Raw genomic sequence first — 72,089 nt, 5'->3', positions numbered from 1 at the left:
AACTAGCAATGTAATGTTACATTATTACATATAAAACGAAAACTTGTGGCGGAATTCATACATGGGAATAAATAATAAAAATGATTAAATAGAAAAAATAATTCCAATCACAATAATCATCAATTTGTTTCTGAAAGAAAATAATAATAGTAATAATAATAGCAATTTCTTCTATTACCATTGCTATATTTCCTATCGCTGGTCTGCAGTCAAATAATCCTTGCAGAAATATTAATGAATTGTAGTACGGCCACTTCGACACATACAATTCATCAGTGCCCTGGAGAGACTTTGTTGTTCTGCTCTTCTTCAATTCAGGATTAAATTGATTTCGCAGGTTGTGGAGCTTCTTCCGAACTGCTTCCACCGTTGTGTTGAACTTTTCAGCCATTTCTTTATAAGCACTAATTTTCTTTAACCTATCTTTATATTCAACACTGGTAACGTCCCACAGTTCGACTTTACTACAATATAAACATATCAGCTCTTCTATTTCTCCTTTCATCCACTCTTTTTTGTTGCTTTTATTGGCCATAATAACAAAAAACAAAAACACAACCCACGAAATAAAAACAAATCAAACAGCAAAATAACTAGACTCAACGATATCCGAATCAACATATATTCATTGTTTACATTTGCAAACAGAGAAAGAGAAAGAGCACGGATGGTCTCACTCTTTTTCGGTGATTTATTCACCAAAAGTAGACTGGCTGTCAACTTGAGTGAATTCTCACCAGTGAGAAATTCATCAGTGTTTACATCTACTGACGTTTTGCTTATATAATTGACTTCATATTTGTATGAGATATAAATTCAAGCCCGTTTACATCTATTTTCTAGTGAATAAATCCATCTATAGCTATAGATCTCCCTAGTCTAAACGTACCATAAGTTTTAAAGTCTCCGTGAACAAAGAATAGAAGAATAACGAAGGGGAATATTTGCCTAGATTATAAACAGTAGATCTCGCTGAGGCAAACGTTCATTCATCTTGAGGACACCGACTAGACAACACCGTTGCTGAGCGAGCTGAACCGCGAAAGATCGAGTGCCGAGGGCAATTGGGGCGGAGGAGTAATATGAGGAAAGAGTAGAGTTTTCGAAGGACATTTTTGAAGGCTAGAGATGAATGAACCGAAGATGTTTAAAGTCTCTTTAATTCAACAAGGGAAGGAAAGGAAAAGAAGCAATGAACATCGCTTGTTCTTCCTTCTTTTGCGCCATCACATGTATTCGTTTCGGACTGAGCTGTGGACGTGACCAAGACACTCCCTCGCTGATGTTTCTAGCATTGCATTCATTGCATCAAACTGACGCCATTGCATTAATGTTTTGAGCTAAACAATTGTGTAGGGAATCATCAAGCTGGGCATCGGCTCACCGAGAAAATAAATGTTTTGGAATTGTGTCTGTGATTTGCTTAAGCGTGCCAGTAGCACAACATTCTCCACCAATGATGACAGCTACGCTAATCGAGACCGGCAATATTAACAGAAAGGGCTTCTGTTGAGAAGAGCGTAAAACGGAGATAAGTGTGTGTATATTTAGTTGCTTCAAGTCACCGATATATGGATATTTGTGTGCGTACGTGCGTGCTTCATAACTCGTACGCAAAAATAGTGCATCTTCGCTACGCTGAAACCTCATTCGTATCTCCTCCCGTGCACATTGATGGTGCAAATTATGCCGCAGTTAACATTGTTTGTTTTCCGTCATCATAAAAGCTTCGTTAGTGCCTTTGACATTTCATCAATGCATTGAACTGACGCTATGGCGGAGCAGGCGTTAAGGTTGTGGGACTACCAAGGATCTTGAACGTCGTGCTGGAATGTTATAAGCTATTTGGGTTCGCGTGCCAGTCGCAAAACTGCCTTCAACTAGGATTGAATTTGCGCTAATCTTGATCATAAGCAATGCTGTTCTTTTCGAGATTGTTGAGATTAACAGAAAGAGATCATTTCGTTTATTTAGTTTAGAATTTTGTATGTGATTTGGTTTGGCAGTAGCAAAACTTTCTCCACTAACGACATATATAAAATAACAGCGTAGTTCTACGTCAACAATGCGGTCGTGTCTTGGACACAACCTCCTATAATTTTTTTGTAAAAAATCGGCACTCTGGGACTTAGTTTTTTTTCGGCATGCGAAACGAAAAGTATGGTTTAGGGTGCCAATGAAAATAGTTATCTCGATTTTTCATTTGGAACATGCTACGTAATGTTGATTTGCACAATAATATACCCTATGCAAAATATTAGCTCATTCGGACTTACTGGTGTCGCAGACGTTAAAATTTGAGTTTTTTTGAAAAACGAAAATTCACCGAAAATCGAGATTTTGAAAAAAATTACTGGATGCCAAATGTCTTAAAATTGCATTACTCGTCGAGATTTACAGTAATCTCAAAAATATTTTTTTTTTCAAAAATCAATTTTTCAGACGGAAAAACGACCAAGGTCCAAAAAAAATTTTTTTGACAAAAAAATTTGTTCGAGATAACTATAAATCTCGACAAGTAATGCAATTTTAAGACATTTGGCATCCAATTTTTTTTTAAACTAAAATTTTAACGTTTGTGGCACCAGTAACTGAAGTTCGAATGAGCTAATATTTTGCATAGGGTATATTATTGTGCAAATCAAGATTTCGTAGCATGTTCCGAATGAAAAATCTAGATAACTATTTTTATTGGCACCCTTAACCATACTTTTCGTTTCGCATGCCGAAAAAAAAACTAAGTCCCAGAGTGCCGATTTTTGACAAAAAAAAATCGAAATGACACTAGATCTCGACGTTTTATGCCATTTTAAGACATTTGGCATCAACATTTTTTTTCGAAAACCCCGATTTCATTTACTCCCCCCTTGGATGATTTTTCGATTTTCAAAAAACTCAAACTTTGACCGCTTTGCGCCACTCTCCCTTAAGTCCGATTGAGCTGATATTTTGCATAGGGTGTTTTTTCGAGTTTTTTTTATGGAGTAACTTTTTGAAACTGGAGATGACCCTTTTCATTGGCACCCTAGTGTATAAGTTTCGCTGGGCCCTGAAGAGCTCTACTGCGAGGTCATCGTTAACAGCTCCTTTGTAATTCATTAGCTTATTAATACATAAAAGCATGAAAAAGACGATCGACATGTTTTTGAACTTTTTACGTTAGCATGTATAATTCCTATTAATGTGCGAATTCCCGCTCCATATTTATACATCGGGTATGCCCGCTGTGACAGACATTGTCAAATGCTTTTCCAAAATCTAGCAACGTAATGGGCACCTTACACGATCAACCGGATTGACAATAAGTGTCTTCAATATCGTGACAGCTAGGCTTTCAACATCTGATCTAACCTCAATCAATATTTTTCCACCTTACACGGTCAATATCGCCCTCAACCCGAGACAACGAAAATATCCGCGATGGCTAGTGGCGACATTTGAGTTTGGGATCCAAACTATTCTCTATCAGATTAGAAGGCTAAAAGGCGATTTTCAATTGGTAAAATTTGAATGAAAATATCTACTTGGTATTATTTAATTAGTTGAAGCGCGTAGTCCTAACCTTAACTTAACCTATTTCCCCTGAATTTTCAGATATTCCTACTAAAATGTATTATTATAATATAACATCAATTTCAGACATAATTTTTGTATGGGATTTTCTCACCACTTGCAGAAAAAAAGTGATTTGCATTCACATAGAATACTAATTTGATTTGGAAAAGTTAATTTTCATTCATAATTTACACTTTAGAATTCGGTTTTTCTTCTCAAAAATACATCATAATACTCGTTTCACAAATATAGACTGTTCCTTTCAGTTTCAGAGATGCCAGATTATTTTAGTTTGCGAAAATATATGCAAGTTATTTTATCTGCAAGCAAATGTTTTTATTCCATAAATGAGACTATGACAGTAGAACCCCGATTATCCGCGAGCGGGTGATCCGCCCTGCGGATTATTCGTGACTGCGAGTTCCATAGTAAATCAATAGGCCTTTCCGGAATTTGTTAGTGAGTGGTAGGCCCATGCTCTTTTGTTGTGGTCATGGCTTTTACATTATTTAGCCACTGGTGTACACGACCTTATAGATGAATAGTTGATTGATTTCTGTATTGATAGAACATAGTTTTTATGTTGAAACATCTCTTTTCGTGTTTGCATTTTTTGTCCTTTAATGGGTCATCCTCGATTTTCGTTAATCGCGGTGAGTTTGCCCGACTATTCCGCGGATAATCGGGATTCTACTGTAGCTTGAATTAACACATGATGTTTTTTCATCTGTGATTTTCCAAGATCTTCTCATTCTCCAAATTTTATAGCGGAGTGTGAAGAAACACACAACCCGCTCACAAGCGCAGAGAATGACCGAGTTCAACGTTAAAAAATTCCTAAAACGTTGTTAAGTTTCATCCACTCTCTCACCATCACATTGTCAGTTTACTTTGAAGTTTTGATTTGTATCGTGAAAAGTATCGTATTTTGCTATTCAAAGTATCGGTTTTCCAAACCAAAAGCTTCCATTTATGATTCCTACAATTTCAGTAGTTTATAAATTTTAATTGCAATCGCAAAAAAGACTAACAAAAATTAAATGTGCGCTTGCATATCTGGCAACTCAGTCTGGAAGTCCGTGAGGTAAAACGTCAACATCATGCATCCATATGAAATGTCACGATATTGATGCTCGAAAATCAGAAAATCCGGATTTCTGCGTTGTCGGCCATGTTCAGCTGTCATTATGCTTTCAAATGTCATCATATTGTCAATAAAGTTGACCGTGTAAGGTCCGCTTAATGGATGTGGACTTGGATTCAGCTTTGTTTATTTGGATGATATTCATCATGGTTTCTCAACCTGAACTGTTCAAGCAGAAGGATGTTGAGTTTGTTTGTAGATTTGTTCAAACGACTAAGAATGAACTTCTCGAAAAGTTTATTCAACGTTGAGAGAAGCCTGACAGGTCTGTAAAATGAAGGCAATGTTTGCGGGACGGTATGACTTCCCAAGTTTGCGGGACGGTATGACTTACGCCATCTTCCAGATGCTTAGAATGATGCAATTCCAAACATCTGGTCAAGATTGGCCCTAAAGGCGAATATTCTTTTGATTTAATTTTTTCAAGATAAAATTGAACACTTCATCAAACCCGGGAGCCTTCATGTGGCTTTTATTGCAAAGCAAACCTGTTCAACTAAATTCCTATCTCCTCGGAGCACAGCACAAAAGGATGAATCGCAGTTTTGGACGCATTGCGCAATGTGTTCTTCCAGCAGACTAAACATATTCGAGCCAAGCAGATGCGGTACGGCAAGCTGTCGCATCCAGCATTTAGACCTTAGCTAACTTCTAAGATAATATTGAACATTCCTCCGTATTTTGATAATTCTCACGAATCAATTGTATGCCTATTCCTTACAGGAATACGTCGAACGCATGCATTATTCAGCCGCGGATATGGCTTGGTGGAGTTTCTCCAACTGAACAGGGAAAAGTCCTGTGTGAATCGATTTCCTGCCGAAGAAATAAGAGTAGGCTCATCAGAGAACTGAACTAACGCTGCTCCAATGACAAAGCGTGAGTTGGTTCGATTGATAGCGATGAGGTCCTCCTTGAACTGAACAGATGAACCGTTTCTATCGTGGACTAGGACAGTACACAACGACGATTCGGATGAATTTTGTTGACGATTTAACCTACACACTAAGGGCATGGATAAAACAAATGCGGAGTTGTACAGGATGTTGTACTAGAGGCTCTCCTTCACGAAGATCGCAACACCACCTTCCTGAAACTAATGCGATCAAGCCGGATGACATTGTTTTCTGCAAACATAACACTGTCATTGGAATGCAGGGGAGTTTTGGTCAATAATCTCACATCGATGCTATGACTGCTGAGGCTGATTTTCTCTGAGGAAAAGAAACTTATCCTAGATAGTATTGCTTCACTTTTGAGAGACTTTTCGACTATCAACATTAGAAGCGGAAGTTCGTTGGTTAGGGGAGAACCTTCTCAAAGAGGGGTGATTCAGATGGCTTTTCCACTAACATAAATGAAAAGTCAGAATTACTCCTGAATTTAGTGCCGTTTTGGGTATTCCAACAGTATAACGCATCAGTTCACAAAAGTCGGAATACCTTTACATGGTTTTTCGAAATGGAGCTTCAGATTCTGGACTACCCTCTTTATTTACTAGTTCAAAAACCAATCGAGCACTTATTGGGAGTAATCGTACGGCGAAGAGAAGCCGCTAACCGGTAGTATGAGAGTTCCAAGGAACGAGAGCTTTTGCGTAGATTACAATAAGGGTCATCTGAAATACACAATTACTTTGCATGGTATTGAATAATATGGAACGAACAATATATTGAAATTAAAACAAGATGATACTTTTCAATTTGCTTTATTCATAATATTCAGTCTACATAGCATGATAGGGACGTATCGTAATGTTAAACTTCCTTAAAAAGTCTTGTTCATTTGAATATCATCGAAGTGGTAAATCAGCGCATTCTTGAAGTACATGTTCTTGGTGAGGAAGTAGCCGTAGTTGATCGGACGATCGAAGGGATATCCGAACGGCAGGTCGTCAACGTATTTCGAGCCAGAACCAACGCCGCATGTGTACAAATGGTCGTATGTCGAGTACTGTTGAACCTTGGGCTGTTGGTATGGAGTGACGATGAAGTAGAAGGTCAGCTCGTAACCATTAGGAAGACCCTTTGGCAACAAGAGACGATCGGGCCATCCGCAATGGGACTCGGACATGTCGAGCTGGAATTTGTAATCTCCCTTGTAGGCCATCATCACCTTCTTGTACAGATCCTTGTAGGTAGTACGGTCGCGTACGCTCCAGTAGAAATCGCGGGAATTGCGGACGATGGTGTTCTTACCCGCAACAAAGTCGTATACGTATTGATCAACCTCGACGAAGTATTTCTTATAGTACTGCAACTGTTTCACGTCGTAGATTTTCGGTCCCATATACATTCGAACAACTCCCTTACCAGCGTTCTCTGAATAGACATCCATGGTGTAAGTGAATGGTTTGTGATTGATGCGCTTTTGACGAGCATAAACCATCATGTCCCAGTACTTATCATTGTTCACATCCATTGGGATAACATTGCTGATGTCTGAGTCAAAGTACTCGAAGTATGTTACAAGTTTATCGAACATAACATTCTTGATTTCAAGACCCTTGTAATTCAATTCATCGTACGTGTAGTAAGGAAGATAGCTCTTGAATTGCCAATAGTAGCCGAGTATTTTGTTATACAGCTGGTAGAAGAAGGGATCGCGCATTGACGTTTCAAAGTGCATGAGAGCGCTTGGCCAGACTTTAGATCCGACATACGAGGGGTCGCTACCGCTGTACACAATGCGAGCAAAGTATCCGATATATTTGTAGAACTCATTGTCGACACTGTCCGGATTGCCATTGATCAGATTTCCAAGATAATCAATAGATTCTGGTTGACGCAAATCAACCTTGCTTCCGTCCTTCAGATACAGGTAGCCCTGATCGATGACCTGTCTGATTCTCATTTCATAATCCTTCAGCACATCAACGTAGTGGTAGGTATACTTAGGAACCGAGTAGTAGTCGTTACGTCCATAGAACGGCATTCCATTGTAATAGGTCAATTTCGGACAATAACCGGTCTTGATTGGGTAGTCCCAGTTGATTTCGTCGATTGGTCCCATAAAGTTAGCTTGACGTTCCAGGTAATAACGGGCAATGAGCTGTTGGTACATATACAAATATTGTTCTCCACGGCGATCCTTGAATAGGTTGTACTGATCTCCTCCCAAGAAGAATGGATAGTCCATCATGAAGTAGTAGTAGAACGCGTTCAATCCAATATCCTCGGTGAAGTAGTTCAGCTTATCTTCATAGTAATGTTCCATTCCATAGTAGTATTCCGTTGGATATTCATAAGTGTAGTTTGAATAAACAGCGTTGTACTTGGAATTGCTTGTATATCCAAATTCGGGTTCATACAGTTTCTTGTACATGGCCTTGTGGATCATGTCGGTATTGTAGAAATAGTATGGATAGATTTCGTAGATCGCTGGCAGTACGATTCCCTTCAATTCAGGGTGCTGGAATACAGTCATGGTCAGAGCGTAGATGAACATACCCTCATTCACGTTTTCTCTGGCCCAAATGGCATTCTTGTAGAAAGTATCCCAGTCATTAGAATTGTAGAGGAACGTGAACAAATAATACGTTTGCTTCATATACTCCTTGTTGTATACAGTGTAGATTTCTCCCTTTGGTAGATAACCCGATTTGTAGTAGTCGAAGAACTGAACAACTTGCTGATAGTTCTGCGGAAAAAAATTAATAAATTCATAAAATGCATTTGCTCATTGGAAACATGTGAAACATACCTTGTATTTGGCTTCATCGCTCACCCAGCTGTTGGTGTACGGCAGGTACTCTTCGAACGTGAGAGGCAGATGAATATTGCGGAATACCTCGAAGAAGAACTTCTGTTTCGCCAGAAACTGTTTGTCAGCTAGTTACAGAAAAAGAATGTTAAAATCATATGAAATTTTCGATCGGTACCAAAAACTAGCATTTTTTGTATGCCACATTAATTTCATACAGGTGAATTATACTTACCATATTTACCAGGTACGCATAGCGCAGGCACAAAGGCCAGGCACAGTGCAATAGCTACAAGCGTCAGTCTCATCTTGATCTCTCCCGTTCGAGCGCAGCTTCGACATGCCTTACCACTGGACTTGCAGCAGCTTTTATAGTACACTTCCCACTCATTATCAATTTTTGGCAGTTCAATTATGTTTTGATTATTGCCTTCATCCTAGAAATTATTGTTATTTTCAAATATTTCCGATAACCGCTGCGCTTGTGATAATAGCGCTTAGCAATACCTGGACAATCGAAGCATATGAATTCATCTTCAAAACAGCAGCGAGCTTTAACCTTGCTTTGATAATCCACTTGTGCAACGGAACACCTAACATTTAGTGAAGAAGGACTTGGAAAGGCTAAAGTTAATATGATAAAACATAAAGTATAATTATTTATGCTACCATTCAACGGATACCTTTTTTTCCGGGACACATGCAAAATCAATCACACGAGTTTGTGAAGATAACATACATAACATACTCGTGTGATTGGTATTCGAAATCTGATTTGATTTGATTTGAGTATTAATCGGAATCGGAATCGAACAATATTTTTGTATTTTTCAAAATTATGAACACAATATAATTCTTTTGTTTTCTGAGTTTTGTAAATGCATTTCCCTTTTTTTCGGAGATGAAAAATCATCGCTGGTTCCACTTATTCATTCGATAATTGGGCTTGAAAAATGATGTGTGCTCCATTTGTTTTCAAATATTGTGAAGGACAGAACCAATTAGGTGCTGAAGTTTATATTAATTACTATAATTGAATTATTTTCTTATGCCGGTTCATTCCACCATATTCAAGCGACCTCTTCTGTATCGCATATCATATCATGTGTGACGGATAACAAACTCGAATGACTCAGAATCGTAAAAGTACGGAAAATAAAGCACGCGACTTTACATCCTTTCTGCGGTAAATTGTGGTAAAAAAATAAATCTTTCAGAGTCTCAACAACGTCGGTTAGATTAAAACTAGATCAGTACGAAGCAGTAACACCGATGCTGTCATGAACATATTTTGGAAAATGTCGAAAAATCTTAGAATAGACTTAATGAGTTAGGTTTTTTTCCTCGATAGACTGATAAACTGTTTGAACATACACTGCGTTTCACAAATATAGAACCACCTATTTTTCTGAGTTTTCAGAGATATGTAAGATATCGGTTGAATTGAAGTAGATAGTGTTGAATAAAGGGTGTGTCACATCAAATTGCATCACGGAAAAAACGCTGTAGAAATTCGCCCAGTAGACCGATCCTTTTCAAAATTTTAGACAGTAAAATACAAACTATTAAACAACTTTTGGCATTTTCTTTTTATTCATACTTCGAGCCCAAGCCCGTATGCTCGCACCTTCCTCTTTACCCCGTCCATAAGGTTCTGTACAACGTCAGGTTGTAGTTTTTTTTTTAACAGAAATTCATTTTCTCTTGAAGTCCGCCTCCGATTTGACAACTTTTGGGTTCTTCCGGAGGGCCTGCTTCATAATCGCCCAATATTTCTCTATTGGGCGAAGCTCCGGCGCGTTGGGCGGGTTCATTTCCTTTGGCACGAAGGTGACCCCGTTGGCTTCGTACCACTCCAACACGTCCTTTGAATAGTGGCACAAAGCGAGATCCGGCCAGAAGATGGTCGGGCCCTCGTGCTGCTTCAATAGTGGTAGTAAGCGCTTCTGTAGGCACTCCTTAAGGTAAACCTGCCCGTTTACCGTGCCGGTCATCACGAAGGGGGCGCTCCCCTTTCGCAAGAGCAGATCGCTTGCCACACCATGTACTAGGATTTTTATGTTTATCATATGGTGATTTGACATGGTCAAGAAACGCCAATTCAAGATATCGTAAGCTGTGCCAACAATTTATGGTCGACATATACGCGAAGGTAGAGAGTGAACGACTGCAATTCTTACTACACAATCAACAAAAGCGGTGCGAGGAATAATACATTCACTTGCGAGACACTATCATGAGCAACGCCGACACAGCTTTAGTTATAGCCAGGCCAAAGCGTAATGCATTGTCATGACATAGCGCGTGTGTTCAAACACAAAATGAAGTTCGATCGTATTCGTCCCCACATATTGTTGGTTGTATTCTGTTGAATGGAAAAAGCGCAATTTTGCATTCTGTTCAAGCTCAAGTCCAATCGAATTGAGCAAATGTTACAACCTTGCCACGCAATTCGACGTAAACAACATTGGTCTCCATGTTCCATTTCTATGAAGCAAAAATAGTAATGGTTTTTCGGTTGGAATAAACACACAAAATTTAGCATTCAAACACATTCAAAACAAATTTAGCATCCAAACGAAATCGAATAATAATTTTCATTCAAATTTCAACAATTTAGAATTATTTCCGGAATTATGCCGATCAGATAGAGAGTAAATTGAACCACAAATACGGATGACTTATTTTGACCATTGTTTCGCGACAAGGCGAACGAATTTAAGAGTGTAAAAGTCGATTTCGATCGAATTGTAAAATCCGATCACTCATATGTATATATGAATATTGAGTTCTGCAAATCGGTGAAGAGTAATAAAAATATCCATGAATAAAGGAAGCAATATGGCTGTGTTTCAAACATAGATTACCGATGTGAATACTCCTCGATTGAATGACAACGATAAAATAACGCGATTCCAAACAGGCCGATTAATCAGCTCCATTGAAGTCACATGCACGTATTTTCTAACAAGGAGACAGCAATAGCAATGTCAGTTACGTTAATGAAATACACCAAGAAACATCATATAACCTTTCGTTCAAATAATTAAATTCGGTTTTTTTTCGGTCACATTCGATTTATTTTAAAGATCGTTAAAATATTCAAACACACTTACAATACATTAGTGTGTTTTATTCAATACCCAAAAAATTCACTAGAAATAATTTATTTGGCAGAACAACGTTTGCCTGGTCAGCTAGTATATATATATATATATATATATATATATATATATATATATATATATATATATATATATATATATATTTTTTTTTTTTATGACCGATCGTCATGAAAATAGGTGTGCAGGAGTTTTTGGGGTCGGAGAATGTTCGTATGAAAGTTCGAGACCCCTCCCCCATCTCTAAGGAGGAGCTACCGTACAAATGGAACACTAATTTCTGCAATACTCGAGAATTAATGAAGCAAATGAAACCAAAAAACTTAAAAAAACATATGGAATCATACATAGCATATAGAGGTTTTAGGGATCGATAAACGTTTATATGGTTGCTCGACACTCTTCCCCCTCTTCCCCTATCGTCTTCTATCTGTATAAATAAAAATGGATCGCCGAATGTGTGTCGAGAAAGAAATTGTCCGATTCAGGCCTATCTTCATTCTATCACATTTTCTGTATCAAACATTTATTCCATTTAACGGAGAAACATGTTATTTGCAAGTGGATGAAAAGTCTTGCACAAGAATTGTGTCTGAAAATAATCTGATAATATAATGTCGAATTTTGGTAGAAGTACTGAAATGTTATAGTAAAAAATAATTTTAAAGGGTAGATTAGAAGATCAATCAATGAACAGTTCGACGATTGGACGCATGAACGTGCGTTTAGTAAGAAAACGTGGATGTGATAACGAAAAATAAATTTTGGGCGGGACGAAGTTTGGAACAAATCGCCAAAATTTTGTTTAATTTCGATAGCGAAGCCCCTCCAATTACCGAGTAGTAAGCCGACCCTGAGACAGTGTTCGAGGGGTCTTATGCTACTGAGCATTTCCGGGAAGACACAGTAGATGAGATAACAAAAATTACTAGTTCTGGCCTCTCCTGTTCATTTTCACCAGGGCTTGGAAATATTGAGCTTGTTAAGTAATATTGAAAATATATTTTTATTAGTGAAACGCGATTATTCTGCTTGTCGATGCTGCTGTCATTCATTCGGCGTCAAACAAATTTACAACTGTGATCATTCATATTCATTCTGTGCTATCTGAGCTTTCCTTAAAGCACGAATCATGAGAACTCATTCACATTTATTCATTGCCATTGAATTGTCAGGAATGTTGTGACTGTTCATTTTCAATACCCCGATAATTGTGTGATTTTCTGATTGCATCAGTGCCTTGCTCACTCAATTATTTTTAAGTTACTCCGAAAGGGCAACAAAAATCGGTGGCGCAAGTGTATACAGTGAATGCAAACTTCGTCAGCCAAAGCTGGATGTTGGCAATTTCATCCGCTAATCCTATAGCACAGTTTGATCCGTTTGCAAAAGGAAGCTCGATATATTCTCATTGCGGTCGTGTCTTGGACACCACCATTTGCTCGGTGTTAAGTCAGAGGGTACCAAGTCGCAAAATTAATAATTTTGAGTTATTGATTGCCTTTGGTTAAGCATTGCGTAAGCTACATACCACACTTATTTGATTTGGAAAATCACGAGGACAGCAGGAATAACGTATTGAAATTGATTGTGAGGTTAGGCGTTGGTTTATTTTCGGTATCCCGAATGCAATGGTATAATAATCGAATATGGTCGGTATTTGGATAAGGACAAGACTGCACGTAGAACCACTAACTCCAAGTCAGACTATTTAGGAATTTTTCAAACGGAAACAGCCCGGCAGAAAATCTTTTTGGAGTATATAAAATATTTTGTGACAAATCTTCTGAAATTTATAGGTCATCGCCGCCTTCAACACCTGTTAAACGAAACAAACGAGACGAAACTGAAACAAACCTTACACACGAAGCTCACGACACCTTTTAGGACTATTTCAACGAAATGAAAATAATAGTCAGCGTTGTATTCAAGAAAAAAATCCCATTGCTAACAAAATCGATTGTACGAGGGTAGTTTCATAAGTACTTAGTCTACAAAAAAACAAAAGTTTTGGAAAAGTAGCGATTTATTTCTCAACATAGTCTCCTTTTAGCTCGATGCACTTGACCCAGCGATACTCCAACTTCTTCAATCCATCTGAAAAATACAATTTCTCGAGGTCTGCAAAGTAGGCCTCCGTGGCGGCGATGACCTCCTCATTCGACTCAAATTTCTGCCCGGCGAGTGACTTTTTCAAGTTTGGAAACAAAAAAGTCGCACGAGGTGAAATCTGTTCGAGTAGTGCAGTTCGACCAATTTGGCCGTGTCGACGGCGGAATTTCCATTTTTTCCATTTTTCTGAAATCCGCGGACACGTCAGCTTCCACACCCGATCAAAACAAAACTACAAGTCTGATTCTGCTGAAATTTTGACAGTAGCCGTTTACGAGAATGTACTACACGATAAGTAATCTCTACTACTGACACCATCGGGCGATGAAGCCAAGTACTTATCGGACCGCCCTCGTATAACAATTTTTTTAAACCTTAAATAATCTATCATGCATTGTTCAAAACTAAGTAATGAATTTTAGTTTTCTTCAATATGATTCTAAATACATTTGAAGACATTTTTTCGTACCATGTGAAAACATCTGAAAAAATCATCTGGCATCCATGATTGAAACTCAACGAACGCAGAAATAAAAATGTCAAGAGCAATTGAACGAATAGGTTGCCGACGTTATCACGCGCGACTCGACATGCTGAGTTGAATCGAAAAAGTTGGTCCGACCTTAGTTGCCAGTTGCCTAGTGTGTATGGTCCCATTTGATTACACATGCTCTCATTTTTTTTACCATATTCGTTAAGTTGGGTTCCAACTTCGGTTGCCTAGTGCGTAGATGGCCTTACAGGCTCGGGCTCACGGTATTGCTCAAGTTTCGTACGTGCATTGTCTCGTCGAACAAAAAGGCGCCTGGTACGTCTATTTCTACCAAACTAAACTTGGTTAATTGTTAATTTGAAAAATCACTTTAACTTATCTTTTAGTATTTGAATTAGTATTATACAAAATATTTTCATTTAATATTCTTTTTGCCATTTTGCTTTGCCAAATCCGAATAGATGTACCTTCCGCTCAATTCCCACCATTATCCTTCGTATACTCGCGCATAGGTCTGACAGAATAAAATGACTATTAAAACTGAATAAAGTCGAGGAAAACATATTTTCTGAAGTTTTTCATTCAATCCTATCTTTTTCTTTAAATAAATACCAATAACGCCTAAAAATACGCAATAGCAATATCACAGAAAGACACACAGTCTGTGGGTATACGAGTTACGATTTTGCGAGCGAGTATAGGAGAGTTATGTTTTGTACAGCAGCTTCGTCGACTTTTTCCGCCGCAGAACGCCAGTTTGCTTTGAGCTTTAAGATGACCCATTGCCTCTCTATGGGCGAAGCTCTGGGATACTCGGATTGTTGGTTGTGCACCACCATCTCGTTTTTCTCGACATTGTCCATCGTCTTCTTTCCATAATAAGCGTTGAGGAAGTAGAGGAACGGCAGCAGACGTTCTCCAGACATTCTTTGGCGTGTATGTTCTGGTTTATGGTCCCTGTCGCGATGCAAATATCACTTTTTCAGCCGAAGATGATCTGTCAAACCAGATAGTTTAGAAGGAACTTGGATAGTTCCATGGTATTGACGATGTCTGCACCTTCTGTCCCGGAACGTCCATAACGACGCAATCGAACTTCAAATTAAGTTAGTCAAATTTTAAACGTATCGCCCTTTACGTCATACAAATAGTTGAAGATAAGAAACATATTAACATATTCTTCACAACGGTGAAGAATATACATATCGAATCCTGTATTAAAAAAATACTTCATAAAAATAAATTAGAAGTTACAAAAGGATTTGAAAGAAAATGAGAATACTTTGAAATCTCTCTCGCAATTTCGAACAGCACTGTATAGGTATACTTCTACAGATGATAGTCATGGAAAAACTTGGTTGGCATGTTGTCATGGTTGAAATCGTGCCTTGGAAAGGATGGTTGGTGGTACAGTGAATACAGTAGAACCCCGATTATCCTCGGAATTGTCGGGCTATGTCACCGCGTATAACGAAAATCGCGGATAACGCAATAAAGCGCTAAACATGAAAAATTATATTTTAGCATGAAAATGCAATGCTTCATCAATACAGAAATCATTAAACTATCCATCTGTAAGGTCGTGTACACCAGTGATAAGATAATGTGAAAGCCATGATCAAAACAAAAAACCGACAAATTTAGGGAGATCTATAGAATTACTAGGGAACTCGCTTTCGGGGATAATCGAGGTTCCACTGTATCTCGTAAATGAGTTATTAGTCGTTATTCTTCGTATTTGGTATCTAGGTGTCTTAAGACTCATCACGATTGGACTATTCTTTTCCTTAAATCGGTTATATTACTTTGCCAAAAGTATAAACTCTGCCAGCAGAACGTTGAAAATTCATGACAGAAAGTTAATCTGATCAAACTCAAAAAGATTGCTCCTGGAGTGAATGATTTAATAATAGTTCTTCGGTATGGTATTCCAATGGTCGGAGTTCGGATTCGGTCTTTTTTAGCAAGAAACACAAAAATTTAAGGTTGTTAATCGAACTCATTGTATTACAACAATAACACAAGAGGTATACAACTAGTTCATTTCATCATCTACAAAGTGGTAAATCGACACATCTTTGAAGAACATATTTTTAGTAATAAACGAGTTCACACCGATTTCTCGATCGAGTGGATACCCGAAAGGCAAAGAATCCCCGTATTTCGATCCGGAACCTGCTCCACAACTTGTAGCAGAATCATACGTAGAATATTGTTGAACCTTTGGTGCATTATGCGGACTAATAATGAAGAATACAGTCAGGTTGTATCCCGATGGAAGTCCTCTCGGTAGCAATAATCGATCAGGCCAGCCACAATGTGCTTCCGACAAATCTAATACAAACTGTTCATCGCCCTTGATAGCACGTATCACTCGTTTATACAGTTCCGTGTAGGTTGTTCGATCACGGACATCATAATAGAATTCTTTAGTATTTCGTTTTATGACGTTCTCTCCAACAACTAGGTCTACGAAATATTGATCCAATTCTAAATAGTGTTTCTTCAGCACCTGCAGCTCTTCAATACGCTTGAATTGTGGACCCAAATACATACGCACAACACCCTTTCCTTCAAACTCAGATGTCACGGTCATGGTGTAACTGAATGGTTTATGATTCAGACGTTTCTGTCGAGCGTATATGGAGAAATCCCAAACACTTTTTCCTGGTGACTGTTTGGTGTTGAAAGGGAATCCATTGCTAATATCCGCATCGAAGTAGTCAAAATAGGTAATCAATTTATCCAGTACGAGACTCTTAATTTTCACTCCATTAAAATTGAGTTCATCGAAAGTGTATGGCGGAAGATAACTTTTGTATCTCCAGTAGAACTCCAGATTTTTTCCAATCCATTGGTAATAAGCCGGATCCCGCATCGACGTTTCGTAATGCATCAACGCTCCAGGCCACAGTCCTTCAGTTAATTTATAGTAATCAGTCTGACTCATGGCCATACGAGTGAGTAATCCATATGACTTGAAGAATTCAAAGTCTATGCTGTCAGCGTTGCCTTGGACGATATTGCCAACAGAATCAACTGAAGCGCTTGTTCTCAAATCGATTTTTGTTCCATTAGAAAGCACGTGATAACCTCTATCAATTGCTTCTTTGATCCGCATCTCATAATCTCGGATATTTTGTCGATCTGACGGATTATACCAGCGCATGCATGATCCGGTTTCTCTTGAACGCACGGAGATACCGTTCCAGTAACGCAGCATTGGATGGTACTCTGCCAATTGAGGACACTCCCAGAATAGCTCGCCAACCGGATTGAGAAAATTCCCTTTTCGTTCCAGACTATATCGGGCAAGTAACTGTTGATGCATGTAGAAAAATAGTTCGCCACGGCGATCTTCGTACAACCCGAATTCGTCACCTCCCAAAAATGAAGAATACTCCAACATATAATAGTAGTAGTAAGCGTTCATTCCAACATCTTCGGTGTAATATGATATTCTCCCTTCTTCACATTTATCGCAAAATTTGGATGTGTAGTTACCGAAGATTGAATTGCGCTTTTTATCCGAGAAGAAACCGAACTCAGCATCAAATAACTTATTCACCATCGCGTCGTGTATGATATCCCCAGTGAAGAACAGGTAAGGATTCAGCTCATAAATAACCGGTAAAACAATACCATGCAGATCCTTCCGATGTATTACTGAAAGTTGCACCGCGTATATGAACATCCCTTCATTCACATTCTCACGGGCCCAAACAACATTCTTGTGATAAGTGTCCCAGTCCTTGGAGTTGTAGAGGAAATAAAACAACGAACGAGTTTGAGTTAGGTGCCAATGGTTGAGTATGGTAAATATTTCTCCTTTGGGGAGAAAACCTCTTTTGAACAGATCGAAGAATTTGTACACCACTTTGAAGTCCTGCGAAAGACAAAATATGTAGATGAGAAAATTTAAACTGGATGTTACCAACATTATATTTCGATTCGTCTGAGATCCAACCGCTCGAATAGGGCAGATATTCTTCTAGCCCTAGAGGCTGATAAATATTACGCAATATATCGAGGAAGAACTTCTGTTTGAGCAAGAATTCCTTGTCCGCTAAAAGTATAATAAAAATTTAATTATTTCGATGACGATGAGTTTTTAGGTAATAAACTACCATATTTCACGCCGTTTTCACTCGAAACTTCTGATGCCGGTGTATGAGCTGCCCAGCATCCTGCGAACAATAATAAACAAGCAGTAATAAATCGCATGCACATTTTTGCGACCTGATAATGCCACGCGCCACTGCAGAATGATCGTTCGGGACTGGCGGTTGCTATGTATAAGGGGAGCATTCAATTCATTGATAAGCACGGTGCATAATTAGCTGAATGTGCAGCCAATCAGAGGTTCGTTAGGTTAAATGCTCCATTCTTAAACATTCGCACCGTGATGAATTTCCTTGCAATGGTTTATCTTCCTCTTGTAATCTACAATGGGATTATACTGATTTCGAGCATATCGGTCAAAGTTTTGTGAGTATTTTTGCTATAATTTTTTGGCACATTTCTTTCAGGAGGAAATCATTTGAAGAGGGACTGACAAACTTCAAATACTTGTTTTATCAATTCACTATTTTATACGATTGTGTCACATTTACCCGAAACCCACTCACCCGAATGACAGTTACCCGAAAGACATTCACCCGAATTCCACTCACCCGAATGTAACAAATACCCGAGAGCGACAGCTACCCGAATGTAACATCTACCCGAGTTGACACTTACCCGATTGCGACATTTACCCGAATGCAACAATTACCCGAATGTAGCATTTACCCGAATGCGACAGTTACCCTAATGTAACAATCTACCCGAAAGCGACACTTACCCAAAAGAAGGATATATTCAAATAATACACAAATTTTACTATATTTGTATTTATATTTGTATATTTAATTCTGATCAGTGTTATATAAAGATCATATATGTCTCATACTTTCATTTCCATTCAAAAAGTATTTTTCGTGGGAAGTACAATTCGAGAAATACTGGCATTGAATAAAATCCTTTTCAAAATAATGAAAAGTGAAAGAATGCAGTTTTATAACGTATTATTAAGTCCATCAATTCTTATGGATGACGCAGCCCGTTTACGAGCGTCGGACGCCATACGTTTATCTGGTGCACCAGGCAATCAAAATGCATGACATGCATAATTAACCGGGCAAACGTAATGCACCAGGTAAACGTATGCAGTCCGACGCTCTCTAACGCTCGGTCGGACCTGACTAAAGGATCGTCTCCTATGTTTCAAACAAACCGGGCAATCGGAGGAACACAGGTTTGCTTGCGAGAGGCCGCCGCTTCCGACGGCGGGTCGGCGGCCTACTCGGATTGCGTCACCTCGGCGGCTTGGTGCCGCCTCGATTCCTTATCCTCGTTAAATGGGGACTTCACCCCCATTACATTGATCTTAAAATAAATTTCATCAAGAAATAATATTTCCTCATTACAATTTCTCAGTTTACTTCGTAACTTCCTAACAGCAGATTCGACAAAACTCATAAACTGATTTGTCGGAATTTTTCCTTCTCCATTCGGGTAAACATCCCATTCGGGTAAACGTTGCATTCGGGTAAATGTTCATTCGGGTATATGTTGCATTCGGGTATTTGTTACATTCGGGTGAATGTCATTCGGGTATGCGTTACATTCGGGTAAATGTGCTTCGGGTAAACGTGTTTCGGGTGAATGGGACACAACCATTTTATACAACTGATACTGTATCCCATTATAAGATAAAATATTCTTCATTAAACTATTTTGCAAATAAACTAGACATGGTCCATGGTTTTGAACCTCATGCATCTCCAATTCATGCTAAGTCATGCTCCTAAGTCAGTTCTTTTAGAGCATCGTCCATGTCCTGTGTCCGTATGGGACAACCAGGATCAAAGAGCATTCGTACGGAGTTATCGTTGTATGTGCGTCGTTCATACTATCAGACGGAATATTTATCTAGCAACTTTATGACGTTAAATACAAATAGTGATAATAGTTAAATATTTCAACGAATGGAATATTATGAGTAACAATGCAGAAGGCAATTCCAAGTCGAAGCGATCAAGGATTTTTTTTTTCATTTTTTTAATTCTAAAATCGTTAAATGAAGACAACTCCGCCTGCGAATGACGGAATTCTATAGCAGGGTGGCCACTCAACTTCAATTTTTGAATTCCCGCATTTTTCCTGCATGATTTCACGAAATCCCCGACTCTCAAAAATGAAAACATTGTATAATATTGTGTCGTTAGCTAAAAATTGATTTTTGAAATACGAATTGCGAAAATATTTTTACTTTATTGTTTCAAAGATCCGCATGTCAGAAAAAATTGGACGATGTGTTTGTCAGCAACATATTGGATGTAGGGTTCAGGAGATACGGACTGGATTGTTTCTGGAATATATGCATCTGGAATCTGAAATGCTTAAAAACATATCAGATCCACCCCACCTCTAAAAACTCAGAGTTCAAAAAGTCTTATTTATTAGAATAACTGACCAGAACCTCATTTATCACATCCAACAACCAAGAATCCATAATGTGCAATTCACATAGAACGTTAAGGAAAAGAATTGGTCAACGTCTCGACCAATTCACACATGCAGTCAATGCTTGTACCAGCCCCGCCTCGTTAAATATCATACGAATGAATTATTTAATGTTATTCATAGTGTCGCCACCTGCAATAATTTTAAATTGCAATGCCCTCTTTCGAATCAGCATGCCTAGAATCAGTTCTAAATTTAGAAAAATTCAATGAAAATCATTGAATTATATTATTTAAATGCTTAAACTCCGTAGTCCCTACCCTTATTCAACAATACTCATGTATAGACTATTTTTCTCATCTAGTCGTGAATGATTTTAACTCCGAAATTTTTAGCTAAGAGATATGTTGGCATAAAAAATACAACCAAAATCAAAACAAAAGCCGAGACACAAAGCCCAGACAAAAACCCAACAAATCGTCCCTCTCCGTCAATTATTCTTTTCTACAAATTCTTTCGGTCGTTTTCGTTGAACGTATGCTGACGGGTCGTTACGATACGGTGTATGTGGATGTTTTCATAATAATTGCATCCCACATTCCGTTTTGCCTGCCAAGATCGGGTCGATGAAATGTCAACAATCGACCTCAAATGCTGCCACCTTGCAATCGAGTTATCGACCTTTCATATGCATTCATCGAACAACTTGACGCCACTTTTTCGCCAACATGTGCAAGGCGTCGACCTGCTTGCAGCGCTGCTTCCAGCACTGCTTGCTGCTTGTTTGTATTGGTTTGTTATTGAAAATGAAAAGGAAATACATTGATCGATTTTAATCATTTTATTGAAAAAAATAATAAAAAACCATGTATAATAAAAATAAGGTATATAATGGAATCGGTGCATCCGGGTTGTCTGGATTGACGATTCAAATCCGACTGAGTACATTGATGAATACCTCCTTGCCCTTGATGACACAGATATGTGGCTGAGGAGGATTCTTCAATGTGCGTGAAGCACGGGATCTCCGATGGGGAAAATTGCTCGAAATACTATCGATGGCCAGGTCCTGCTGCTGTTGCTGTTGCTGCTGTTCCCCGGAATAGCACCCTGGACTTAAAGGATACTGCTGCGGGAAAGCTGATGCTGTTGGCTGGTGTGACAGAAGAGGAAATAAGCAATGTGGTGATGAGAGAAATCATCTTTCTCACTTGCCGATTGATTGAGTCGGATGTATTCATAGCTGAAACAAAATAAAATGATTAGTAAGTGAAAAGCAGAAATGAATTCCCTACTCACCAGTTGTATGATCCGGATAAAAATGCGAACATTAAAATTTCATGCGATTACGTTCGCTTACCTCGCCTATTTCCATTCTACTATACTACGGAATCAGTGCATTCGGGTTCCTCCGGGGTGGTAATTCAGCTGAGCAAGTTGATAAATACCTCCTTGTCGTTGAGTTTTCGTGTCTGAAGAGGATTTTTGAATGTGCGCGAAGCACGGAACCTTTAATGGGGAAAGTTCTTCGCAATACCATACCATGGTCAAATTCTGCTGCTGCTGCTGTTGATGCTGCAGGAAAACGGATGTTGTTGGACGCTGTGATAGAAGTGGAAATCCGCACTGTGGTGATGGGAGAAATCATCTTTCTCACTTACCGATTGATGGAAGCAAATGAGTCGAATGTATTCATAGCTGATAAGACAAGATAAAATAATTAATAATTAAAAAGCCGAAATATATTTCATACTCACCAGTTGTATGATCCATTTGTTTTTGTTTGAGATGACAGTTTAGCGGAGTGGAAAAAAGAACCACCAGTGATGCCATTTAGTTTGTTTAATTATTCAACGAACTATCCGCGTTGGCGATATTGGGGAATAGGCATGACAGTATGGATTTGCAGAAGGAATGAATACACTTTTAAAATGAAAATTATGAATGAACATGATTTTTCCTTAATCAAATTAGTACTCTATGTAAGTGAAAATCACCATTGCCTGCAAGTGGTGAAAAAACGTCATAAAAAAATATGTTTTGAGATAATTTTATATTATAATGACAAGTTTTTTTGAGAATATCTGAACGTCTATAGAAAATAATTCAAATTAGGGTCATGACAACGTACTTTAAGTAGAAAAAATTATGCCAAGAAAAAAATTTCATACAAATTTTAGCAAATATAATCTGATTCGGGCCGACTAATATGATAGAGAATAGTTTGCCTCATACAAACTAATGCCGTATCCAGATGTCGATACCTAATCGTCGTCATCGTGAATAGGTAACAGCGTTACGGTTGTTGTTAGGTCGATGTTTTTTTCGTCGATTGGATTGTGGGATCCCACATTCCGTTTTGCCTGCCAAGATCGGGTCGATGAAATGTCAACAATCGACCTCAAATGCTGCCACCTTGCAATCGAGTTATCGACCTTTCATATGCATTCATCGAACAACTTGACGCCACTTTTTCGCCAACATGTGCAAGGCGTCGACCTGCTTGCAGCGCTGCTTCCAGCACTGCTTGCTGCTTGTTTGTATTGGTTTGTTATTGAAAATGAAAAGGAAATACATTGATCGATTTTAATCATTTTATTGAAAAAAATAATAAAAAACCATGTATAATAAAAATAAGGTATATAATGGAATCGGTGCATCCGGGTTGTCTGGATTGACGATTCAAATCCGACTGAGTACATTGATGAATACCTCCTTGCCCTTGATTACACAGATATGTGGCTGAGGAGGATTCTTCAATGTGCGTGAAGCACGGGATCTCCGATGGGGAAAATTGCTCGAAATACTATCGATGGCCAGGTCCTGCTGCTGTTGCTGTTGCTGCTGTTCCCCGGAATAGCACCCTGGACTTAAAGGATACTGCTGCGGGAAAGCTGATGCTGTTGGCTGGTGTGACAGAAGAGGAAATAAGCAATGTGGTGATGAGAGAAATCATCTTTCTCACTTGCCGATTGATTGAGTCGGATGTATTCATAGCTGAAACAAAATAAAATGATTAGTAAGTGAAAAGCAGAAATGAATTCCCTACTCACCAGTTGTATGATCCGGATAAAAATGCGAACATTAAAATTTCATGCGATTACGTTCGCTTACCTCGCCTATTTCCATTCTACTATACTACGGAATCAGTGCATTCGGGTTCCTCCGGGGTGGTAATTCAGCTGAGCAAGTTGATAAATACCTCCTTGTCGTTGAGTTTTCGTGTCTGAAGAGGATTTTTGAATGTGCGCGAAGCACGGAACCTTTAATGGGGAAAGTTCTTCGCAATACCATACCATGGTCAAATTCTGCTGCTGCTGCTGTTGATGCTGCAGGAAAACGGATGTTGTTGGACGCTGTGATAGAAGTGGAAATCCGCACTGTGGTGATGGGAGAAATCATCTTTCTCACTTACCGATTGATGGAAGCAAATGAGTCGAATGTATTCATAGCTGATAAGACAAGATAAAATAATTAATAATTAAAAAGCCGAAATATATTTCATACTCACCAGTTGTATGATCCATTTGTTTTTGTTTGAGATGACAGTTTAGCGGAGTGGAAAAAAGAACCACCAGTGATGCCATTTAGTTTGTTTAATTATTCAACGAACTATCCGCGTTGGCGATATTGGGGAATAGGCATGACAGTATGGATTTGCAGAAGGAATGAATACACTTTTAAAATGAAAATTATGAATGAACATGATTTTTCCTTAATCAAATTAGTACTCTATGTAAGTGAAAATCACCATTGCCTGCAAGTGGTGAAAAAACGTCATAAAAAAATATGTTTTGAGATAATTTTATATTATAATGACAAGTTTTTTTGAGAATATCTGAACGTCTATAGAAAATAATTCAAATTAGGGTCATGACAACGTACTTTAAGTAGAAAAAATTATGCCAAGAAAAAAATTTCATACAAATTTTAGCAAATATAATCTGATTCGGGCCGACTAATATGATAGAGAATAGTTTGCCTCATACAAACTAATGCCGTATCCAGATGTCGATACCTAATCGTCGTCATCGTGAATAGGTAACAGCGTTACGGTTGTTGTTAGGTCGATGTTTTTTTCGTCGATTGGATTGTGGGATGGTAGAATAACTGACGTAACGTGACGTGACGGGATGTGAACGTGACGTGGATGTTGTATGTGAATCGCACCTCATGCGATATTTCTATCCAATCGAAATTCTACAATTAATTCAATGTAAGTCAAATTAAGTAATTAAGTTATTAGAATCGAATCTCATCCGCATACCTGAACAATCAGAATGAACAAAAAATAAGAAATAATGTTTCTAAAGTTCATTTTGTGATTCAGTAAGATATGTGGACTTGTTCATGTTTTCAAGTAATAGCCCGTGCTTAATTGTTTCATTAACATTGCTAAGAATATAACGCAGAAAACCTGTCTTATTAAAATAACGCTGGAAAAAAATGCATATGAGACGAGAAGAACTAAATAACACGATATATGTAGCATTTTTTCAATGATCCTGAATCCGACTCCTTTGTTCATTCTTACTCCAGAGCCTTGATTTATTTTAAGGACTAATTTTGACCCGTACGTTGGATCTAAATTTCAACTATCAACTACTATTTTTCAAAAATACGAATGTTTCTATTGGATGTCATAAGAAAACCATAAGAGAAAAGAATATGAATTAATCATATTATGTCTATTAACACGTTGAGCCCTGATTTTTTCTTGCTGCACTTTCCATTCAGTCTCACAGAGCAAAAAAATCCCGATTTCATGAAGCAATTCCCGACTTTTTCCCGATGGATTTTAGTTCCCGACTTTTTCTCGAATTTTCCGCTCTTTCCGAATGGGTGACCACCCTGATAAAGTAACATGTCCGACAAAGAACCTGAAATTATTGAGAACAGAGGGTCCTAAGCCCCTAAAAAAGAAGGTTGTAATATCGGCTGTCCATGGTTATTAAGCAAATATAGAAATGGATAAGACAGGAATTCTTTCTATGATCTTCTCAGGTTGAAACATATATAGTCTATTTGAGGAATATTAAAGGAGTTTCAAGGTGACCTTCTCAGGTTGCCAAAATAACCTCGGTTGGTCGATTGAAAAAGTTTGATACGTAATATAAGTGATTAATAAGAATATATAGTTCTAGAATTTTAAAGCAGTTTCCTCAGTGATCTTCTCATGTCAGAAAAAATACCTACGTACTACGCACGATAAATAACGAAATGACCGCTCCGATTAAAATGGATATTTTTCCCGAAATCTTGTTTAGCCCAATTGTTGAGAATTTGCGTTTTCAGAATCACATAACTCACCACAGTGAATACTGATTCTTCTTACCCATTTCCACTGACAATGTTGCCTTCCATGATAAACGCAAGGGACCCCTCAGGCCGCGAATATCATCTTCCCCTTGTTGGGTGTGAACCACTGCGTCCATTATTTTGAACTGTTGTGGTATGCCCCATTATTTATACTACGCTTCAAGCTTATCTACTGCTTATTGATGAAGAAGTAGACTGAAAGCTATAGCGAGATAGGTGCCAATCAGGAATAATCTGTTTGATAAAATTTATAGTCCTGATCGGCGACACAGACCAAACTTCCTTGGGCTCCAGAATAACCTTATCAAGGTGTTGAAGTCTGCGTCTTGTTAGTGCTCCGCATTTGCAGAGCCAATGTTCCAAGGTTTCGCTTTCGGCATTACAAATCGACAAATATCATCTTGCACTAACATAGGTTTAGAGATGGTATTTACTCGGACAGTGTCCTGTTATAAGACCAGTGAATGTGCTGAAGTCTTTCTTATTAAGACTCAGCAATTGTTGAGTAGTTTTAATATTCGGCGTGATAATTTTTTTTGACTGGTTAAGTTGTACAGCCATCCAGTTGGCCGTTACTTCCTAGTCTTCCAATTTCTTCAGCTCACTCTTCAACACACATTCAGAAATTCCACAGAATTGTTCTGAATTGTCTATAATTTCAGACAGACATTTATACATTCTATTATTGCAGCTACTTCTGCCTGGAAAACTGTTGGCCAGTTCCCCATAGAACCAGAAATTTTTATTCTGGGACCATACACTCCAACACCTGTTCTGTTACCCATTTTCAACCCATCGGTATAGAACAGGATTGAACCATTACAAACATTGGGACCACCCTCGTCCCATACTGAACGAGAAAGTTCGATCACCCTGTATGGAATGTCATAATTGGTCCTAGGTTCCATCCAATCACTTTTGATCTCTGAGGTTGGTCCAACGGGTAAGAGATTCAGGATGTTCAAGTGACCAGTTTTGTCCCCGTCTAATATTTTTTAAAATCTTTTTAGCTTTAGAGTGCTTCTATTAGCCTCCAGCTGAACATGTTGACCCAAAGGTAACAGGTGATAGCCTTTTAGAACATGCCCATAGGGCAATGTTGGCCTTACTGATAATTGCATCTAAATGTGCATTCCAGTTTAGTTTAGCGTGTAGTATTACGCCTAGATATTTCACTGAAACGCTGAATTTTATTTCCTATCCTCCAAGATGCAGTTTCTTCTTTTTGGTGAAAGGAACAATTCTCGCGTAACTTTTGAAAAGGTCCTATGTAACAAATGTAAACAAATCGAGTTAATGGATGCACGCTAATAGTCTTCAATAATTGAATGTAATACAAAAACAATCCTTCACGTATCTACTTTCTTCATCTTTTTATCGCCGATACAAAAAATATCCAATGTACAGATTCGGATTTTAAGCACCCGGCTGTTACTTCGGACGCCACTTTCCTCCGATGCCCGAAACGTCCGAAGTAACAAAGCAGTCAAAACCTAAGATAAGATCAGACAATAGGGGGTCTTTTACGGACCAAATTTCTGTCAGATACGGACCAAATTTCTGTCAGTCGTTCTGATTTCTGATTGGTCGATTTCGATAAATTTTGTAAACAAAGTCGATTTTTCCAGTGTTGCCAATAAAAATAAATTACGTTGGGTTTGTATTGAATTTAGAAAAAAAAATGAATTTAATTGATATTACGATACTTAGTTTAGAGGAAATGTGAAGGAATTGTATACACGTTTTACCTAATTATTTTGTTACTATATTTTGATTGAATTGAAAAATTTATATATATATATATATATATATATATATATATACATCCATTTCATGTCAAACCGATATAGTGCTCCTCAGATTTCCATGAAAAGTGGTAGTTTCTTTCTTTATTGCAAAATATTAGACCCGTATTTTTTATTTTTTCGTTAGGGTGACCTTTTCTTATTTTAGGGTGGTCCGAAAAATCATTTTTTTCAACTTTTTCCTAAAAGTGCCTTTTTTAAAAATTCATAACTTTTGAATCACTGAACCGATTTAGATGATCGATATATCAAATTGAAGCCAATTAATCTTTTTTGGAAAAATATTAGGCTTGCCAAGAAATCGAATTTTGTTTTCGTAACTATTGATTGTAGTTGTTTTTTGTTATTTTTATGTTTTTTGTTTTTATGTTTTTATATTTTATGTTTTTTCTTGAAAGCTGAGGATTTATTACATAACATATCTCGATATCAGATAGGCTTTTTTGTGTTTTTGAGTGACTTTTCAAAGTTAACCGGTCGTCCGTAAAATCATTTTTCCACTCTTATCCAAAAATAATTTTTTGCAAAAATTTATTACATTTGAACTACTGAACTGATTGAGATGATCGACATATTAAATTGAAGCCAATAAGCCAATCTTTTTTGAAAAAATATCACACTTACCGGAAAGATAGGATTCTAGTCGCATAGGTCTAGTCTAGTCACATAAGAATATTGAACGAAGACTTAAAACATGTTAAATTTACAAAATAATGACTCTAAAACGAAAAAAACACCTCTCTAGAACCCTCTTTCCAAGTTCAATACTTTTTTCAATATTTTTTCTATTAAAAATCTACCTCATTGGCTTCAATTAGATTTATTGATCATCTGAATCGGTTCAGAGGTTCAAAAGTTATGATTTTTTGAAAAAGTCATTTTTGGGAAAAAGTGGAAAAAATGAGTTTTCGGACAACACTAAAATGGAAATGGACATAAGTTTAGTTTAATAATAATCTATTTGGTTTCTGATACTAATATATTTTATTTCTACCATGCCATGCTCCTGCTATCAAATTTTCGTTTCCTTGTTTTTTTGTTTTCTCCGCTTTTTAAACGAAAAGATATAAATTTTTTTATAATGTCATTCCTTGTTTTTTCACAATGGAATAAAGTGGATGGCAAAACATTTATTTCTCCTGCCATTTTCTTCGGCAAATCAGCTTCGTTAGGTTCCAAATGCGATTTCATATTTCGGAATAGAATTTCCATTGCTAAGAAGAAATTAAAAGTCTCATCATTCACTATGCAGATGGGAGAGTTAGAAGCTGTAGCTCGCAAATATGAAAAAAGAGACGGTTGATACAATCTAGGTTGTGTTTTGCTGACTACCAATCTCTTGTTACACTGCTGACATGTTCTTTCCCGCTGAATAATTTTTTTGATGATGAAACCAGCTATATAGAACAATGAATTTTGTTCTGTTCTGTCGAAAGAGACGAATGAACTCTCAGAGTTTAAAGTCTCTCTAATTCAATACCTTCCTTCCTTCTGTTCTGTCGAGAAAAGTTTTCGCTTCATCGACGGTATACTCATAGTCGAATTCAAGTCGAATTCATAGTCGAATTCAATATTCAATATTCATATATATCCATTATCACTAGAATTAGATGAAGCTGAAATTCGATATGATGTCGATGCTGCTTCATTGTCCATCAATTTCTGGGCTGAATATTCTTCACGCCGCTTTGATAGCAAATCTATCAATCCAATAAGATGTTGTTGTGTATCGGCTGTATACGAAGCATTCGGTACTACGGTCATGTATTGCGAAAGAGTCACAATTTTCAAGTTATTGCTGAATTGCAATGGAGTTGGGCGTCGTTGCTTTGCACGAATCAATGAGAAAAGACTCTCCAGACAATCTTGGACGAACCGCGATGTAAATATTTGTGGGTGTCCTTCATGCAAAAGCCGATCTGTCAACCTCACAATTGCATTCGTGCAAACGATTACACTTGTTTGCCATGGTTTCCAATGTCCGTGTCCTACTTGGAGATCATACATTAACCGCACCATGGTCTTCAGATGAGCGATATCCTCGTCATATTTCATAGGATCATTCAAACAAAATACTTTTTCTTCTGCCCTATTATTGATAAGCTCGAACCATCGAGCAAAGTCTTCTATGAAGCATGCGGTAGTAAGAAGCTCCGGTAATTCTCGTATTTCCGCATGAAACTTCAATGCTGCAGCCACCGTCCTGTTGCAATATTTTGTTGCGTTGCATACTTTCATTTTATCTATTGAAGATGTTCTGTTGTCAAAGCACACATCCGAGGCCGTTAGTCTGTGACAAAGCCGCAACGTGTTGTTTATTTCGGAGTTCACGATTGTGGTTAAATGGTCTCGATGAACAATATTGGATGTTAGCTTTTTTTCACGAACATACCAATCCGGAACTTTCAGGTAGACATTGTTCAACCAGCCATGTACTGTATTTTTAAATACGTGTACGGGATCGGGTATGATCTCTAGCATTCTGTTCTCAGCGTTTGGATGAGGTATCGCAGCATTTAATGTCTCATTTTTGCGACGAATATCGATCCCCAAATCCTTCCACATGCGCTGGTTTTCGGACCCGGAATCTGTTGTTATAAAATGGACACGCAAACTGATTCCCTCTGCTCTTGAAACTGCAGACAATACAGCATTCTTCAAAAACTCTTTTTGTATAGAGTTGCCGGTGTACTCGAAAGCAACCACCTGTTTCCAGCGCGCTGCGATTCCAACTAGCATGAATACCAAAGCTTTACAGGCTAAAGTTTGGGACATAGGAAGCGTTGTTGTTCCAACAAACTGCTTCGTATTTTGGCAAAACTCATTTGCCTCGTCTATGCTCATTTCGTCTAGAACCAATCCGCAGTCCTTTTCTTCAACCGACATTGTGGAGACTTTATGTTGTAGCAGCTCGAATATATCTTCAAGAATACCTACAAAATATCATTTCATATATTAACATGCGATGAGACATATGATTATAATTACATACCAGGACTGAAACGAACTCCTTCAATTTGGCGTAGTAGAGTCCTCGTGGATGGGAACGGGAAGCCTTTTTGAATAAGCTTGTCGTATCCACCTTGACATGCAAACCGAATTTGTAAATTTTCCGTAATCGTTTCATTGGACCAACGTTTCACTTTTTTAACCTCTCCTGTTAATAGCTTAATTTGATCTTCTCTGAAAAGCTTCTTCAAGGGTTGTTTTCCACGAATTCTCGAGGTCAGATATCCGCATTTTTTCTTCCATTGTTTTACAATTCTATTAACGGTTACATCAATATAAAATATTAGAAAATAACATATTTTTTGACACACTACCTTTTCAGCTTGGAAATTTGATGTTTCAAACGAAATATTTCTTCCTGTAGTTGTTTATCTCCTTCATATACGTCAACCAAATCATAATTGTTCTCAATACTTTGTATCTCTTCCCATTCCTCATTCGCGGATGCAGCTAAGGTCGGAATTTTCGTAACTCCATTTTCATTGTATTTCCCATCAACAAAATGAGCCTGTATATATACTAGTATTAGGATATGTTTTAGAATTAGTTTTTAATACTTACGCTACATATTCTTGTGCTTGATTTGATTTCAAAGAATGGAACTTCTAATTCACTGTTCATGCAAAATCGAATCCATTCTTTCCGAATATTTTTGTCTTGAGGGAACCGATAAAATTTATACTCAGGATGAGTATCCGTCCTTCGCTCACAATTTAAGGCTTTACACTTCATTTTTATTTTTGAATTACGTTTTGTATGAATAAAATGGCTTCCTAACGTTGTTTTGGTTGTATTCCTGCTCATATAATAAGATAGAATGTTTTGGTTCAGACAATGAGAATCTGCATAACGCTGTAACGGTTGTCAGATTAGATTTATTTGCTAAAAAAAAATCCCAAATTTGTTTTGGAAACGATTATATTATAGATATGGGTATTTAAAAGACTTATTTTATCCTTTTAAAGCATATTTTTGAGATTGTCTATTTGAAAATATGCAATAATCATTGAATTCGCACCAACCAAATGTTACGATTCATTAAAATAGAAATTTGAAAAATCCGATATTTTATAATATTTGGCAGCTCTGGCATCTTCATGTCATGGCTTCGTTTTTGGACGACGAAGAAGAGTAAGAAGCCAGTTGTCTGGTCTTGTCTTAGGTCAAAACAACACGAAGTCGTACTTCGGTCGTTTTGAGTTTTTGTTTCTTACAGTAGTTGTTATCGATTTCAGTTCAATTCAACGGGTGATAACAATAATAATCTGTCTTTAGAACGAAATGCTGATTTTTGGATTGTTGTTTAGTAGTTAATTTCAAATTCTTATTGTGCAACGTAATATGTCCAATGTGCAAACGCGGGCAGTCAAAACGTCCAATGTAACATTTTCGCTCCTTGGCTTCAACTTTAAACTCAAATCACGGAACAACAGCTACGATTGGTTTTGGAGAGCTATTCTCGATCGCTAGTGGTGAGAGGAGCGATAAAGATCGATAACTTTTAAGACAATTCGCGGAATAATGTTCGGGTCTTCAACTACGTTTTTCTCGAGTTGACGAAAATGTTACATTGGACCTTTTCAAAAGTTACGCGAGAATTGTTGTTTTTGAGGGTTTTATGCTCAGACCTTCTTTGATACACAATGATTGTGTAAGGTTTAGGGCCATCTGCATCCTGCTCGATATCACATCGTCGAACTTGCCACGTACCGTTATGACTAGATCGTCAGCAAAACCTACGGTTTCGAAACCATTCGCCTCCAAACTAATCAGAAGGTCGTCAACCACCAGTGACCAAAGGAGAGGTGATAGACCCCTCCTTGTGGGCAACCTTTCGTTGCAATTACAAATGTCGACGACCCACCCAGCTCCGAGGTGATTTGTCTATTTGTGAGCATGCCTTTGATCCATTCGACTATACAGTCATCGAAATGTCTTCTTCTCATAGCCTGTGCCATTGATACATAGGAAGCATTGTCGAAAGTCCCTTCGATACCAAGAAACGCACATAATGCAGTTTCTTTTGACGAAAGAGATTTTTCCATTTTAGTCACAAGCGTGTGTGTTTAGATAAAGGACATTTAGACATGAATACCGACTTTATGTATTCATGTAGGGCTTTCTCCATAGTTTTCAACAGTATTGGTGATAAACTTATTGGTCTGAATGATTTTGGGAGTGATTTGTCACATTTCCCAGCTTTTGGAATGTAGACCACTTTAACGAGTCTTCATGTGGAAGGAATGTGATCTAGTATCAGAATCTCTATTAGAGATGGAATCAGCTTAGATTCTTCTTTTTGAATCAGGGCTGGGAAAATTCCATCTGCACCTGCGGATTTGTATGGTTGAAAGATCTCACCGCGCTTTCTACTCTGGCCCTCGTAAAAACCAATCCAGCAACTATGTTTGTGACTTCCTCTGCACTTTCAGGATACCTTCGAGAGCATTTTAGGTCGCGGTTATAGCTAGGACTGGTATCATAATGAACCGATGTAGATCCCGGGAAGTGAGTTTTCATCAGTAAGTCTAATACTTCTGAGGGAGATTTTGTGAACGAACCGTCGACCTTTTGGAGGGAACCTAGCCCGTTCGAGTGATCTTTTGCAAGAATCTTGCTTAGTCTTGCAACGATTGGGGTACTTTCAATGCTTTCGCAGTTAATTACCCAAGATTTTCGTTTAGATCGTCTTAGTTCTCTGTTATATTCGGTTAGGGCGCTCCTATATTGAGACCAATCCGAATTAAATTTAGCTCTGTTGAACAGCCTCCGCTCCTTTACGAAGCCGCTCAAGCCTTTTGTTCCACCACGGAACGTTTCTTATCGAAGAAACTCTCTTTAGTAGACAATTACTGTTATAGACAGAAACTATCGTATCATTTAATTCTTTTGAAGTTGATTCGAGCTGTTGAATCGATCTTATTCGTGTATTAAGAATTTTTGACTCGAGTTTAAGTGAATATCGTTCCCAATTGCTTTTCCTTGGATCACGATATTCTCTCTGTACTGTCAAGCCACCATCCCATTCGAAGATAATGTGTCTGTGATCAGACAAAGACGCCTCTTCCGAAACGTGCCAGTTGTGTATTTTCGAAGAAATTACCGGACTGCACAGTGTCAGGTCCAGGACTTCTTGTCTGATAGCGTTTATAAACGATGGTTCATTGCCTATATTGGCAATGTCAATGTTGTTTGAAGAGAGAAATTCTAAAAGACATTCACCTCGACTGTTTATGTCAGTACTACCCCACAAAGTGTGATGAGCGTTGGCATCACAGCCGATGATGAAGTCTTTTTTGATTTCTCTGCAATAATTTACAAACGCCTCAGGTGCCTCAGGTACGTCGCCGGGGAAATAAGCCGACGCAATTATTATGTCGGATCTTCCCTTGACGGTTGGTATCTCAACTCTGATCGCGACAATGTCCCTTTGAATGAACTCTGTTATAGGAAAGCATTTAATATTTGCTTTTACTAGAACAGCAGTTCTTGGGGAGTCATACTTGTCGTTGTAGAATAACTTGCATGAACCAGTAAGACTACCAAGTATTCTTCCTTTGTGGACCCAAGGCTCTTGAATTAAAGCTAAATCCATAGCGTCTTCAGTAAACCTCCTAGACAGCACGCTCGACGCCGCTTTAGCGTGATGGAGATTTATTTGCAGAACCTTAGTGTTCTACGTTATTTTCGACCGCTCGTTTTTTTCATTTGGATATGGATTATTTATAGAAGTCCTACGAGTCTCGCCGTAAAGAAGGTCCACTGCATCAGTGACCGGCTTAGTGCAGCAAGGGCAGACGATACTGTGGAGGGTGCCCTGGAGCTCCACAGGCTCCGTTAACGGCAAGGTTTAACCCCTTCCCCCCTACCATTCATCCCTCGGCTCGGGTCGCGTTTATGTGGTTTAGGGGTTCATCCATTACTTCCTTTCCATAATAACCATGGATAACAGCTATTACAACCATCCTCCTTTTCTGGGGCTTTGGACCCACTGCTCTGGTTTCTCAATAATTTCAGGTTCTTATTCGGAAATGCTATTGAGAACCGTCATTCGCAGGCGGAGTTTGCGAATATCATACTAACATTCCTTCCCTTCCCTGGTGACTGTAAGGATATGGCCGGCGTCGTTATTGACTATTTAAAGCTCGAATCATCGAAACTTGCACAATGAAAATAATTTGTTATTCCTAGGCATCATTCAGTGTGTTCTTTACGCAATTTCGCTAGTTCAGGTCAGTCACGAAGAGCAACTACGAAGTGTATAGTCTACCCAAGCTCAAACTCAAGCTCTAATGTCGTTAAAAGAAGACGCAAAAATTATCAGTTTTTGAAGTTACTTTTCCGATTTCAGTCCGATTGTGTCACCCTATCCGCCAAAAACGCTTTCGGGCGTCCGAACAGGAGTAAGACGAAAAGGTGATGTAGTTCGACACAAACCTAGGTTGGTAGTCCAATGAGGCGAGCTACAACGAAAATTAAAATTTGAATTTTTCATTAAATACACCATTTATTTTATTGGAAAAGCCGCATGATCTTATACAGTAGATCCTAAATAGTACGTTTACAGTGAACAATCTATCAACTTGTTACATTTTCAATGAATTCAAACAGAATTTTCTGCCGGCGCTCTAAAATCGTGGTTTTGTTACATAAGAATGACTCCCAAATTAATATCGTATATTTTTAGCAGCTTAAAAAAATTGGAGTATTGTCAGATACCTTCACAAGTTTTTGGTTGAGTAAAATATTGAAATAATATTCCAAGTGCAGCGAAATGAATATTTTCTGTTGGTGGCAATATAGTTGCCACGGCCTCACAAAGGGTTAATTTTGAAAAGTAGTTCAGCATTCGAAAGCTTAATATATTAATTGTCAACCGATTTCGGATAGTGAATAATTTCAAAGACAATCTTACAACTGCTTAAAGACTCACATTTTGGCCGTTGACCAGGGAGATAATTGCAGTATAATGATTATTTTTGACTATCAGACAAATATTAACTCATTTGGAGGATACAGATGTCACAGAAATCAAACCTGACAAAACCGGATAACTTCCATGCCGTGGTCCAATTTTTCTGGTACTCATAAACTTTCATTGATGATAATTGGAAGATCGAAAAACCTTCGATGTTTCAAAGATGCCTCTATCCAGTGCACAATTGTCCAGGAAGTGCGTTTCAGTGGAAATTAGCATCTAGATCTCGACAGTTATTCTTTAGACAAAAAATGTCTTCGAAATCCATAAAAAATCCAACTTTTTATCTTTATACATAGAAATTTATAAATAGAAAATGCTGCATTTCAAGTCAATGCAACGAGGCATAGAGCTGGCCTCACGCAATGCTACCTGGGTTTCGTCAACTTCGTGGTATTTCCCAAATATGTTTGGCTGAGAAGTATTTACACGCTGGTCCTGGGAGAGAATAATGGTGAAAATTTTGTAGTCCGTCATAGCTGTTTGAAATAATCAATATGTATTTCTTTCTAGTTTGTAGCCGCGATCAGACCCAATCGATGTAGGGTCGGATGTCGGGCACTGCAGTGGCCATGCCATAAGATCCCAAAGCAGAATGGGAAGCATTAGAAATTACCGAATACCAGAATGCGTTGGCTGATGTCGAAGCAGAACTGTTGGCTTTCAGCTCATAAATGTTGTTAATATCGTATTTTAGATAATTTAGATAGCCCAATAAACGAATAAGGATGCATACAATAGCTCAATAATTACGGAATAAATTCATATAAACAACAATTTTAGGGTTTATGTTAAACCGATTGCTTATACTGAGTCATACTGACCAGTTTGGCATTTGTTCACTATTATTATCACGTAATATGTACGAATAATTCTTATTGCAAAAATTGACTAATTATTGGTAGTATTTACAAAAAAAATCGTCATATATACCATTTTTTGGGAGAGTGTACATATCATTTCAACGATTTTGTATAAATTAATTTTATTGTGTACAATACAAAAACAAACAATTCCTTTGCGTGTTTCATCCACATCAAGGCGTTTATAGCAATGTATAACAGGTGAAGCAACATCATCACTTCAATAAGATGGGTATTACGGTTTGTGGAGCGGGGTCGGTGAGCGGCTCAGAGCCGTCCAGCTCATACAAGTGAGCTGCTCATTCGGAACAGCTCTTCAGCTCAATTGAATTTTGCGGCTGTCCACACAACTGCATAACTACCATGGGACATTTTATAGTGTTCATTTTCTTAATAGACGGAAAAAAGAAATAAATGAATTTAATCTGTAATTGTACACAAACTAAATTTAATATGGATTATAATAATATAATATACAACAAATATTGAATACTGAAATCCAACATAGAAGATGCTTAGGATATGCTGAACTTAAACAACAGAAGAAGCAGTAGCCAAATAAAATGCCTTCAGAAATATTGGCTGAGACAACGTTTTTTGATAAAACTACCGAGATATTTTTTTTTGCATCCAAGGATATAAGAATAAATCCATAATAGGCGCAACGAGAAACAATTCTTCGCCATGACAAAGGTAACAAAAGGACCATTATCAATCATTAGCATTTATGGCGGGTAGTTTTTTGAATTGTTTTGATTCAGCACGCGGAAATAAATTTATGTGTTTTAACAGTCATGTTTAAATAACAATATAATATAGTAATTCCATTTACAAGCATATAATATTTTTTATTATTTTGTTTGGCGATGTAAGAAAAATTTAATGGAACGATTGAATATCTTCAAAACAAAAACCTTTTTCCTCTCTGGCATCTCTGCTAAAGCTAAAGAACGAAGAGGGACACACGAAAACAAACTGACGTCATATCATAAAGCGCGGGAGACGATAAATTCTTCCGCGTCTCAAAATTCACACTCTCTGCAGCTTTTGCGCTCCACAGCTATGCAGCTCATCAGCTCATCAGCTCAGCAGTTTATCAGCTCAACAGCTCAACAGCTCATCAGCTCAACAGCTCAGCAGCTCATCAGCTCATCAGCTCAGCAGCTCAGCAGCTCATCAGCTCAACAGCTCAACAGCTCATCAGCTCTCCAGCTCCGTAATGAGCTGATGAGCTGTGTTGTTTTGATTGCGAGCCGATCCGAATCCGCTCACTATGATGAAGCGATTCGAATGAACAGCTCATGAGCGGATGGCACCTCTAATCAAGATCAAAACATATCTGAACGCACCCCAGCAATTAATAATTAAGTACAGCGTACCGGTAACTTTTTCTATAAATAGTACACATTCGTGCAATATTTTTATATTATTCACTTGTGGTGAAAAAATATGAACACATCATTCTCAAATGTTTGACGTTAAACTTGTGTCTGGCCAAAAAAATGAGAAAGCTGTCGTTTGACACAACCGATACAAATTAGCTTACGGAGATAAAACACGTCAGTTTTGTGATATACTTAATTCTTTGAGGTCTAGTTCCGAACAACATAATTTTCTGGTGAAGCAAGATGCAGATACCCTATATGAAAGTAGCGATTTATTCGCTAACATTTCTCACCTACGCGTACACCGGATATGGATCCAACATGCTAGCTAGTCTACGCGATGCAATCATTGCTGCTGAAGCTGTGTTTGGTGATGTCCTCAAGAACGTAGTGTATGTGGCTAAGAAATTCAAGGTCGTTCATGAGGTGTTTGATGCTGCTGTAGACGAGAATTGTATTTACAAATGTCCTGGAGGTAATTTTATTTTTAGTTGCCATTTCCCTCACTGTAATAAATATGTTTTTTCCTAGACGTAACGCCTGCAAAGAACAAATTCTACATTTCACAATCCGATGGATGTGGTTCGCTGGGGTTGAAGATCGACACCGAATATTTGCCGGCCGCCGAAATGGAACAGTGCTGCAATGCCCATGATGTTTGTTATGATACATGTAACAGCGATAAAGAACTGTGTGATCTGGATTTCAAACGATGTCTGTACAAGTATTGCGATGAGTACGAGAAAAATGTCGTGGGGGAACTGGTAGTGAAGGGTAAGTGAATCTCTGTACCCATATTGGGGAAAAACATTATTAACTGACAACCGGATGTTTATTTTCAGGTTGCAAAGCAGCAGCGAAAATGCTTTTTACGGGAACACTTACACTGGGATGTAAATCATATTTAGATTCACAGGCTCGGTCCTGTTTTTGTCCGCCCGAGAAGACGGATAAAGCCTACGAAAAATCAGACAAGGGCAACGAGAAATACGACAAAGCATACGAGAAGTCCGATAAGTATTATGACAAAGGTTATAAGGAAAAGGACAAAGGTAAGGATAAGAATAGCGGAAAATATGGATGGAAACACGATCTGTAGATAGCTGAGAGAGGTTGCACACTAGAATAGGAATATAGTTGAACTATAAAACTTTACTTTAATTAGATGATTAGTAGCATTTTAAGAACCTTTTTAACAGAATTGTTTGATATTGGTGGATCCTAATGGGTAGTCGCCTAAGATTTTCTTATTAGGAAACAGATCATTGACGATGTAGTCAGCATCTCGAACGAAAATGAATGAAAATGAAATTGTTTGAAAAATACAGCAGCTTGTTTTATTTTTAACTATAATCTAGCTACAGAGCAATTCCACGCTAAAAACAGCATATTTGTACCCGGCCATCTCCGCTTTTTTTTAAACTTGATACTCATAATGGAAGCTATCTAAAATCAAAATTTTCAGTATCATATGACCAATTTTAACCCTGTGCGGTCGTATTAAATTTGGACTTGAAAAAGCAGTGATGTATAGCTTTGTGAGATTATATGCAGTATATGTATAACTTGTGAGATTATGAAAGATGAAGAAGATATACTTCCGATAAGTACAGTAATCATTCGGTAACTGAACCAGAAAGGAAGTTCCGTTATCGATTCTCTTTCTAACTGGACCAGCAATCAAATCGAGGGGAACTTCAATGAATTGTTTGATTGGCGTTGATCTTGAAACTGGAAAAACAAAAGGTTTCCACTAGAAGTTTTGCATTAAGTGCGACAACAGGTATGATATATAGGGCCCTATTCCAGAAAACGAGACGAGCAATTCGTCTCGTCTCGTCTCGGCTTCAGTCACTGTCGAGACGAGCGAAATATCCCATTCCAGTACACGAGTTTCATTGAAATGTTCTATTTGGTAGACTGGAGAGACTTCAGTCAGTTTTTCTCGGTATGATCAGTGATTTCAGATGAGAAGACATGTTTTTGTTTTGAGAAAAACAACAAACAATTTTAAAATTGATCAATCAATACTCTTTTCTCAGTGCCAAAATATTAAAAAATATATAACAAAAAGGAATAAGTTTCATATATCTTTTGGTTTCATTGATATTTTTCCTCGAGCATATGGTTTCATCACTCAGACGTTTTGTTATTATGGATTTATTGGGGGAATGTTTGTTCACCTAATCAACGATTTATCAAGGAAAGTTTTAAATCTATGTTAAGTTTTAAATCTGCGATTACATATATATATATATATATATATATATATATATATATATATATATATATATATATATATATATATATATATATATATATATATATATATATATATATATATATTGATCTTTCAATCAAGTGCAATTAACAGGTGGTTATCAAGTTAGCATTAACCACTGGTGGATTTCTAGAAGAATCGAGGAGAATCTGGAAAGATGTCGTTGCTGCAAAATAATCAGCCAGTTCCCCTTGGAATTGAAAATTACATGCAAGCGAAAGAGTTTATTTTAATGTTTTCTATACATATAATACTGCGACCAAATATATTTAGTTCTGTGATTTTTCAATCAAGTGCAATTAGCAGGAAAGCTTCTGAAGATTATTCTTCCCCATCAGTAGGATATTTTCGTGTCCAATATTGGATGCATAAAACCTTGTACCTCCAACGTAACGCTTTCGTTTTCGAAGTCCCCCAAATATTCATTTATTCATTCATTTAGAATGAATGCAGATTCAACTTCAAACAAATGATCACTAAGTCAACGATAGTCCTACGTCACCATTGCGGTTATACCATAGATATAACCCACTTCCTGTTTTTGGTTTCCTTTTTCGAAAGTGATCAAGATCGAATCAATGTTAACAATTTTGATGTACTGTTCAGAAGTGAAGGGTATCCCGGTGAGTGAGAGGGATCTTCATAGATCTTCATCGATCGAAACAAGTCATTAACACGTTCGTCGCCCAACGCGTTTTTGAGTTTCTTGCGGATAAATTATTAAATGAAGATCAAACCTAGTTTGTAGACACCTTTCACCTTATCTAGCAATATTTTTTATAATTTGAAGACGATTTGACAACAATAACACATGCCAAAGTCATATTATATGGGTTTCGCAAAATAAACTGATAAATTCCGGGAAGGCCTATGGAACTCGCTGTAGCGAGTAATCAACACCACGGATTATCCACTCGCGAATAATCGGGGTTGCCAGAGCTCCGATTCTATCGGCGAAGAAACATAAGAACATGCGTTGTCATGAAAAATTATGGCCTCGTATCTAGTGACACATTTTGGTTATTGTTGGTCAATGATCGCTTCAAATCAATGGTCTATAGAATTTCGAAAATACAAAAAAACGAGTTCTTTTTGTGGCATTAGATTCCCATTCTGGTCAGGGATCATTAGTTTGGGCCGACTTGCTCTGGTACATGTATATTACCGGACTTATCACTGCGATTACTCAAAATACCATATTTGTAGGAAAATGAAGAATGAAAGCGAATAACATCCAGGAAATTCTATCATTGATACACGCAAACGATATTTTCGATGATTCGAAAGCAATGCCAGGATCACCTGAACATATGCTTCCCCCTCCAATGCAAATATAATAATCCATCATACGGTTGGTAGTTACACATAGGTGTGGAATACTACATGTTATATGGCAATTCTTAAAAAAGATTAAATCAAACAAATACAATATTTTCACATATAGTAAAATTATTTATTACATCTTTGTCCTACAAAAATATGACCACATTTTTAATACAACATTGTGAAATCGAGGCTTTCTAAGAGAGCATCTTCTCCAACCGACCATCCGAATACATTTTTTTCACGTCTGTACCACCTCCAACGAAGTTTCCATCGATGAACACTCGGGGAACCTGTAATGACACATTATTTGGGAAACATTCTATGACACATTTTCTCAGCAAATGTTCTTATTAATGCTAGCTTTCTATATATGTATAGATACGAAATTTCAAAGCTATGTATACATGGATTTAATCTAAGTCTCAAATATATAGTAGGATGTATCCTTGAACATTGATACATTTGTTGAAACAATTAAATCTTCATGGACCATATCTCTGTAGCCTCATTTCTAACTTCCAATCGAATATGAATAACGATGATCGAAGTATCTATATCTAAGAAAGAGTTAATCCGATAGTCTTTAAGCCTTTCTGCGACAACTTAACCACATGTGTTCTATTATCAGTCTTACCGCAGAGTGGCGCTATCTGAATGTCCCACCGGCTTTGATTCGCGGTAACCGCAAACCCGTTTATAAATAATCTTCAAAGAAAGCGCAATCGTGGCAATGATTTTTTTGGATATTCACGAGTGTGTGAACAGCATTTCAATTCTTCATTACAAAATTTGAGAGTTGGCGGTATCCTGTTTGGCTGATAAGGGGATAATCAATTTTTCGTAATCCAGGATGTTGAAGAATATGTCTTGTATATGAAATTTGATACACTTAAACTTGGAGATGAATGTTTTACTAGAGCTTTATAATCAAGCCATAGGTTTTGTTTCTTGTAGGATTAAACTGTCGATATGTTTCACACATGCATAACATAAATGTCTACCAGGTAAACATCACTGTATTCATCCCTGGGTGATTTTTCTTTGAAATCTCCGTAAAAAGGATTGGTGTTAATGGTCATTGGTTCGCCTGAGTTTTATGTGATCTACCCGCGACAGTGATTCGTATAAGAAATAGAAATGACAAAACTTACCGTTCGCGCCCCAGTAAGTTCGCCAAGAATCGATTGTATTTCATCTCCATCATTACGCTGATCCAGTTCGTAACAAGCAAATGCTTGATTTAGTTTCTTGAACGGCTGCAAATATGAAATTAAAACTATTACTACTAACATTAGTGTTTTATTTGATGACTATGTTCAAATAAGCCACATCATTAATTGCTATGAAATAACTATACCCAAGTTGGGTTTGTTGAGTCACCCGATTTTTCCTTACCTCTTTGGCCATTGTGCAGTACGGACAGTAAGTCTTCGAAAAGATGACCACCTTATCCTTAGCAATGGCGCTCTGAACAAACTCCGCTAATGGTCCATTCATGTTGGCTGCTGGTGTTTTACTGAAGAATGAACCCATTTCACCCTCTCGAAGGCGCCTTTCGAAAATATGTGTGCGTGTGTGTGGTCGGTCACCACTCCTTTACGGGGTCAAGCAATTTTCAATGAACAAGCTGTTGTCCTCCAGGGCGAATGTTCATTACGTTATCAGGGAGCGTTCGGATATAAAATGTGTCATAACAAAACTGAGTACACACGGCTATTTAAAATCAGCAGTTTGCGCCAGTATTTACACTGTCAATAATACAGAGGTGGCTCAAAATTATTCAAAATGCAGACCATCGGCCTGCAAACTAATAAAAGGCGGATTAAGCAGTGATTTGCATCGAATTGGACATCTAGCTAATATCATGGACAGACATACAGCTGTACTAGCGTTGTACGTGTACAGCGTTGTGCAGGTACCATCGTACCATGACAGACATACTTTGGTTGTACATTGTACCGTATGTCACACTGACAATCAGAAATTTGACTAATTTTCACCACATATTTCAATGAAAAAGGTTTTTATATTGGCGATCTAACGTACAAATCTACACCTAGGCGGCACTGCGGTGAAAGTGATGATGGTTTTAAATTTTGCCATGTGAGCTTATGGAAGGTTTGTAGTTCTTTCCATAAATTACAATGTTATAATCATGAAAGATTATTTGATTGCGATAAGTTTTAAGTTTTAATTCTGCGCAATTTTATATATAACATATTATTCATTTACTTCTTTCAGTAGTGAATACTATAAAAATGTTGACAATGGCTGAATTAAAGAAGGAAATTCGAGAGCACAATCAAACACAAGTAGAAAAATGCACGATTCCTGCATGTGAGAACTACCATGGAAAGCCCGGAAGTAAAATATACGTGATTTGTTTTTTGAGTTTTAGGTTACATTAGCATCATTTTCTTAGTTCAAAAACAAAATCCAGATGTCTCTCCGATCGTTTACGTTTTGCGTTAGATCGCCAATAGCGTCTAAAATCTCTAACACGGCAAAGGCAAACAAGTTTCGAAACTGATTTATTAACTCAAGAGAAAATCATTGAAAAGAATATTTACCAAGTGTTTTGATACGGTTTGTTCATGCTACCCACCACCAGCAGCGTAGTAAGGGTAGACAACGCTTTTGGCAAACTATGAAAATGGAGCCCCAAAAATACAACTTTTTTTTCAAATTTATCACTATAATTACACTTAGGTGCCTACTCTATCAATTTTCTTTTAAAAATCCTATTCAATTTGAACAAGGATCGTGATATTGCTTAAATAACTGTAAAACATCGCATAGCGTAACGAAATGAGTAACGAAAAAAATCAAAAGGGTATTGGTGTAATATGATGTTGGGTGTTCCAATTTTTCGGAAATCAAAGAGAGGTTATTGGTTTCATGTACGGAAAGAAGCAACTTTTCATGATGAATGTATTTTTACTCAATTGAAAGATGAAAAAAAAAACGTTGACGGCATTGAGCTTAGTTTACTAATTTAGGGGAGCGAACTATTCCTCTGTCATCGCGAATTGGATAGCCCTATAATGCGACACGAATAATCGGACATTTGATCCTCTAATTGGATTTTTTTTAATGAACTACTAATACGAAAATCACTAACCATTCTTTAAGGCACATCTAGACTCATTGAAGATTTACAGTCTTTGTAAAGAGTATTTTAGATTAGAGGTAGTTTTCAAACCAATTCATTACAGATTCTTACTAATATATATCTGTTCGTTCCGACACTCAAGGAATAAGTGATAGTCGCCCTCAGACGTTGCATTTAAGGTGAAATTGGACTTTGTAAACGTTAGATAATAAGTAATTGAGTCTGATTAATAAACAGTTTTGGAAAAAATTGGGCTTTGCATCTCCCTCAAGAAGGTATGACTTCCTTCATGAAGTTCCTTACCTTTTTTGGTTCAGCAATATGCATAGGAATGTCCTTTCCAAGAATCCGCAGTATTGGATTAACACAATGCATTGACACAGTAAATGTTTCGATATTTCAGCTTCAAAATTACAGAAATGACATGAAAATGCATTTTTTTATACCTGCTCGGCCAGTGTCCGGTCAGCAGTAACCCAAAATCTATCTTATTCAAGCTGAGTATGCTGCGTGTTATTCTATCTATTATTCGATTGGCTTGGTGTTGAGAGAGCTCTCTAGTTGGCTCCAATCATCTATATTTGCCAGGTTTTGAGCTCTGATAGATAATCTACAATGGCTCAGGTTCGACGAAATCAGTTGAAGATCCAATTCTTGCTCAAAGATCGGCTAAATCATTACTTTCTACACTGCACTGACTGAGGCACCTATAATGGGCGCCTCGTTAGTTATAGCTAGTATTTTAAGTATAGAATACACTCCCAAACTAACTTTGACTGACATGTATATGCTTCCAATGCATTAAGAGCTGCTTGGCTATCTGAGAAGATACAGATATTTGCATACTTGTATTTTCTAGCTAAACAAATATTTGTACGTGTTAGAATAGCATCTGGTAGGTAAACGACTGGACTAAGTGTACCATCGGTACTTCGTGTGCCTGTAGACATAAATTAGACCCCATTCGTGGAGGTGTTACTAAACGAATTTTAGGAACGCCTTCTTCCTATTCGCTGCGATTGAATTTATTCACTTTGAAAGGAATACAGAAATTAGTCTTTGTTTCCATCCAGTCCTCATTCATGCTCACTATAGTGTTAGGTTGAAAATCTTTCAGGATTTGCAAATGCCCTGTGAGATTTCCTTTAGAAAATATTTTGCGCGTTTAAGCGTTTTTGCTTCAATTTGTACATATTGGTGCATGGGTAGATGGTGTAAAGGAGTATCTAGGGCTTTGGAGGGTGCACTGGGAATTGCTTCAGTTATTGATAAGCATGCCAGACGTTGTAGTTTATCGAGCTATTCTGAGCTGATATTTGTGTAGTTTTAGGTCACCACACTTACGAAGCATATTTTAGTCTGGGTGCACTATTGCCGAGTAAATCCAGGGAATCATTCTCGGTTTTAATCCCCATTTTTCCCCGAATATACTGCAGTATATTCGGCGGTGTTAAACGATGATAGCTGAACTGAAACATGAAATCCAGGTTTGGGTTAATTCAGCAACCTAAGCCTTGACTACCCCTTAGTGCTCGTGGGGGTACAAGAAACAGTCAAATGCGACACACATGTTTCATTTAACGTAATGCTTAACGTAAAGGCCAGGAAATTATACAAAATATTGAATTAAGCTACCGGGAAAAATAGAAATGGTGTTTATGCTAGGTTCAAAAACACTGGACGAGGTACTGAAACAACAATTAAATAACGTTGAAAGATGTAATATTTTTTAGTCTTGGTGGCATGTTGTGTCAACTACAATAATCAGATCTTGGGAAATTGATGTAGTTGAAAACAATTATATACGTAGTTGTTCAAAACGAAATTTCTGTTAACATGGTTTATGATTCTTGAACCTGAGACTAAAATTATAATACCAAACCTGGAAGGAAGAAGAATGTGTAACACAAAACTTTACGATAGCCAAATTATAAATATGTGAATACACAAGAATCGAAGATAGCGATAAATTGATACGGGTAGAAATAAGAAACAACAGACTTAAATATGTCAACTTAATCATATTAACAAATCAAAATTTTGAAAAGATAAAATTGAATGAGCAGTCTAAAACAATTTTGATTTAGCTTGTATATTGTTTTTGAGAAAAAATACGAGGCGTCTGTCAATTCCAGTATCTGGGTTCCTATCTTTAAAACAATCTCATGGCAATCTGTTTCGAATAGAGATGTTCACAAAAAAAAGTGACAAATGTTCTCATCTTCGTTAAACATCTTGCCGAGACAGGCCATTTGTTCTGCACCGTGGCAAAGAAATACTCTGTTCTTTTTGCGGCGTCCATTTGGTCGGCGAGACAGATTTCATCATTGGCTAGTGTGTGCAAGTTATTTTACGGGAAGTATTCGAAATATAGTGTCCAAAGTGATAAAACATTGTAGCAGGCGGTAAGTAGTTTATTCTGGGTCAAAGTTGAACCGATTACCGGTGTATTAATGACGAAAAAAACCACATGACCTAGGGAGACATGTTTCGCTGGTAGTGAAAATACGCGTCATAATCGGTTTCAGCCATCTTCCTTTTCCATCGGTGTAAGGGAAAAGCGTGATGAAAAATCGTGTGCCTATAGGTGTAGTCATATATAAGTTATTTTAAGGACACCCAGTTTGCATTTAGGAGAGGGGTTTTTATTGTATGTTTGTGTTTCCGTAGATTGTCCGTAACGTGGACGGAATCATAATCGTTTAACGCCGGAAGAAAATCGGAAAACTACGCGTAGGAAATCAAAATGCCGACCTCTGGAACATTCAAGCTATTTATTGGCAATGTCGATGAGAAGACACAACCGTCGGACTTACGGCCACTGTTCGAAAAGTACGGGACTGTAGTAGAATGCGATGTGGTGAAAAATTACGGCTTTGTGCACATGGAAAACGAGGATCAGGGCCGAGATGCGATTCAGAATCTGGACGGGTACGTGGTCAATGGTAAAGCTATCAAAGTGGAAGCTGCCAGGAACCGTCGCGCGCCGAACACAAACACGACCAAGATATTCGTAGGCAATCTGACTGACGTAACCCGCGCTCCGCAAGTTCGCGAATTATTTCAAAAATACGGTACCGTTGTCGAGTGTGATATCGTCCGGAACTACGGCTTTGTCCATCTGGATCCGACCGGCGATGTTAATGAAGCGATTCGTGAACTCAACGGCATGATGGTGGACGGTCAGCCGATGAAAGTGCAAGTTTCCACCAGCCGGGTTCGTCCGAAGCCCGGTATGGGTGATCCGGAACAGTGCTACCGCTGCGGTCGTTCTGGCCACTGGTCGAAGGAATGTCCGCGTTTGCTCTGGTCCGAAAGTAGATTCCGCGATCGTCCGATGTACGCCAGGGATCCGTATCCACCGCCGCCGCCGCCACCGTTCCTTCGCGAGCGCATTATGGATGGATTTAGGGTAACACGTTTTGTTTTTCAAACATCCTTCTACTTTTTTTTACTATGATCTATTACGTTATGCGAAAATTGCTCTGGTTTGGTAGTGATCGAGAATGGATGCTTTGTATATACTGAGAAGTTCTAAAGTCAAATGTTCACAATAATGAACCGAAAATTATCCATTCTCGAAACACTTTTACTCTAAACACTCGGTTCTGCATCTATCGCTTTGGTCTTTTGTAACACAAAAAGGGGTCGGTCGGGCAAAAGCGTAAGTAAATTCCAATCGCATCTAAATATTTCGGCAGAGCAACGCTTCAAAAGTTCTCGTTCTTCACTGTTCGTGTAGTGTTCGCTCGTCCGTCGGGTAAATATTTCGTTCCTCGGCGCGGATCAGTACACGAATCCTTCAAAATTATTGATTGAATATTTACCTACGTTGAGCTGGAATTTTCTACCGAGACACCGTTATGTTAAAACCTATTAATGAGCTTTTTTCTTTGCGATAACAGGATACCTTTGACTATTATGATCGTTACGATGACCCGAGGGATTTGTTCGAGCGCCGCTACGGAATTCGTGGGCGTGACTTTCCCCCCTTGAGAACACGTGAACCAATGCCACCGATTCCGCCGCTTATGCGACGCAGTGCGGTCGAAAGTAGCCGCAGCACAAACTACGACTCAATCTTTAGCCGTCGGACGCCGCCTCCATCGAGCCGAAATGGAAGTAGCATTAGTCGCTTTGGAGTGTACGAAGACTTTAGTAGAGATTCGTTCGATGATCGACGCCAAGGATTGCGGGGACCATCGCCCACCCACCGGTACGCTCCGTACTGAGATGAGATTCCTCCCAATGGTACCAGTAGCGAGAGAAGATATCACTCCAGCTACTATTATGAGACTTGTTGAGAAAAAGTTCGACGAATGGCACATATAATGTAACCCGTATCTCTTGGGAAGAATCAAGGTAGTTCCGCGTTTCCTGATGTTCTTTTAAAATTGATATCATAATTGTAATTAAGTCCATCTTCCATTTGCTTTTGACCATACATGTAGCGAAGAGGCTACGGCAATATTGTGTCTCAAATAATCCTAATTTTAATATATAGTCCATTTGGGTGTGTTCTATGATACTATCAGAACGCAATATAGTACCGCATACACACATAATTATCAGTTTTAACCGTTCAATCCCAGTAAAAAAATTGTATTTGTATTTTAGAAAAACCAACGCTAGACGTAGTCATAGAAATAGCATTTTTTTTTCTTGATCCATGTGAACGTTAACTAGACGAAACCATAGGACTATATGCAGCTGAGAACAGAACTAATGATATTCAATAAACGATCATCCTCTATATCAATTTCATAAATAGTGTTTGCTGTAACATGATTCTCAACAACAATCCGAACAGAATTTTGCAGTAGAAAGCAGGGTATCTACAGAATAATCTGTATTTATACAGATTTTCGAACCTCGAAATGAATCTGGAGTTACAGATTTCAGGGTTTCATACAGAATTAATAGATCTTTTAATGATGATGATGTTGGATTAAAGAGGCTTTAAGGTGAAGGTGGAAGCTAGCCACAAATGACTGCTACAATGGCGCTCATTTCTTTCATCTCCCTCCCTCACCCCTCGCCAGTAAATCAATAATTTTGCGAAACAGTGTGAAGAAAATGATCGTTTTTGCACACTTCCCATCAAGTAATATCAACCAAACTCTAATCGATTACTCACAAGATATTAAATTTTCATCTGCTTTCGCACCGTATAGTGAAGAACGTCGGAAAACTCGAGCAAGTGCTCTGAAAGTTAAATTTTCGTTTTTCAATCTTCAGCAATGGTTTTGTTTGTATTGGTGGAAGCATCGTTAATTTTTCGACACTGATGCCAAACAACATCATCGAAACAGCTATAAAAACCACTCAATAAAATGTTATTCCGGAGTCATAGCGTCCCATGTCATGAAAATCAATAGAATAAAATTGTGTTGATATCAATACAATTATTATTTTTACGTTTAATGGGTCTATAATGTAAGTTTTAGCAACTTTAACATTGGGTAAGAAAATTGTATTGCAGAGCTCGGAACACTGCCACGGCTGCCTATGCTTTCAAAAACAGTAAACGGAAAAGTATTAAATTCAATCTAAATGCCTCGGCCAACGAAGAGAAGGGTTAAGGCTTTCCAACGTGAATATGTGAAAACAATATTAAGGAATTATCACACAGTCTGATAAGTGAATTGATCTATTTACGTGTGCTTTGCTCTTCTCTCACAAACACTATTACCCCATTTTTACACGAGGGTTTACCTATACTATTACAATGGCTAGCTTCCACCTTCACCTTAAACTTTGCAGTTCATTCGCCTCTAGATTTTTTAAAATAACGTTCCAATATTAATAATGTCTTGATTATCTGAATGAGAGTCATTTCGGCATTAGAGGAAATCAGAATAAAATCGTACCCTAAAGGCGCGTCCACATTATGCCAAATGATGCCGATCGGCCTGTACCAGGTGGCGTATTCGGTTCGTTATGTAATGTGGACGCCCCATCGGGTGCACGAAGCCGAAGTCCCATCCGATGCACGAAGCCGTCACAAACACACGAAGCACAATGTCGTCAACGCTAATTTACTTCATTTTGTTTTGGTTCGACTTTCTCGAACCGGACCCACTTGTTTCGGGTTGGGTTCGGTTTGATTCGAGTCGGGTTTCGGCACGACAGCAAGCCCGGGCGGTACGTCCACATTTAGTCGGTTTTACCGGGCGGCCAAGGCCGATTGGCGTAATGTGGACGCGTCTTAAGGATGTCCTTCATGAACCATTCTATAGTATCTGTTGATCATTGTTTGAGTAACGAGTATTCAATTAAAAAAAAATGAAAATGATTCCAATACCGTTCTGTAAAAAAAGTAAAGAGCGTATTTTTTTTTCTCACCGAGAGAATTGTTCTGTGGGCTCCGATTCTTCGAAAAGCGTGAAAGTTAAGGAAAAAAGTTGATGGGTCTAAGCCTAGGGGCACGGACGGGATCTTGACATAGGACTGTGATTGTGCTGTGACTGCTAAAAATCTGTATTTTTTCTTTTGAACTTGTACCCTTTAAGCGGGTTAGGTGAGATATGAATCCGGAGCCACATTCTGTTCAAAAATGTACACAAAAATACTGTTAAAGCCAATACTACCATTTCCTTCTGTTTATTCAATTATGCAGAAGAAGACAAAGAGTCACCATGTATCATTGTTAAACACAAGTCTAAATAGTTTAGATATACATGAATATAAGCCTAATTCAAATAAATCAATGACTACAGAAATATATTATAGATAAAAACAGCATTTTCTCCTTCGTTGCCACGTTTTTCGGAACATTGTTTGTAAAAACTTTATAGCCTGGTGATGTATATTGAGTATTCTATGGTTATGAGCGCTCTCTTAGGATGTTTGTGTAGCTGCTGTAGTGAATTGTTCTCATTGTGTGCTAAGTTCTGCTTATGTATAGGAAAGGGAAAGGAGAAGTGGCAAGAGCATTCGAGGAAGTGAAGCAGGTTTCTTAGGAAGACATATGGGGAGCATAATATATGGATCGCGACTACTCAAGCTATCACAATCTGATATGCGTGAGTATATCCTTTCGATATTCTAAATCAGCAGCCAGTTAAATTCATGATTTGCATTTTTTACATAGCCAAACAACGTGCTCGATTTTGACATCCTGGACCACAATTACATAAATTGTTAGTAGCAAGACCTACACGATAAAAACGTGATTTGAGCACGAATTGATTGGGCAACATACAATACAATAACTGATAAATTCCTATTATCGGTAAATGGAGAATAATGCATTATACGCATCAATTCACATTGTGAGCTTACGCCCGAATTTAGACAAAAAGATTGCTCGTTGTGTCGGGGAAGAAATCGAGTGGTTAGTGCAATCGAAGGAAAACATACCCATTTTAATCGTCAAATTGTTAACATTATTTACTATATTCACTATTCATGTTTTAAGCAAAAAAAAATGCTGTAAAAAATTCTTGTCTAATGGTACATAACACAACATATGTCGCAATAACTATTTTGAGTAATATGCGTTTGAAAATTCTGAATGAATCGTTACATTGTTCCTAGAGTGAGTGAAACACAAACCAAGTATCAGTTTTACCCTGACTGAAGGTGTCGTTGTTACCCCGAATGAACTTGAAATTTCGAAACGATGGGCCCTATTATGTAAATCGAATCGAGAAGTCGATACAATCATTATCATTATTGACAATCTAAGGGTGGGTTTAGACTAGTGATATATTCATGTTAAGAAATATGATGAGATTTATAGAAATCGCATCAACTGTTTACACTAGCGTGAATTTCTATAATGAATATATTCATATTTTCGGTGAATTTATTCACCTGAAGTAGAACTGCATCCAACTTTTGTGATTTCTCACCAGTGAGAAATTCACAAGCGTTTACATATGCTGAATTTATTCAAGTTATATACTGCCGTTCTACGCATAGTTGTCCCATGTTACTTTTTGACAATTGACAATTCACTTTTCTTCATAAAACGATGTTTTTATGCATAATCTTTCGGAAAAACACAAAAAACCTTATTGTTTGTTCCCAGTATTAAAAAAAACAACATCAAGTTCAATTGTCCCATGTTGATATTCTAGGCATAACTGTCCCACTATGTATTTTTTGTAGATCAATAATAAATGAATCGATTCAAGTACAGGAATGTTATGTGCATTATTCATATAATAATATAACCTGCTAGGAGTGCTTTTGAAAGAAAAGGGTCATTCATAAACCACGTACACTTTCAGGAAAAGAGGAGATTTGGTCAAAGTGTACGATTATTAACAAAATCCAGAAATGTATGCATCAAGAGAGAAGAAGATAAGGACTGAATTGACTGAAAATGAACTTACGTGGTTTAGCCCCCATTGGTATAATCTAATGGAAGTGTAATGTGTAAATTGAATGTGAAGGCAGCATAATAAACATTGAAATATTTTGGTATAGTTTTTTTAATATTTTTATTTTTAGGAGATCTATCATTTCAAGCTCTATCACATGGTAAATAAAACGCTTTGTAAATGAAGAAGTATATAAGCATTAATTTGTTGGCATGTTCTCGAAAAAAAACCTTCTTGGCTTCTGGAACAACTGGAAGTATTGCTGCCAATAACAATTTCTTCCGTTGCTTTTGAATTCCTCTCGGAGCTTTTTGCCACTTCATGCTGCCATCTAAGGAAAAGTGACCAGCTGCAAGCATCTTTTGCTGTTTCTTAGATAGCAAAACACAGTAATTCAGTTGCTTGCTTTCAACAACATCAGAATAGCCGATATCGTACCGACCTTTAGCAATTCTGACCCGTCTAATATTCTCAATCTATGGCCGCGGATTTAATTTATTGAGAGTGTATTGAGTAACGGCAAATTCAGTTTTAAAAACATGTATGCTCTGCATGTCCATCACATTGACGCGCTTCTTGGCCCCTCCAACAGCCTTTTTGAAATCTTTGAAATCCACTACTCGGCAGTTTCAACAGCAGCATGAAAACTGTCAGCCGCCATGAACGTATGACCGGATTCGAAGTATTTCAATACAATCTCCTTAACGTCAACTTTATCGTCGTTCAATAGGAGAACAAGATGTAGGAAAAAGTTCCAGTACTGATACTATGGATACTACATTACTATATACTAAACCACGGTGCCAATTATGTTTACTTTTTTATGCTTTGACACTGTCGTTTTACGCATAGTTCTCAAATGTTAATTTTGACAATTTTCACTTTTGCTCCATAAAAAAATATTTTTATGCATAATCTTTTGGAAAAACACAAAAAACTTATTATTTGTTCCCAGTATTAAAAATAAAAAAACAAAATCAAGTTCAACTGTCCCATGTTGATATTATACGCATAACTGTCCCACCATGCATTTTAAGCCCCTAATCCACATAGATTGCTTCAATTGAGGGAATCTCTTCACATTTCATTAAACAATAGCTTAGTGCTTATAAAAACCCGATGCATTGCTAAACTGAAATGCTTGAAGCTTCTGCTAGACAAATGTGTTAGAAAACTTTGATTGCGTTTTTCTCAGTTGCTGATTTTGGAACATGGGACAACTATGCGTAGAACGGCAGTATAGATCTCCCTAATGTAAACCCGCCATAACGTTCAAATTTAAACCTAGGCAGCGCTGCGGTGAAAGTGATGATGATTTTAAATTTTGTCAATGTGAGCGAGGCGAGCGAAATTTCGTATTTTGTAAATCAAGATAATCTCTTATCGAGCTCGAATGTTCTGCGTACATTTGAGCGTTTCTGAAATGTTTCCAAAAGAAAATATCAGGGACGCAAGCCAAAACAAAATAATTATTTGAAGGTATGCAACAAACAAACAAAATAGGCTTTCACTCGGTCGATGCTATCTACTTTGCTCGGTATCCATAATAGTAAAATAGCTAACGAGCAAAATTCTTATCGACTCGATTTCTATAATAGGGCCCAATATAATCATGTTGAGACTTCCGGTTGGCTGATAATAGTATTATCCCATTAACGACTAAGCTGTGAAAAATATTTTTTAACAAAAGCTATTGGTGCAATGTTTATTATTGGCGTTATAGAAATCCCAATCTTCAAAAATATTTTTTTTTCGTTTCCGGAATATGACAGATAATCGAAAAACCCAAAACAAAAATATTGTCCAAAACCTACATTTTTCTTCCTGTAGGAGGTTCAATCCAATGGTTTTTCTCCTACATCACGATGTGTGTTTTTTTTGTCAAAGTAATTCTGTAGAAAAGTTCACATATTTTTGCATTTTATTAGGGTTTTTTGACGTAGAACTACGTCTTTCATTAAGGGTGCCAAATCAGAAAACAGGTCACGTTTTTATGAAATAAAGTTAACGTTAATAACTATTTTTGCCACGAACGGATTTTGGCGATTTAAATACTAAACGAATCGCAAATACCGTAAGATTTGTACATTAGAATCCCCTGGTTTTTAAATGGTTAAAATTCATGAAAACTTTAAGCGTTTCCATTTTCCCATACATTTGTTCTGTTCATTTGTGTGCTTTCCCGAACAGAGCTGTCAATAACGAGCAACTTATCGCCGACCAACGGAGGGGAAATTGTAGGATTTAAAGTCTCCGTGAACAAAGGAAAAGTAGAAGAATGAAGGGGAATACTTGCCTACAGTATAAACAGTGGATCTCGCTGAGGCAAACTTTTATTCGGCATCGGACTGTTGAGCAATCCAGTTCACTTTGCTTTCGCTGCACTTCGATCTGAGATTGGACCCCACCAGTGATAATCCAACTTGGATATCGTAGTTTGGTTTTTCTGTTCGTTTTTCGCGTTATTCGAATCGTGTTTTTTTTCTGCGTTATAAAATGGACGCTTCGCGTAGTGTGTAATGAGCAAGAAGAAGAGGAAGGCAGGCTGAAGCCCTGCAAAAAATGAACGCATTGCCAGGGGCAATAAAATTTCGAGGCAAGCGTCATCTAATGATGCACGGGATGTTGGTGCAGTGAAAAGCGCTCGCACTGAACCGAGCCTTCGCGATTGTGACACCGCATCGAACAACAGCGAAGTAGGCGATTTTGGCGCGTCGGTCGAAAATGTAAACGCCGTTACCCAGGCAGCAACCAAAATCAAGCTCCTCCCGCTGGTGGTGAAGGCGGTCGCTCTTGACAAACTCATCAGCGAACTCACATCGACGGGTGTTACAGCAGAGTACAAGCTGTGTGGCATAATTCAGTCTTTTCCAAGCAGTTAACATTGTTTGTTTTCCGTTATCATAAGGGCTTCGTTGGTGCCTTTGAGAATGCATCAATGCATTAAACTGACGTTATGGCGAAGCAGGCGTTAAGGTTGTGCGCCAAAAAACTATTTGGGGCATACCAAGCATCTTGAATGTCTTACTAGAATGTTATAAGTTATTTGGGATCGCGTGCCAGTCGCAAAACTGCCTTCAACTAGGATTGAATTTGCGCTAATATTGATCATAATGAAGCATTGCTACTCTTTTCGAGGTTGTTATTAACAAAAAGAGTTTATTTAGCTTGTTTAGTCACCAAGGAAGTAAATGTCGTTCTGGAATTTTGTATGTGATTAGGTTTCGCTTACCAGTAGTAAAACTTCCTCCACTAAGGGTGATAGCTGCGCTTCTTTCGAGCATGAGAAAGTAATGCAACTTTATTCGAGGCCAGTAATATTAACAGAAGCGTTTCTTTTGAGAATAGCGCAAAATGATGAGAAGTGTTTATATTCCTAGTAGTTTCAAGCCACAAATGTAATGGCTTTGTATGTATGCTATGGCGAACACTTGTTTGGCGCTTGGTTTACGTTGTACGAACGATGCCTAGAGGTGAGATTCCTTTGAGGCAATACTAAATAACATGTAGCATGATATCTGATACTTGCAAGTGTTGTCATTGTTGTTGTTTCCATGCGATGCCAAAGATATATTGATGTAGTTATAAGATGTGGAATAATGGTGCTGATGCAACATGTATACAATCGACTGTAGCCGAGTCTATGTTAATTGCGAAAAAGGCCACCGGAATAACGTTCGAAGTAAATTTTCAGTGCATTGACATTAAATAAATTGCGACATACGATCAGCTAGTGTATTGTTTTGCGAGGGCAAGAATGAATCATCAATCAATTATCGTCTACTGATTCTACAATGAAAAAACTATTTCAGAGATTATTCTACTAAGCAGTTGTTTCTAAAATTTCACAGCATTATAGAATAATATCCGAAGGTATAAATAAGTGACTTATATAAAATAACAGCGTAGTTCTACGTCAACAATGCGGTCGTATCTTGGACACAACCTCCTATAATGTTTTTATTAGGATATGAGAGGTTATGTACTTTCCGCACATAGTTGCTTTAAACCGAATTTATTGCCCAATAGAGTTGAGCAAAAATGAGGGAATTCAATGGTAAGTAGCTAATGAACTAAGCTATCATTTGATACCAAAAAATTAACATATGGTTGCTTTTCAAAGGCATGAAAAATTATCAAAGTTGCTGTTCGATTTTTCAAACGCTTGGCCTAATATGAGTTAAATGAGAGAAACAAATAAGGAAACCCCATACGATATGGGTATTGGGTACAGGTGTCTTACCAGTGAAAGTCGAATATCGTATTCCGATGCCATTTTGGAATCAAGGATGGTGACTTCCGATTCGGACGGAAAACGGATCTGCAAGACCGGAAATGGCTTGAAATCTCACAAAACGATCCGGAATGATCGTGTCAGCACATATCCATTGGTGCGCGAAGCAGAATGAAAAAAGACGGGTGGGTAATGTCGGGGACATAACCGGAGTGACGTAGGACTATACAAAGGGGACAGCTTTTGTTAAATATATATTTTAAATATATTGTTTTATTTTCTTCACCTACGTGAATACCTACCTATCTACCTGAAAAATGGATTAGTTTACTGTTTACTCTTTATGAATATGTTGATGGTTCTGAAAAGAACCTTTGGTGTTGTGTTTTTGTTATCACTCGATATTCCCATCTTGTTCGGCTAAACCTTCCTATTTAGCGATTTGTTGTCACTCGCCACAGCTTTCACAGTTGGAAAATTTCTTCCCATCCAGCTTGTGACATATTTTACAGTAAATTACATTCAATGGCACGTCGCATTACCACCACTCAGTGCCGGATTGGAGGTAATTTTAACCTGTAATTGAACATTTGCGATGACAGTGGTACAGTGTCGACTTTCAATGTGGGGTCATAATTTGGATCTCTATGTTTACAAAAATGTCCAACTAAATAAGTCACATTACATGTCCGTCCAATTAGCTAAATGTCGAACTAATTGTAGATTACTGTACTTTAAATCTGGAAACAATTTAAGAATTGGTGAAAATTGAATAATCAGGAAAGTCCCCAACTATCAATAAGCTCAGAACAACTGCCAAATTCACATACTCATCAAATCCTGACAAACAAATTATGAAAACATCAATTTGTGTTTTATTATTATTTTGGATAATGTTTTAGAAAGCATTGAACTTTATTTCCTAAACTCTTTTTTGGAAGGTTTAATGGCCCTGAAAAGCGCCTTGTTTTATGGAATGGTTCCAATTTAGAAAACTTAGTACTCGTGGTTTTGAAAACAACCATTTCGAACGCCCTCGATGCTGCCTTGTTCTGGATTTGCCACCAAAGCAGATTGTGTAAAGAACAAACTTTTTTTCTTCTGCTACCTGATGCCGTTTTGCGATTGCGTTTGCCACTCGCCATTCGCTGCAACTGCCTGTTGTCTTGATGTCCGCCGAACCGAATGTGTTCTGTTCCGAATGCAGGTTTTCTTATCGTCGCGAGCAGCTTTGCCAGCTAACTCGATCACTTCGGCGGCCGAAGCTATATAACGCCGGCTAGGTGGACTGGTACACAGGTACTAACGCGCTCGACCTAGCTACCTTTTCCGGTGCAATTGGCGGATACACCTACGGGAAATTGCAGACCACCACGGTTCGAGCGGGATTTTGCCTTTCCCTTCTCTTTTCCTCCTTTGTTGAGTACACGATGCCGATGTCGTACAACCACACGGGTTTACGGTTTGAAAGAAAATTAAATATTTTTTTGGGGTCCGCGTGTTTTATACTCTAGCGGTACACACTCACAGGATAGAGACAAATCGACAGACTCAGCCAAAGGGGCGGGTCCAACGAGACGAACGAATGAGCGTTAAAAGGGAGCGATGGCAAAAAAATACATTCATTACGATTTGTTCGCTCGTTGGATTCACATACAGACTAAAAAGGGTCCTTTTCAGGATCACAAAAAGTCTAAAGAGTTTATTGTTTTGTTATCACTCGATATCCCCATCTTGTTCGGCTAAACCTTCCTGTTTAGCGATTTGTTGTCACTCGCCACAGCTTTCACAGTTGGAAAATTTCTTCCCATCCAGCTTGTGACATATTTTACAGTAAATTACATTCAATGACACGTCGCATTACCACTACTCAGTGTCGGATTGGAGGCGATTTTAACCTGTAATTGAACATTTGCGATGACAGTGGTACAGTGTCGACTTTCAATGTGGGATCATAATTTGGATCTCTATGTTTACAAAAATGTCCAACTAAATAAGTCACATTACATGTCCGTCCAATTAGCTAAATGTCGAACTAATTGTAGATTACTGTGCTTTCAATCTGGAAACAATTTAAGAATTGGTGAAAATTGAATAATTAGGAAAGTCCCCAACTATCAATAAGCTCAGAACAACTGCCAAATTCACATACTCATCAAATCCTGGCAAACAAATTATGAAAACATCAATTTGTGTTTTATTATTATTTTGGATAATGTTTTAGAAAGCATTGAACTTTATTTCCTAAACTCTTTTTTGGAAGGTTTAATGGCCCTGAAAAGCGCCTTGTTTTATGGAATGGTTCCAATTTAGAAAACTTAGTACTCGTGGTTTTGAAGAAAACCATTTCGAACGCCCTCGATGCCGCCTTGTTCTGGATTTGCCGCCAAAGCAGTTTGTATAAAGAACAAATTTTTTTCTTCTGCTACCTGATGCCGTTTTGCGATTGCGTTGGCACTCGCCACTCGCTGCAACTGCCTGTTGTTGTCTTGATGTCCACCGAACCGAATGTGTTCTGTTCCGAATGCAGGTTTTCTTATCGTCGCGAGCAGCTTTGCCAGCTAACTCGATCACTTCGGCGGCCGAAGCTATATAACGCCGGCTAGGTGGACTGGTACACTGGTACTAACGCGCTCGGCCTAGCTACCCTTGCGGGGAACTCCAGATCAACACAAGCGGGAACTCCAGATCAAGGTTCGAGCGGGATTTTGCCTTTCCCTTCACTTTTCCTCCTTTGCCATATCCAACCATGGCTGCTTGTGTTGGTTTGTTGATGTGAGGTGATGCGAAACGATGTGGTGTACGGTTCGGATGAGAATGATCGTTACGGCAGCGGAGCGGGGATTTTTAAGCTGACTGGCTGGCTCGAGAATTACGCATGTGTGAGACTGCGACCGATGTTTCGTTCATTTTTTTCTTTTTCCTTTCCAATCGTGCTTCATTCTATTTCGCTGCTGCTCTGGTTGCCCGTTTTGGTCGGTACGATTTGAGGAGTACAAAATGGACCAATCAAAAATGGGCACATAGTGTATTTGGACAATGCTTGATATTTCACAATTATTCAATTATTTATCTCAAGAAAAATGAAATGTTATTCGTTATGATAGATGCGTAGATATATTTCCTATCAATTGATGCAAAAACCTTTGCGATCTATTGAGAAATGCTCGAGTTATAAGCGTTCCAAATCTTGCATTTTTTCCTACTTGTTCAGTGCCTAGATTTCCATTTCACCCCCTATATCTTCCGGTTAGACGTAGTCCTACGTCAAAAGAAAACAAAGTTTTGTAGTGAGCAGATAAGCTTCAAGCGAGAGGGAGACAATCACCCTAATTCCAGAACACGATCGGGTTTGAAATTAGCACGGTGTTCCATTCTGTAACCCGAACTAAATTGACTTGCAAAATCCATCCGAGATTCAAACATTCTAAAATCCATCCGAGTTATAACCCCAATCGACATACAGTGACTCAAACCCGTAGTCGTACTCCACCATGTAGATCTCTTTTCCCTTCTTTTGAAAGTCGGAAACAAGCTTTTGGAACATCCTATTTAGATGAAGTCATAGTGTCATATAAGAGTTAAAAGGTTTGCTATCTGTTTACAGAATAATGGTTTTTATTTCTCTGAAAATGGTGAATGTATGAAAATTGACTCAATTCATAATCGTACACTGGTTGAAATCTCTGCTCGATTTAGTAGACGTTGGCCAATTTCCGAATTCCATCATTAGTATGGTATCCCTTGTTCATTGCAACTATTTTAGCTGTCTTTGGCCTTATCTACGAGTTTTTTTTTGTGTATTCGAAAGGAATATTTATCAATTTTTTCATCAAGTGGTTTTGAAAATCGTTATTTTTATAAATTCAATGGTTTCTAAATTTCCCACACTGATAAATTCCTTAGTTTTTTACTGGGATTGATGTCGGAAGATTGCGGAGGAATATCAAAAACTTTTGAATAATTGTAATGTAACCATGTGCGAACTTTATATGTCTTGAGCTCCGAGTCATTTTTAGCTAATCAGACTTAAGTTAATAATTATGTAGTTATAATATATTCAAATAGTTTTAAAATGTATTGCTTGATGGTGGCTCTTTATCTAATTGATCCTAATTAAATCAATAAAGGAAAAAAAAAGCTCCGAGTCATTGTCTTGGCAAAACTTGAATCCTCGATTCCATCCCATTTTGTTGACACTTTGCTTTTTTTCCTTTGCATATTTTCCTTCAAGTAAACATTCTGATCCAATACACCAACGATGAAAACCAAATTGCCCATACATGCACCATCATATCATCCCTCCACCACCACCATGTTTAAACGTTGCTTTCAGATTTTTTTACGTTTAATCCATCGTTGGCTTCCTTCATACGAAACGATAACCATCGGAGCCAAAAATATCAAATTAGGACCCATCTACGGAAATAACATCATGCCAGTAATACATTGATGTGTTTCATGTTGTTTGGAATAATCAAATTGGAGTTACTGATTTTATTTTGCTGAGAAATGGTTTGTCCCTCTGTACTCGTGCATTCAAGTTGCCCTCCCTAGGCACATTACAAACTTTTTGTTTGCTCAATTTGGTTTTTATCGATGGTTTAATGTATCAGAATGTTTACTCCTGAATATGAAGCAAGTGTCAACAGAATGTGATGGATTCGAGGAATCAAGTTTTGCCAAGACAATGACCCAGAGCTCAAGACATATAAAGTTCGAACATGGTTACATTACAACTGTTCATAAGTTATTTATATTCCTCCACAATCTTCCGACATCAGTCCCAGCAAAAAAAAACTGAGGAAGTTATCTGTACAGGAAATTTAGAAACCATTAAATTTCTAAAAATAATGATTTCAAAAACCACTTGATGAAAAAATTGATAAATATTCCTTTCGAATACACAAAAAAAAAACTCGTAGATAAGGCCAAAGACAGCTAAAGATAGATGCAATGAACAAGGGATACTATACTAATGATGGAATTCGGAAATTGGCCAACGTCTACTAAATCGAGCAGAGATATCAACCAGCGTACGATTATGAGTTTGAGTCAATTTTCATACATTAGCACATACATTCGCCATTTTTAGAGAAATAAAAACCATTATTCTGAAAACAGATAGCAAACCTTTTAACTCTTATATGACACTATGACTTTATCTAAAAGTTATAGTGTCATATAAGTTCCGAAAGCTTGTTTTTCATTTTCAAAAGAAAGGAAAAGAGATCTACGTGGTGGAGTACGACTACGAGTTTGAGTCACTGTATGCAAAAGTGGCTCCATCGCCTTAAGGTGAAACAAAATTGTGTGTGATAATGATTTCATATTATTGATAGAGTTTTAGCGGAAATACTTGGAAAATTATGAAAAAAGTTAAATTAGGGTGAAAAAGACGTGTTCAAAGTATTTGAATAGCACCAAGTAATAATTTTCATTCATATTTCAACAATTTAAAACTGTATTGGGTCATGTTAATCTGATAGAAAGTAAATAGCTTCACAAATACGGATGAATTATTTTGACGTTTGTTTGGGTCAAGGCAATGTTGCTACTTTTGCATATATCGATATATATGGGTTTGAATCCCGGACGGATTTTAGAATGCAGAAGTCTATGTTGTTCGGGTTCCAGAATGAGAACTCGATCTCGGACGGATTGCGATATCGTGAAATTCGTTCGGGTTCCGTAATAGGGGTAGTATCCCATCCCAAAATTGATAACATATTGTCGCATCAAATTATCACTCGTACCGATAGTTGACACATAGAATCTCTGAGCGGGTACTCCATTCTTATGAAGATACCGAAAAAACTGTGTTGTCTCTCTTTCGTAGAATTCAGATAACCATGGCTCTGGTTCCATTCAACTGTCGTAGAGGTGGCAGGGCGTGTAAGCATTTTTATGGAAGGCTTAATAAACAAGATTGATCCATTGATTTATCTTTTGTAGTTTTTTTTTTCATTGCCATCCGAAATTAGGCCTTTTTCAATACAATTTAATGCACGTTATCGCCAAAACGATGAGAGAGAACCTTGGTAGTGGCTAGTGATGGACAATACTCGCGTAACTTTTGAAAAGGTCCTTTGTAACAAATGTAAACAAATCGAGTTAATGGATGCACGCTAATAGTCTTCAATCATTGAATGTATTACAAAAACAATCGTTCACGTATCTACTTTCTTCATCTTTTTATCGCCGATACAAAAAATATCCAATGTACAGATTCGGATTTTAAGCACCCGGCTGTTACTTCGGACGCCACTTTCCTCCGGTGCCCGAAACGTCCGAAGTAACAAAGCAGTCAAAACAACACGAAGTCGTACTTCGGTCGTTTTGAGTTTTTGTTTCTTACAGTAGTCGTTATCGATTTCAGTTCAATTCAACGGGTGATAACAATAATAATCTGTCTTTAGAACGAAATGCTGATTTTTGGATTGTTGTTTAGTAGTTAGTTTCAAATTATTATCGTGCAACGTAATATGTCCAATGTGCAAATGCGGGCAGTCAAAAGGTCCAATGTAACATTTTTCGCTCCTAGTCTTCAACCATAATCTCAAATCACGGAACAACAGCTACGATTGGTTTTGGAGAGCTATTCTTGATCGCTAGTGGTGAGAGGAGCGATAAAGATCGATAACTTTTAAGACAATTCGCGGAATAATGTTCGGGTCTTCAACTACGTTTTTCTCGAGTTGACGAAAATGTTACATTGGACCTTTTCAAAAGTTACGCGAGAATAGATGTGCTTACATGTTTTCTACGACTTTTTCCAGAAGAAATCGTAAATCTTCAAGATTGCAATCTACGAGAATATATTATAGGTCCTAATACGAAGTCCTAAAGACACAAAAGGATAACCAAAAGGTTGACATATTACAAACTTTTAAGCGATGTGTATCTGTACATGAATTCGCTGTATCAAAAATGTTTCGCAGCACGCCGTGAAGAAACAAGATAAATCACGAAATATGAATCTGGTCAAAATAGCTTTTACGTATCTAATTCTAAACGTCTGTTGGGATTTTCCAGTATCAACCATGGGTGATAGCAATGCTGACGACATTCGGGGAATAGTTGAGCGAATGCGGAAGTATGTGGAATCGATTCTAGCGGAGATCGAATCCTACGAGCAGCAGTTTTCCCAGTCGTACCCACAGGATCACACTGAAGGAGATGTTAATTCACGTGGAATGGTAATTATACCGGAAAGACCTAAGGAAACTGAAATCTCTACCACGCCTTCAGTTGATGATACTGAAACTACCCAACCAGACGAGTGCCATTGTGATTGCACTGAGCAGAACCTGCAGGAAGACATCCTTGCCAGCGAAGACTTTGCGAATACCACCAATGAACACGTTGAAAAGATTCTCCAGTTTATTCAAGAACTGCTACAAGATGCAGACGGCAATCAATGAATATACATGTGTTAAATGGAATTAGCAATAAAAGTTCTATTTTTATACGGTTACGCATGGAAGAGTGCGTGTATCGGAAATACTAATATGAATCTCGACGTTTGGTTCGACCGTCATCGAGTGTTTCTGTAGCATTATAAATTAATCCTCAAGGGCACTTTCGATCGGCGGAGGTATTTGGCTCACTTAATTGAATTAACATTGAATAACGTTTGGGGGAAACTATTGCGTCGCGTAGCCTCATTTTGGGAATTTTGGAATGACACGTTGACACGCTAACTCCCGTGCTATCCGCTTATACTACTTCTTCCATAACCTGGATCGAACAATGAATCATAAATTCTAGGAAAAAAAACGTGGCGCGTATTCGGCGCATGCGTCCCTTATTGGCACTCTTGTGGACTCTTTGCACGGCAGGACGATTGTTTACGTTAGATTTTCCCGAGAGGAAAATCGCTATAAGTAGCAATGTCGGTGAGAGGAAAACGATCAGTTGAGAAAATCGCTCCTCGCAGACCAAAAGCGCAAGCGAGCCATCAGTTTTTCACAGACGGCAACGCCATTAAGGCGTCTTGCTTCAACTGTAGTGTTAAAACTTGAAGTATTATTTTCCTGAATCTATTTCCTTTTTGATTTATCGATTCCTATCCTTCCAAGTGAACGGACTTTTCCTAAATTGGAAATCATCGAGCATATATCGGTCGGAATAAATTGAAACGAATGTTTTGAGTGTATTGAAAATTAGTTTGCCCTTAAAGTGATAAAATCGATTGATTGTATGGTGTACAAGAAGTGTGTGATTTTGTGGAAGGAGGGTATAACCCCGTTGTTATTATGAAGGAAATGGTGGCGTTGAAATACCTACAGACCATGATGATTATATTGGTTTATTTAAATTGTGAATTGATATACTTCAAAAAGAATATCAATAAACATTAAAGTGAGAAAAGTTTGAAATTACAAGCTACTAGTGTCAAACGGAGAGCTATACTTCAGGTAGGATTCGAAGAAAAACTATCGGATTCACTCAACATACGAGAAAAGTGAGTATGTAAATGTGTTGGTACCATTACGCAAATAACTGCAGTCTGCTGTACCAGATTACTGCCTACCATTACTGCGTTGGATCGATGTTATGATTTATTGTTTTATGGGGTGGCTTTATGCTACACAAATCGATTGTTGGGAAATTGACGAAACGATTATATTCAAGGAAAATGGGTGGAATTTCGGTGAAAGTGGGACAAAGCAGAGGCAAGTTGACTATCGATTAACGTATACAGGGAAACTTCGATATAACGTACCCTCGTTATAATGTACCCTCGATATAACGTACATTTTACCTCGATATAACATACACATTTCCAAAGTGTAAAGGAAAAAAAATTTTAATATTTTTTTTCCTGATAGAACAATCAATTATCTGTATTGTGATGCTAAAACAAGTTTTGTACCTTCAATCAATCCCGAAATACAGCTGGTTTTTTGATTCCGGATTCTAACTGAATCAAGTTTCAATCAACAGTACGAAGGGAAACATTAGAGATAGGCTGGCTTCGTCTTCTGATTGAAGTTATTCATTAACTTTACTAAAACAGTATCACAATAATGTATCATAGACTACGTTTGTGAGTACTTTATTATACTTCGATATAACGTACAATTCGATACAACGTACAATTTTTAAAGTGAAATGTACGTTATATCGAAGTTTACCTGTATATGGTAATTAGTACAATGTCGTTACCGTTTTGTCTTAAATTCCGAACACCTAAGCTTTAATGCTCATTAACACGTTGAGTGCCACGCGGTTTTATAGCGACTTTCCCGTCAGGCCATGTGTTGATATCGTAGTACAGACGTGATTTTGTTTTTCGTTTTTGCGTTATGATTTTCCAAAGTTGAGTTGTTTTGGTTGCGGTAGTTTATTGAAAAGACGATTTTCCACAGTTTTGACGTAGGACTACGTCTTTCATTTCTGTACCGGGGTGTAAGTTCAATGTTTCGAAAGCGAGAGAGTGACGCTGGACTGCAAGGTTTTGAATGTTAATACCTCTTTACCGGCTGAATGGAGTGGTATAATAATCACTTAATCCGAAAGATAAAATGTCAACGAGTTATATGATTGTCACTTATTGGTCCAAAAAATCGTTTCAATAGCTTAAAAATTGCTTCGAAAGCAAGCTATTGAAGTCATAACAATCTAGCTCATTGATGATGATTGGTGATCGCAATGTGTTCCCGAACACGGACGCAAAATCTAAGCACCTGGAGAAACCGTCATAGCGAAAATATGCAAGCTGTGATTTCTTTCTCTCGTTTGCATTAGTGTTTGGGAAACCATAGCGGACACATGCAAGGCGTGAGTACTTTTACTCGCATCAGTTTCTGTTCTGCTTTCGCATGGAACAGTCATGAAAAACTGTTTGCGTGTGAATGCGTCCGAGCAAAGGAATATTCGCACTTATTTACGCATTCGACTTGGTGTTCCCGTGATGCAATCCAATAGCATCAGTTTCTGTTCTGCTTTCGCATGAAACAATCATGAAAAATTGCCACATCACAATAAAAACGAAATGAATTTTATGCAAGGTTATATAGACTTTATTTCATTTTCACCATGAAATGGCGCCCTCAGTTTCTATTCTGCGCATGGAGTGATCATGAAAAATCTGGTGTTATTCTCACGAATCACATATCACATATCATACATCTTCAGTTGCTTTTACAAAGCCACTCAAATTTCATCGGTTCGTTTCGGGACCACCAACATGTTCGAAAGAGTTGAATTTTATGTTAATAACAATTCCATACTTATACTCATCCATCCACACATTTAAAAGAAAAACTTTCAACAATCTTTCAAATCATTCATTCATTAATTGAGAATTGATTCAGATGCAATTTCAAATAAATGATGACCGAGCAAACGGTAGTCGTACGTCTACCTTTCGGTAATATCACAGATATGACCCACTTCTGGTGTTTTTCTAACATTTCAAAGAAGACCGGCTAATTGGCTTTAATTTGATATGTCGATCATCTAAGTCGATCCAGTAGTTCAAAAGTTATGAATTTAAAAAAAAAATGCATTTTTGGACAAAATGGGATTTTTTTTCCAGACTAACGATTAACTTTGAAACATCATAACTCAAAACCGATAAAAATTACATCTCTCATTTTTCGATATCTAATGTAAAAAAAACCACAGCATTCACGAAAACCATGTACCGTTTTGTCACAAATTCCGAACACCTAAGCGTTGTTGGCCATTAAACAGTGTCTCGTTACTCAAAATGGTACTCTTTCGCGAAATAAAATTGATTTTTGGATACAATAGAGCCTTTTTTTAAATTGACTACAACAAAGTTGACTTACAAATAAATATTCATGGTTAAAAACTATAAATATGTTACTGACTTATATTCCGAACACTTTTGTCTCAAATACTGAACAGCAAAAATGCAAATGATGTGTTTTGGAAGTTAAGGTCCATAAAAGGGGGTGTTTACCAGGTGACAGTTTAAGAGGGTGGTGGTTGAGGCCTTGACCCAAGCGCCCTCGATAAGACGACGTCCAGGTCCGAAGTCATTGGGAACCGCTGACGATTTCATACGATTTCCACACAAAACCTGATTAAGAAAAGCAATTTTACTCTCTTTGGTTTGCGTCTACGACCTACGTTTTGCAAGAAAAGAGCTTACAAACATTGATTGACAAATGGTCTTCTTGTATTGCTGCTCCACAATTGGATTATCCTTGTACCCCAATTTGTGAACTATTGCTGTGTTTGCCTGAAAATAGTGTGTTCAAACATCTTATATTCGGAATTTGAAACTTGCGTCGAAACTTAATTTGAATTCTGCTCATTTGTTCATCCATGTACAGTAGATTCGTTAAAAATGCGTGAAAACCCAAACCACCCCCCCCCCCCCTATGTAACAAAAAGTAACGCAAGACAAACCCTCCTCCCTCTTATGTTACACAAAGTCAAAGTCGTTCGTTCAACATAAAAAAATAGATATCTGCCCAGATCGGGAGCAAATGATCCTACGGAAGTTCCTTATATGCAAGTAGTGACATCGGTAGTTCTTCATCTGTAGGAGCATTTTACCACTGCGCCCATTAGTTTGATCTATTGTAGTGCACTCCAGTTTGCTATGTATGCAGTGTCAGTTCGTTCTATCACTCAGGTAATAAGTGATAGTCGCACCAGGACTTTGCATATCCCCCCACGAAGGTATGACTTCCTTTATGAAGTTCCTTACTGTTTTGGTTCAGCAGACCAAACCTCGTTAGGCATAACAATTCCCTTTCCAAAAATTCACAGTCTTCGCTGAATTAGTGTACTGCATTGACACAGTAAATGTTCCGAAGTCTCAGCTTCGAAATTGCAAAAACGACAGTTATCCTCTGCCAGTTTTCCGATTTTTTTTAAGGTGATTCAAGCTGAGTAGGTGGCGTATTATTCTGTTACAAGATGTAATGAATAATTTGGATTGTCTTGGTGTTGATAGAGCCCTCCAGTTGGCTTCAATCATTGATATTTCCCAGGTTTTGAGCTCAGCTTTCATGCATGATGTAGATAATCCACAAAATGGCTCCGGCCCGACGAAGTTAGTTGAAGATCTTAATCTTGCTAAGAGATCGACTCTTTCATTACCTTCTATAACGCAGTGACCAGGCACCCAGTATAGGTTAACTTCGTTAGTAGCAGCTAGTTGTTTTAAGGATAAATTACACTCCCAAACTAGTTTTGACTGACATGTGTATGCTTTAAGAGCTGCTTGGTTATCTGAGAAGATACAGATATTGGCATACCTGTATTTTCTAGTCAAACAAATATTTGTACATGTTAGAATAGCTTGTATTTCTGCGATTGAATTCAATCGATTGAATTCAATCACTTTGAAAGGAACACTGAAGTTAGCCTTTGTTTCAATCCAGTCTTCATTCGTTTTGAAAGCTCCAATTGTACACCTCCCAATCTAAGAGGTGGAATCTTATGCTTTATTTTTATGGTAATTGGAATTATGACTGGTTTTGAAGGATTAACACTAAGTCCTTCCAAGTTGCACCATTTGAGTGTGTAGTTAAGGTCTGTTTGCATTCTATTGGAAATAGTATACTCACATCTACCCCTCACTAAGATGATTATGTCATCAGCAAAACCAATGACTTCGTATCCTAAATTAACTAGGTTATTAAGAAGATCGTCAACAACTAGGGACCACAACAGAGGAGACAGAACTCCTCCTTGAGGGCAACCTCTAGTTGGTTTCGTTGTTAGAGTAGATCCTCCTAATTTAGCTGTTATTATTCGGTTGGTTAACATGGCATGTATCCAGTTGGAGATGCACATGTCAAAACTACATTTTTGCATAGCTTTATTTATAGAGTTGTAGGATGCATTGTCAAATGCTCCCTCAATATCAAAAAAATCTGTAAGTGAGATTCCTTTAGCATCCAAAGACTTCTCTATTTTTGAAATGTGTGAAGCGCTGTTTCAGTTGATTTATTTGCTTGATAGGCAAATTGAAATTTGTTCAATGGTTTATTTATTTATAATGATACTACATCCCATTGAGAGATTAGATCTTCTTCACAATTTTTCGCCAATAATCCCGATCCATGGCTGTAGTTCTCCAACTCCCGGCTGCACCGATTCTTGCCAAGTCCTGCTCCACCTGGTCCAACCACCTCGCTCGCTGGGCTCCTCTCCTTCTTGTTCCTACCGGATTCGATGCGAACACCATCTTTGCAGGGCTGCTGTCCGGCAATCTGGCAACATGCCCTGCCCATCGCACTCGTCCAGCCTTGGCGACTTTCTGAATGCTGGGTTCGCCGTAGAGTTGCGCCAGTTCGTGGTTCATTCTCCTTCTCCATACTCCGCTTTCCTGTACACCACCGTATATTGTTCTGAGCACTCGGCGTTCGAAAACTCCAAGCGCTTGTGAGTCCTCTTCAAGCATCGTCCATGCTTCGTGCCCATAGAGAACAACCGGTCGAATTAGGGATTTGTACATGGTACACTTCGTACGGGGTCGGAGTTTGTTGGACCTCAAGGATTTGTGGAGCCCATAGTAGGCTCGACTTCCATTGACAATGCGTCTTCGAATTTCACGGCTGTTGTTGTTGTCAGTTGTTATCAACGAGCCTAGGTAGACAAATTCCTCTACCACCTCGAGCTCGTCGCCGTCGATCACAACACTACTACCAAGAAGAACTCTGTTGCGATCAGTCCCTCCTGCTAGCATGTATTTAGTCTTAGACGCATTGATCCCAAGCCCAATCAGCCCTGCTTCGTGTTTCAGTCGGGTATACAAGTCGGCTACCGTCGCATGTGTTCTTCCGATTATGTCCACGTCGTCGGCGAAGCAGATAAACTGACTAGACTTGTTGAAAATCGTGCCCCGCATGTTGAAGCCCGCTCTCCGCATAAAACCTTCCAGCGCCACGTTGAAGTTCTCCTGTTTTAGCATATATGTTCAATGGTCTCCTGTTCAAATATGCTAATTTGATATGGAGATCAATGACCTTTTTCATCATTTTTAAGATGACAGATGTTAGACTAATTGGTCTATACGCTTTAGGAGTCGTCCTGTCACGTTTGCCAGCCTTGGGAATAAATATAACCCGGACTTCTCGCCATTTACTAGGAATGTAGTTTGGTACCATACTAGCTCTAAACATCTCCGTTAAAAGAGGGACAGTGATATCTTTGCTTTTTTGGAACAGCACCGGATAAATCCCGTCTGGTCCTGGAGATTTAAAGGGCTTCAAGGAATCCACTGCCCACTCAACCCTTGACTTCCTAAAGACCGCCCTAGCCAATTCATTAGCTCTATTCTCGTCTCTGATTAGACAAGATTGAGCTGTATTGAAGACCTGTGCGTGTACGGAAATCAATTAGATTGAGCCTGGGAAGTGTGTTTCCATCATGATACTAAGTGTTTCCTGGGAATCGGTTGTATATTGACCATTTCCTTTTTATCAGACTACCAAGTCCGTTGGTGTGATCCTTAGAAAGGGCTTCATGAAGTCTTGCTACAACAGGTAAACTTTCGACCTGTTCACAGGTGAACTTCCAATCCCTTCTCTTAGATTTATGGATTTCTTTGTTGTATTCTGTTAGACAGTTTTTGTAATCTGTCCAATCAGAGGTAATTTTTGCTTTGTCGAAGAGTTTTCTAGATAATTTTCTAAGCCTTTCAAGTTTTTTGTTCCACCAAGATGCATCCTTACTTCAAGTTTTTCGCTTCAGTGGCATCAGTGACATCGGTAATTCGACAAGTTCATAGAATTTTGAACAAACATAGACGGAAAATGAATGCTGACACCAGATGGGATTGGTGCTTTCAACCCATTTGGCGCTAAGCTGAGAGGAA

At 38.0% G+C, this 72,089-nt stretch overlaps 5 protein-coding genes and 2 long non-coding RNA genes across 7 annotated transcripts; 2 read left to right on the top strand and 5 right to left on the bottom strand.

Annotated features, from left to right (window-relative positions):
- Positions 1-6,391: 6,391 nt before the first annotated feature.
- LOC129770464 (hexamerin-1.1-like) lies at positions 6,392-9,027 on the bottom strand. Its single transcript, XM_055773304.1, has 4 exons — positions 8,909-9,027; positions 8,637-8,838; positions 8,402-8,529; positions 6,392-8,338 (listed from the first exon to the last, which is right to left on the bottom strand). The coding sequence occupies exons 1-4, from the start codon at positions 8,999-9,001 to the stop codon at positions 6,467-6,469; spliced, it is 2,295 nt and encodes a 764-aa protein (XP_055629279.1). The 5' UTR covers positions 9,002-9,027; the 3' UTR covers positions 6,392-6,466.
- Positions 9,028-16,107: 7,080 nt separating this feature from the next.
- On the bottom strand, positions 16,108-18,416 carry LOC129765476 (hexamerin-1.1-like). The gene is made up of 3 exons (XM_055765837.1): positions 18,256-18,416; positions 18,067-18,194; positions 16,108-18,014 (listed from the first exon to the last, which is right to left on the bottom strand). The coding sequence occupies exons 1-3, from the start codon at positions 18,356-18,358 to the stop codon at positions 16,164-16,166; spliced, it is 2,082 nt and encodes a 693-aa protein (XP_055621812.1). The 5' UTR covers positions 18,359-18,416; the 3' UTR covers positions 16,108-16,163.
- Positions 18,417-21,433: 3,017 nt separating this feature from the next.
- LOC129768860 (uncharacterized) lies at positions 21,434-22,605 on the bottom strand. The gene is made up of 3 exons (XR_008741749.1): positions 22,393-22,605; positions 21,935-22,333; positions 21,434-21,878 (listed from the first exon to the last, which is right to left on the bottom strand). It is a non-coding gene; the product is annotated as an uncharacterized LOC129768860 (long non-coding RNA).
- Positions 22,606-23,215: 610 nt separating this feature from the next.
- On the bottom strand, positions 23,216-24,361 carry LOC129768859 (uncharacterized). Its single transcript, XR_008741748.1, has 3 exons — positions 24,147-24,361; positions 23,689-24,087; positions 23,216-23,632 (listed from the first exon to the last, which is right to left on the bottom strand). It is a non-coding gene; the product is annotated as an uncharacterized LOC129768859 (long non-coding RNA).
- A 13,577-nt stretch (positions 24,362-37,938) lies between these two features.
- Positions 37,939-39,295, top strand: LOC129768578 (group XIIA secretory phospholipase A2). The gene is made up of 3 exons (XM_055770325.1): positions 37,939-38,469; positions 38,526-38,768; positions 38,837-39,295. The coding sequence occupies exons 1-3, from the start codon at positions 38,238-38,240 to the stop codon at positions 39,091-39,093; spliced, it is 732 nt and encodes a 243-aa protein (XP_055626300.1). The 5' UTR covers positions 37,939-38,237; the 3' UTR covers positions 39,094-39,295.
- A 2,411-nt stretch (positions 39,296-41,706) lies between these two features.
- On the bottom strand, positions 41,707-43,295 carry LOC129768942 (uncharacterized). Its single transcript, XM_055770893.1, has 3 exons — positions 42,997-43,295; positions 42,753-42,857; positions 41,707-41,891 (listed from the first exon to the last, which is right to left on the bottom strand). The coding sequence occupies exons 1-3, from the start codon at positions 43,132-43,134 to the stop codon at positions 41,796-41,798; spliced, it is 339 nt and encodes a 112-aa protein (XP_055626868.1). The 5' UTR covers positions 43,135-43,295; the 3' UTR covers positions 41,707-41,795.
- Positions 43,296-46,958: 3,663 nt separating this feature from the next.
- LOC129765509 (RNA-binding protein lark) lies at positions 46,959-49,481 on the top strand. Its single transcript, XM_055765899.1, has 3 exons — positions 46,959-47,118; positions 47,384-48,125; positions 48,619-49,481. Exons 2-3 carry the CDS (start codon positions 47,460-47,462, stop codon positions 48,943-48,945), a joined length of 993 nt encoding a protein of 330 aa, XP_055621874.1. The 5' UTR covers positions 46,959-47,118; positions 47,384-47,459; the 3' UTR covers positions 48,946-49,481.
- Positions 49,482-72,089: the final 22,608 nt, after the last annotated feature.

Source organism: Toxorhynchites rutilus, chromosome 2, assembly GCF_029784135.1.
Source record: "Toxorhynchites rutilus septentrionalis strain SRP chromosome 2, ASM2978413v1, whole genome shotgun sequence".
In the NCBI taxonomy this organism is placed as follows: Eukaryota; Metazoa; Arthropoda; class Insecta; order Diptera; family Culicidae; genus Toxorhynchites; species Toxorhynchites rutilus.
The sequence above is the reverse complement of the archived record's forward strand: the minus strand, read 5'-3'. Positions and strand labels throughout refer to the sequence as shown.

Excerpts from the sequence above, each read along its gene's own strand:
- LOC129770464 (XM_055773304.1), bottom strand. The coding sequence starts at position 9,001 with ATGTTAGGTGTTCCGTTGCACAAGTGGATTATCAAAGCAAGGTTAAAG. Across the intron at positions 8,839-8,908 it reads CATATGCTTCGATTGTCCAG|GATGAAGGCAATAATCAAAA; the intron begins GTATTGCTAAGC and ends AATAATTTCTAG. Across the intron at positions 8,530-8,636 it reads ATGCGTACCTGGTAAATATG|CTGACAAACAGTTTCTGGCG; the intron begins GTAAGTATAATT and ends TTCTGTAACTAG.
- LOC129765476 (XM_055765837.1), bottom strand. The coding sequence starts at position 18,358 with ATGTGCATGCGATTTATTACTGCTTGTTTATTATTGTTCGCAGGATGC. Across the intron at positions 18,195-18,255 it reads TGAAAACGGCGTGAAATATG|CGGACAAGGAATTCTTGCTC; the intron begins GTAGTTTATTAC and ends TTATACTTTTAG. Across the intron at positions 18,015-18,066 it reads CAGACGAATCGAAATATAAT|GACTTCAAAGTGGTGTACAA; the intron begins GTTGGTAACATC and ends TGTCTTTCGCAG.
- LOC129768578 (XM_055770325.1), top strand. The coding sequence starts at position 38,238 with ATGCAGATACCCTATATGAAAGTAGCGATTTATTCGCTAACATTTCTC. Across the intron at positions 38,470-38,525 it reads TATTTACAAATGTCCTGGAG|ACGTAACGCCTGCAAAGAAC; the intron begins GTAATTTTATTT and ends GTTTTTTCCTAG. Across the intron at positions 38,769-38,836 it reads GGGGGAACTGGTAGTGAAGG|GTTGCAAAGCAGCAGCGAAA; the intron begins GTAAGTGAATCT and ends GTTTATTTTCAG.
- LOC129768942 (XM_055770893.1), bottom strand. The coding sequence starts at position 43,134 with ATGGGTTCATTCTTCAGTAAAACACCAGCAGCCAACATGAATGGACCA. Across the intron at positions 42,858-42,996 it reads ACTGCACAATGGCCAAAGAG|CCGTTCAAGAAACTAAATCA; the intron begins GTAAGGAAAAAT and ends TCATATTTGCAG. Across the intron at positions 41,892-42,752 it reads AACTTACTGGGGCGCGAACG|GTTCCCCGAGTGTTCATCGA; the intron begins GTAAGTTTTGTC and ends GTGTCATTACAG.
- LOC129765509 (XM_055765899.1), top strand. The coding sequence starts at position 47,460 with ATGCCGACCTCTGGAACATTCAAGCTATTTATTGGCAATGTCGATGAG. Across the intron at positions 48,126-48,618 it reads GCATTATGGATGGATTTAGG|GATACCTTTGACTATTATGA; the intron begins GTAACACGTTTT and ends TTGCGATAACAG.